Below are 72,089 nucleotides of genomic sequence, written 5' to 3' on the forward strand. Positions count from 1 at the left end.
GTTAGCAAGTAATTTTTTTTTCAAACGGTAAAGCTTTTAAAACCGAAAGTAGGAAACGCATAATTATTATTATTATTTTTATGCTGTGCATAATCAATTTAATTAGAATTAAAAATTAATTATTTAATTAATTTTTAATTATTATTTAATTATAATTTAATTATTATTTAATTATTATTTGATTATAATTTATTTTTCATTAAGTATTATTTAATTATTATTTAATTATTATTTAATTATATATTTAAATACTTATTTACATTATTATTTAATTATTATTAATTATTATTTAATTCTTATTTAATTAATTATTTACTTAATTCGTTCCTTCTTCTTTTAATTATTATTTCCTTCTTCTTTACTTCTTCTTTAATTCTTCTTAATTACTATATTTAATTCTTATTAATTATGGATTTTACTTACTTCTTATTATTATTTAATTTGTATTCAATTATTATTCAATTATTATGTAATTATTATTTAATTATAATTTTAATTATTATTAAATTACTATTTAATAAGTATTTAATTATTATTTAATTATTATTAAATTATTCTTTAATTATTATTTTATTATTATTTTATTATTTTTTATTTTCATTTAATAATTATTTCATTATTATTTATTATTACTTTATTATTATTTTATTATTTTATTATTTTATTATTATTTTATTATTATTTTACTATTATTATTATTTTTTTTATTTTTTTTACAATATTACTACTACTACTACCAATAATTATAATTATTATTATTTAGCATTGTGAGTACGGCGGATGTAAAAATTAGAATACCAATTTGCTTGCAAATAGCAGCCATCGCCGTTTTAAATGTATCGCAAGACAGTATGAATGTTTATAAATTGAACTCCGACATAAATTCATAAAATTATATATACTTATAGCTATTTTGTCGTAGTTATTTTTTATTATATTAAATTAAGCCTCGTTCTGGGAAAACTGGTCTTAATGCATTTGCGTGGAGTTTCGTCCCATATTAGCCTGTGCAGTTCGCACAGGATCGTCAGGGACGACAATTTCCGCTTTTTTTGTATTGTTTGTTTAAATGAAGCCTCTTCTTAGCAAAAATCAAGTTAATGCAGACTGTGTTGTCCCTGATAAGCCTGTGCGGACTGCACGGCTGATCTGGGACGTCACTTTGCGCACTTGCATTAATATTAAAACATAACATAAGTCTCAGTATGTGCAGGATCTTTTTGCATTATGATATAACTTGTTACGACTAAACACCTTTCGACCGTACCGGTTATTTTGCTGACAGGACCGGGGGTCGACCAGTGTATTCCGACCTGTGTATTGGTCTATCGCAGAGGCACATGACAGGGGTTCAAACAACACCTGAATATACGGGAACCCCTTAAAGGGTCACTTTTTGAGACCTTGTTATTACAAGACCATACCGTCTTTAATTTGAGAAGTTTTGAGTTAACCAATACAATTCATTCTCTGTTTTTGCAATAATTTAAAATCACTATATCATACGTTTTTTTAACGTAATTTACACATACTTGTGAAATGTATGTAAATTTGTAATTAAATTGTATATTCTATGAATTATTATTTTCTCCTCTGAGTGACTCTATTTTGTTTAATATAGTCTGATTGCCATCTGTGTTCCCAGATAGGAAGTTTACTCGCGCCACTGTTGGTGAGTTAAATGTTGATGTTGTGAGCCTCTTTCTTGGCTTAATGCATGTGCGTAAAGTGTCAACCAGATAAGCCTGTGCAGTCCGTACATCCTAATCAGGGACGACACTTTCAGCTTGAATGATATTTTTCGTTTAAATGAGTCCCTTCTTAGAGAAAATCAAAGGCGGACGGTGTCGACACTGGGATGACACTTTAAGTACATGCATTAAGCCCCGTTTTCTCTGAACGAGGCTCGTATGTGCAGAGTGTCATTTTGATTATAACATTAACAGTTTCATATTAAACGTAAAAAAAAATATAAAAAAATAATGCGTAATAGTAGTCTTGAAGCTATTTCAAATGGGAGTAATGTTAAAAATACGAAAAAAAGAGAATAACATGATTAATATATAAAACACACACTATCACGAAACAGTTGCCGTTTAATATTAAGCTCTCCCAGGAATGATAGGCCATGGTTGATTGACTGATCGCAACCTAAAAGACAATTGTGATACTATTATAGTATAGGATGATTTTTTTTTCTTTCAGTGGTATACAATTTTATTCAGAGATAATTAAACACTGTTTAAATTTCGATCTTTCTTCATTTATATATAAACCATATGAAATTAATGTTCAATAGCATACCATCTTAATATTTCGCCCTTCTTGTACTTATTTTCTTATTTTATTTCATTAATATGCCTTATTGTCTTTTTGTAAGTACTATTGAAATCCGACTGTCGAATATAACACCTTACTATTTACTGCTGTTTACTCTCTCGGCCCATTCTTCGGCCATCGGGTGTTTATTGTATAACATAACATAACATATCTTTATTCTGGCATAAAATAGCAGAATGCATACTTATAGCCAACAATATAATTATAGCGTGAAAAGTGAAAGGAACATGAAATTATAATATTACAAACAATAACCTGAAAAGGATTAACATAGATGTTAGTGCCGTGCAAGCAAAATATGCATAGTTCATATTATATTTATTTACAACAATAACAACAAACATGTATTTCCATGTAGGTGACTTAGAACTTCCAACATTTTCACATTATGTATTCGTGTGTGAAATAATAGACTATAAACATTAATCTGAAAAGGATTAACAAAGATGTAAGATCCGTGCAAGCAGAATGTGCATAGTACATATTATACTTATTTACAGCCATAACAATAAACATGTATTTCCATGTACCGGTAGGTGACTTCGAACTTCAAACATTTTCATAGTATGTATTCTTGTGTGAAATAATATACGTATACAACTTTACATATTGGTTCAAAATAGACAATATTTATTGAGACAAAATGTTGCAGTATAAATATAAAATGAGTTACAAATATTATTATTAATAGTTATTTATACATATTTGTTCTCTCAATGCATGCTACTTCGCTGTTTCAAGATGGCGGTTGTTTTCTGTCAGATGTTGAATAACCCGCGTGAAATGTAACGCGAATTTTGATTGTTTGTTATTTTAAGCATAGCCCTGATTGGCTATAACATTTGTAGGAGCAATTAAATCTTCTTAAGGAAGAATTCGAAATTCACAGGAAGAATTAAGATGACCCGGCTAAAAGGGTCAAAAGTCACGAATTCTTCATAAGGAACAATTAAATATTCCTAAGGAAGATTTATATCTTCCTTAGGAAGATTTATATCTTCCTTAGGAAGATTTCGTTGTTCCTAATGAAAATATCAATCTTCATAAGGAAGATTTAATTCTTCCTTAGGAATATTTATATATTCCTAAGGAAGAATTCGTGACTTTAGATCCTCATGGTACGTCATAATATACTGGCTATATAAGCAAAGTATTGTTTCAAACTATGATTCTTTGCAACTGAATGTAAAGGTGATATAATGGGATCAATTTATTTTCCAATTACCAGCTGTGCCATGTATTACAATTTACAGACTACGTGATGAAAATAGTGTTGTCCCTTGCTCGTTATTCTATCAGTAAAACGTGATTTGCTGCTGATGTGTCAATTCGCTGTCGATAATTCTTAGGAGATGAATTTAACGTTTGGCCCTGTGTCGTATAAAAAATTGCATCCGGTGTTTCTTCAATCAGGAAATTACGCAATGATCATTTGTGTTTACATTATGTTCGACCGAATTCCTTTTGAATTTCAGACTTTTAAAGCCTAGGAGCGACGGATGAGTTGTGAACACTCACGATGGGCAACGAAGCTGCGAAACAGGAATCTAAAGAAGGTACTGTTGGCTTTATTCTCAACATAGACGATTTATATTAACAAGTCGTGTATCTGTCACAAATTATAGTTTTGACAGTTTATGTTGCGGTTTTATTTTGTGTCTACCGAAACAAAGGCCAATACGTGTACAGTGGATTTGTCTAAAGCCACGGTCATAATTCCAATTCGTACCCTATATAGATACGTTTTAGGGACTTCAGTTTTCCTTACCAAATATAGGCAATTATAGGTAATTATATCAGTCACAACTTATCAAGATTAAAAACGGAGTTGCACGCTATTTATACGATAGACAAAGAATATGCAAAATGTATATACACTAGTTCAATACGGTGCTACTATTAAAACATTATTAGATAATTACGCATTCTCAATTTGTTAAAGAAACGTATACATAGTACAGTACGAGTTTCCGCGTACCACATGTTCCTGCGTAACACTCTACACAAATTGTTAAAGTCATGGAAGATCGAAGCGAGTGGGCTTTAAGGTTTTTCATATAGATACTGTGACGTGTTTCATCACAGTGAATCAAACTGTTCCAAGAGCATACGCTTCTACACAATTGCTTATAGTCTTTGTACTATCTATTTACTGGGTTCATTCATTTCGCTATCCTTGCGGTAAAGGAAAGCTATAACACACCTTCAATGATGCTGTCATGTTTGTAGTCAGTAATTACTCTATTTTCTATTTTTTAAACTGCACTTTTTAAAAGACACACTGCCTGATGTCCTTTTAGAATTGAAGGACATCGCGTTTTTAGAATTATTAAATAATATTGGTTCATAATTGTAAGTGCATGTGCAATAATTGTATATACTAAATTAGTGCAAGTACAAGAATGCGCCGTATACGCCTAATTTCGTTGCAAACTCATGATTTAATCCATTTAAATCTAAATTATCAACGTATACATGTGTCAAAGATACCGATGCCCGAAAGACATTTGTTTAGAAAGAGACCAATCCACTATGTATTCTCGACTAAAGACTATACCTCAGCCAAATCTGGTCGCAGTCAAAATGTGTTTCTTTACGATCATCGAAACATTAAGTTCATTCAACTTTGAGAGTTTGAGCGAGGAAAAAGTATTCGTATATACTTAAGTGTGGGACTTCTATTTTCTGTAGTAGAAAAAAAAACTAACTCGAACCTGCCAAATTCGTTCTTAACGATCACCTAAATATTCAGGTCTGACCTTGAATGACCGTCATTCAATTGTATAATCTTACGTATTTTTTTAATTAGTACTTGAATATAAGTTAAAGGTCAAATGTCAATTTCATTACAAGAATGCTATTTTATAGATATGTATATTATTAAACGATTGGAATCATCACGAGCAATGGCACAAGATAGTATGATACTCAAAACGATTACCTTGTTTTCCGTAAACCGCTCGGGTATTTCCGCCACCTATTTTGGTGGTGACATCATTTTTACACAATGCACATGACACGGACATTAGTCGATTGTTATTACGGATTGGAGCTTCAACATTTCACGCTTAACTTCAAATTTGACATTGAATATAGTGCTATATTATTAATTGTTCGTATTTTTTTTTAATGAAGAGTTTGTTGAACTGTGCATGACAAACGTTTCAACATGGTTTAGATGTTGCCTTTAGGTGCATGGAGTGTCCGGACAAAACTTCGAGCTACACGCACCGGATCTCATAACTGAGAATGCTTTATATATGTTTTGATATTGAGCGACTATAGTCTAAATGTATTAATATTACTAGAAACACTAAAACGCATTATTGTTATGCCTTTTGTATGTCACATATAAGTATTATTTCAAGTGCCACTATTTTTCATCAACATATACGCATCAATGGTTTGGTTACTAAAACACGTAATTTGAACCCTTCGCTAATCATTAAGAAAGAGTAGAGGAATCAGCAAAACAGTTTAAAACGAGAGCGCCGATGGCGCTGAAAGCAAAGTTGCAAGATACAGGGAAGTTGCTGCTGAAGTAAATGTTTAGGTCAAAATATACTAAATAGTTTCCTTATATGTTTCGATGTAAAAGCGACAACTTTGCGCGAAAATAAATACATTTTGCACATAGAGACCCCCATAACCATACCTTTTCTTGACGGACATTCTTAGCTGAATCGATTTAAACAATAAAAAAGATATGTCAGGTTCAAACCAACGAAGAATTCGACTCAAATCAAAATCGACTGTTTTTGCACCTTTTTTTTTCGGCCGTTTTCTAGTGGATTGTAACCTTATGCAGTGCCATTTTTTACTATAATATCCAACGTTATCCTATTTCAGGGATTTAGTAGTGAACACCTATGCTTACCCTATCAATATCTCCAAACGATAAAACCAGATACAACAGTCTAAAGTGTATAACATGCCTTCGAGGAAAATATGATGATTTGTTTAGAGAATACAGCCCTTCATGACTCGATTATTTTGTATATTGTAACCTTAACGATTTCTGACATCACGAGTCGTCCCTCTTGTTGTTGCTTCCAAAATGTTCTATATTTAGAAACGGAAATTTCAAATAATGACGAATATGAATGGTTACAAAATGACATAACTATGAAAATCAATACGTAGAATTACATTATTTCACGCATACCATTATGCAACCATCCGTTTTCTTCTCCTTACAGCTTTCCATTTAATATTTTACAGACACAACACTCGTCCAGAATTCGCGCGAATCCATTAAATCCGATGACATATTTAAACCGTTAGCTCTACTCGTAACGTTATTTTCTGGCTCAAAGTAAATCATTTTAAAGGGATCTTTTCACGCTTTGGTAAATTGACAAAATTGAAAAAAGTTGTTTCAGATTCGCAAATTTTCGTTTTAGTTATGATATTTTTGAGGAAACAGTAATACTGAACATTTACCATGGTCTAATATAGCCATTATATGCATCTTTTGACGATTTTAAAACCTAAAAATTATAAAGCGTTGCAACGCGAAACGATTGAATAATTTGGAGAGTTCTGTTTTTGTCGTTAAATTTTGTGAAATTACGAAGATTGCTTATATAAGGTATAAAATACGTCAAGTAAGTGTACACGGCGGAATAGCTCAGTAGGCTAAAGCGTTTTTACTTCAAGACTCTGGCAGGACTCCAGGGGTCACTGGTTCGAAACCTGGTCCGGGCAATGTTCTTTTCCTTTTTTTAATTTTATTCTTGATTTTTTACTGGAGCTTTTACGATCCAATGTTTACATTTATCGATATAAAGCATTTAATGAATAAGTTAAAAAATGCCAAAATCTGTGAAAAGGCACCTTTAACTTCAATTAACATATCTCTATTAATTTCAAACTCTACTTCATCAAATCCATAGAAAGGCAGGTCAGAATCCATGTCATAAATCAGAAAACATTCACCGTACTCCTCCATTTTTTACACATTTTCAAAGAATAAAAGTGCTTTATGCCCCACTTCCTGCTGAGAATATGTTAATTTCTATTTATAATTAACCGATAAAATGTTACATATCCTTAAACCAGGGCCTTATGAATTCAGTTATGTAAACATTTGACCTCTCCCAGAACAGTAAACAAAGGAAAAAGAAATTAGGTGTGAGGTCACTATCAACAAGAACAGAATTGTTTTACGAACGAAATTTGTTTTAGTTTCTTAGAAGGTTTTTTCACGTTAAACGGTCTTAGAAAAATTCACTAAAAGCGGTGTCAGCAATATTCTTGGAAGAAAACGCTAGAAAAACGTTTCCACAAAAAAATTTGTAAGAAATACCATATACTATATTAAATAGATATTTCGTCTGATTTTTGATCAGGTAAGGCTTCATAATGGTCACCCGTTCCATGTCGGTTTTCGAAATGTAGCATATACCTTAAGCATAGGTGCGTTGCATTTATGCTAAAAATGACAGTTAACTTATAATTTATAGAAAATTGTCGTAATGGTCTGTTTCACCATAACAATTAAAAGTGTTAATGATAGTATGCATGGTTATCAATTATATTTTCTAAATTAATATGAACTTATGAGATAATTACGGTGGCATAGAGGTGACATTCACTCCTCTTTTTTAAAATTGTACTCCTTTTTTCTCTATCTCGTGGCCACGACTTAGAAACTTGTGGCCACGAGTTAGCTATGTCGTGGCCACGAGATAGAAAAAGACGAGTGCAAAACTAAATAAAAGAGGAGTGCAATTAAAAAAAAGAGCAGTGAAGTAAATAAAGGAAGGGTGCATTAAACAAAGAGGAGAGAATTTCGAGATCTCGAGATCCCAACTTAGCTTACTCGTGGCCACGAGTTAGACAGCCAATCAAATACTATCTTGTTCCCTCAAATTAATCAGCCAATGAAAACGTCCTAAAGGCAAGGCTCTGATATAACATAACATACTACTATTAGTACTACAATTACTAATACTACTACTGCTGTTTTTGTTGTTGCTGCTGATACTGCTACTACTACTACTACTACTTCTACTACTACTACTACTAGTACTACTACTACTACTACTACTACTACTACTACTACTACTTCTACTACTACTACTACTACTACTACTACTACTACTACTACTACTACTACTACTACTACTACTACTACTACTTCTACTACTACTACTACTACTACTACTACTACTACTACTACTACTGCTACTACTTCTACTATTACTACTACTACTACTACTACTACTACTACTACTACTACTACTACTACTGCTCAGGGACCTATACAAACAAAGGGATGGTCGACTACTCGTGAGCAGTGACGGCTACACATACAACGCAAGGAAGACACACAGGCTAACAAGAATACACAGAAAGCAAAATGTGAACACACACGGCAGACTGTTCGAAGCATGGGACAAATACGAAGACGACGAGATGACCACGACACAGCTTCTGAGAACATGCAGCCACATCGCAGGACTTGGACCCGACACAACAACTGATGCCATCCACGACGAAGATTGTTAAACCTTTATGTACCATATATGTAATATATAGAGATCAATAATATATGTTTTAATATGAAGATGTATTAATAATGAAATGTATTTTGTGACATATTATTTATGAATTTAGACTAATATATTGCCATAGATTATATTTTATGTGTGACATGTACTATGTACAATTTTGTGAATGATAAATGTGTTTGGCTTTTCATGTGCTACTTTTATGTATTAAGTATTTATATATGTATTTTCATTACAATATAACAGCATTACAATGAAAATTTATGATTTGATTTAGAAAATGTATTATGAGATTATGTGCTGGACTTTGTTATTGTTATGTAAAATTAAATAAAAGTATAAAAGTATGAATGTTGTTGTTAATTGGTCTAATTATTTGAGGAATGTGTCACTTGTGAAGAAGGACCCATTTGGTTAGGGGTGTTTACTCAAAATACATGACATTTCACACCTGGCATAGGTGAGGAATTTCGAGCTGTTGAGCACCAGACAGTGTCATTAGTCATCATTAGAGATACTGTAACCATTGCATAAGGTTCATTTCATTTTAGCTTTATCATTTTATTTTTGCTATTGGAAATAAAACAATTTATGAATGTGAACAAAATTTCAATTATAATTCTAATTGAGATTTTTTTTTAATTTTGTACATGGAATTTAGATTGCTACATTTTTATATTTAACATATAATTTAGCAATATTTTACTCAGTAAGAACTGAGTTACTAAGTTACTGAGTTTTATTTAACTTTTTTTTTGTTCTTAACATTACATTATGAATTGCAATAACAAAATTGATATAACATATACTTCAGCAATATTTTCCTTAGTAAGAACTGAGTTACTAAGTTAATCAGTTTTATTGAACTTTTTTTCCAAATTGTCAAAACTTTTCTGATAGCAAGAAATAAGTAATTGATCTGCTAATGGGCAACACAATAGTGTTTGCTATCACTTCGCCGACAATTGGAATGTGATAGCAATGCTGTAGATCGATCTATTCACACCTATTAAGTAGTTATGTAGAGGCGTAATCAACTATAAATCATTTCGCCGAACCGGTTTAACATCTACTATTTATAATCAATTCGCCGAACTGGTGTTTCGCCAAAACCTCCAGTAACCGTTTACACTTCCATAATCCGATAAACATGTCATGGCTTTTTTCAAAAGGCTTGGTCAAATACAGCCCTATACTATTCATGTTGGTATTTTTACAAACGTTACATTTCAATGCATTGTGTGGTGAAAACTTAATTTACATTATCTGCAAATTCATTATTTTATAATAGCTGAAACTTTATAGAATTTTAATTATTTTTTTATTTTGTAATCACTATCAGTGTTATCAACATATGTTGCAGCTTTTTTCAAAAGGCTCAGTCAATACTATCCCTATATTCATCTTGTAGGTATCTTTACAAAAGTTACATTTCAATGCATTGTGTGGTGCACATTTTATTTGTATTATTTGCAAATTCATGATTTTGAATGAGCGCAAAGACAATACAATTTTAGTGATTTTATTTATTTGTTACTACTATCAGTTTGATCAACATATGTCGTGGCTCTTTTCGAAAGGCTCAGTCAATACTAGCCTATATTTATCATGTTGGTATCTTTACAATCATTACATTTCAATGCATTGTGTGGTGCAAATCTAATTTGCATTGTTTGCAAAGGCATAATTTTGCATAAGCTCAAAGATTGTACAATTTTGGTCATTTTTTTATTTTGTAATCACTATCAATTTGATCAAATATGTCACAGCTTTTTTCAAAAGGCTCAGTCAGTACTAGCCCTATATTAATCTTATGGGTATCTTTACAAACATAACATTTCAATCCATTGTGTGGTGCAATTTTCATTTGCATTATTTGAAAAATCATAATTTTGAATAAGCTCAAAAACAATACAATTTTAGTCATTGTTTTATTTTATAACCACTATCAATTTGATCTACACATGTCGCAGCATTTTTGGAAAGGCTCAGTCAATACTAGCTCTATATTAATTATGTTGGTATCTTTACAAACGTTACATTTCAATCCATTGTGTGGTGCAAATTTAATTTGCATTTTTTGACAAATATCTAATTTTGCAATAGCTCAAAAACAATACATATTTTGTCATTTTTTTTTTACTTTGTAACCACTATCAATTTGATCAACATATGTCGCAGCTTTTTTCGAAGGGATCAGTCAATACTAGCCCTACATTAAACATGTTGTTAATTTTTCCTGTGTATAATTGTGTACGGTTCGATGAGCATATTTATCTCTTATTTAAAGAGCTGTCATTTTGCCTTAATTTATATACTTATATTGCCATACTTATTTTTATAATTCATATTGTTTTATATTTTCAGTGCGCTGAAAAGAAGCAAAAGAGGGTCTCTTGCTCTTTAGACGGAAAGTTTGACCCCGTAAAGGAAAATGTCATGATGCCAGCAAAACTTAGGCGTACAAACCCAGTTTATTACCACATTAAGAACTGATTATGGTTGAAAAACATTTTGGACTTTAAATAGTGCTGACATACATGGGTGATACTGATACTGATTCAACACGGAAATTTGATTCCCTTTCCTGAGACGTACCTTGACCATCCCAGCACTAAGAGGATGTTACTATATTCATGTCTACTAGATAAAGCAGTGGCGACAAAAAACTTCACAAACCTCCAGACCTGCCGAAGACAAAAGAAAGTTCAATCTGAATTAGTTTTAAATATTAAATTGATTAAATTTAACTGTTGCATTTTTTCATAAAGGAACACATTCCAGCAGTGAATATCTCTGCTTAACTCAAACGTGACTGTTAGATCTTTGATCATGTTAATCAAAATTGTGTTCCCAGAACTCATTATAAATATAAATTTTTCAAACTTGTTTTAACAATATAATTTGGTATTTAATTTAAATGCTTTTTGTGTATTGCTGTAGGCTTAAAATAAATCTTCTGCATCACCATGTCAGGAGGAACCTAAGTCTTTTGTTGTTGAAATAATACATTGAAAATTGTTGGTCTTATTATTAAGTTCTATTTCACATTGCAAATAGTTACTTGTGCAAAATCTTTTCAAACATGTGTTTTTTTTCACACGCTATTGAGTTTTTAAAATATTTTCTTTAACTGAATGCTCATTACACGTAGTAACATGAATGTATTGTTAAACATACTCTTAAAATTAAATAACACCAAGATTACCAATCATGCATGTACTAATGCGTATGTTTCAGTGATTAACTGTTTTATACTGAGAAATACAACATAAACGACTTGTATGAATTGCCTTGCCTTCAAATTCTGATGATTTTTGTTCAATACTTCAACACGAAATCACGAAAAGACTTTCAGTACTACTATGGGTATCATGTTCAAAAGGAGTCCAACAGAATATAATAATTGCATGCGAACCTTCATTGTCTCGGATGATAAAGAACAATTATACATTTTAAATTGTAAGCAATTGACAGGCGTTGATAATGTTGATATCATATAGCAGAGTAACGTTTTTAATTAATTAAAAGACCGGTCTTTGCAACATGCACATATGTGCGATATACAATGGCAATTGAAACCCTGAGAAACAAATGGTATTGTTACTCGTCAACGCATCCGGTAATTGGGTTCCGTGTAGCATACTGCGTGTTAATATTACTAATTATTTATTTACACGACAAACAAGGCAAAATTGAACGAATATGTATTTGTTTATTAAACAACAAAAGTCGAATATTGCGAAACAACAATCACCATAAATGAGCGAAATCGCTCGCAATCGAATGAATCGATCTGCTTTCCTTCAGCTACATCAAGTCAGTCTGGCTGCACAGGTTCTGAGCGACTCTGTTGGTAGATATTAAAATGATATGCGAAACTTTGCTGCGTCGGAGGTTAAAAAGAACAATTATACATTTTGAGTTGTTTGCACTTAACATGTCTTATGTTGCTATTTTAAACAAAACACGGTAACATTTTAATTATATTAAAAGACCGGTCTTTTGTACATGCACATACGTGCGATAAACAACGGCAATTTAACCATGGCGAAACAACCGGTAATTAATATTCATCAAAGGGTCCGATAATTGGGTCCCCGTTCGACATACTGCGTAATAATTAGACTAATTAATGATTGCTTTTGAGATAAAAAACGCAACAATTGAACGAATAGGTACTTGTTTATTTAACAAAATATAATTCGATTCCGAAAAAACGTCACCCGCTCAATAAGCGAAATCACTCGCAATCGATATCGTGTAGCCGCATTATCGCTACACAGGGACCAATCGATCGAGATGATCAAATCTCGCGCTTCGGTTTATTTCGCCTGCTGTAACGGGGTATCGCGAGGTTGCGAATCCCTTTGTCTGTATAGGTCCCTGTACTGCTACTGCTACTGCTACTACTACTACTACATGTAAGTAATGATAACCTCATTTACAATTATTTTCAAAATTTCATTTTGTTATATATAAGTACGTATTCATCTCTTAAAATGAAATATAATTCATGCCTTCGGCATCCAGCTTTAACTAAACGTCATTTATTTCATTGGTGGGTGCGCCGCACTGAAATGTCCGATTGAGATATTTGTACTTTTTTAATTGGTCAATTGTATTTTCTGGGCGGATTTTTCGTTATGCCATAATTAGAATTTCAATGTTTTGATTGGGTCGCCGTTTTTGGGGGCGTAGCAGTTTGTCAAATCTCGTCAAATACACATGATTACTGCCGAGTCGGTATATGTCATATCGAGGAAAGCGTTTTTCACGAAGAGTTCGGGTGAATATACGTCGCGGTGCTTAACGACCCTAGAAGCGCAAATGATAACAGGTTGTAAAACATTACAGTCGACAATAAACAGCTAAATAGATTTATTTAGATTTATTTTTATTCATGATTGCGTGCAAGTTGTTAAATAAGGATATTATTTTTACAACGAATATTTATATTAATTACAACCGATATTTTTTAGCTTGATTGCATAGAAAGCCTTGGGCTTATTGAGCATCTCCCGAGTCCGTTTCCTGCGAAGAATCCCTATTATAACTGTTTCAACCTGATATTGACACGTCCTTATATTTATGTATTTTAGTTTGTGCGTTACATGTGTTTATCTGTTTTAGCAAAATCAATGTTCATATGCTTATATGCTAATAAATGTTGTTGTTTTACTTTATGTTCAAGAAAGTTTCTTGTAAAAAACGAAAATTAGGAGCGAATATCGTCTTATTCAGTTTGAAATTGCAAAATGTATTTTTTTATTGTGAAGGTACTTTTAACGGGTAAAAAAAGAATATGAAAATAAAAATCAAAAGCACATGCTTTTTGCAGACCGACTCCGCCCACTGGTTGGCAAAAGACGTCTATGAAGTTAGCCTATTTAGCCCATTCAGCCTATTTAGCCTATTTAGTACATAGGTTGAAATATACATCCTATTTAGCCTATTTAGCCTATTTAACAGCCTCTTCAGCCTTTTTAGCCTATTTAGAAATTTTAGTACATTGGTCAACACATACATCCTATTTAGCCTATTCAACGGCTGTTAAGCCTATTTAGCAAGTTTAGTACATACGAAGACATACACATCCTATTTAGCCTATTTATCCCCTGGAAGCGACGTAGTGCACGCTGACCAGCCGTCGACGGCTTATCGGGCTGAACTAGTTTCGGCCATGACTTTTAATTAGGGTCGGCCCCGTGCATGCAGCCTATTTAGCTATTTCTCGTATGCGTCATTTCCCAGAAAACGGGCATGCCCCTTTAAGAGCCCCTTTCGGACGAACAAGAGTTATCCCCCGGAAGCGACCTAGTGCATGCTGACCAGCCGTCGACTGCATATCGGGCTGAAATAGATTCAACCAGGACTTTCATTAGGATCGGAGTCAGGTGCAGCCTTTTTAGCGTATTACGCGACATTATGCCTGTAAGTGGGCATGCCCCTTTAAGGGCCCCTTTCGGACGAACAATAGTTATCCCCCGGAAGGGACCTAGTGCACGCTGACCAGCCGTCGACTGCCTATCGGCCTGAACTAGTTTTGGCCTGGACTTTTAATTAGGATCGGGGTCAGGTGCAGCCTATTTAGCTTATTACGCGACATTTTGCTTGTGAGTGGGCATGCTCCTTAAAGGGCCCCTTTCGGACGAACAAGAGTTATGCCCCGGAAGCGACCTAGTGCACGCTGATCAGCCGTCGACTGCCCATCGGGCTGAACTAGTTTCGGCCGGTCTTTAATTAGGATCGGAGTCAGGTGCAGCCTATTTAGCGTATTACGCGACATTTTGCCTGTAGATGAGCATGCCCCTTTAAGAGACCCTTTCGGACGAACAAGAGTTATCCCCCGGAAGCGACCTAGTGAACGCTGACCAGCCGTCAACCGCCTATCGGGCTGAACTAGTTTCGGCCGGGACTTTTAATTAGGATCGAAGTCAGGTGCAGCCTTTTGAGCGTATTACGCGACATTTTGCCTCTGAGTGGGCATGCCCCTTTAAGGGCCCCTTTCGGGCGAACAAGAGGTATCCCCCGGAAGCGACCTTGTGCACACTGACCAGCCGTCGACTGCCTATCGGGCTTAACTAGTTTCGGCCGGGACTTTTAATTAGGATCGGAGTCAGGTGCAGCCTATTTAGCGTATTACGCGACATTTTGCCTGTGAGAGGGCATGCCCCTTTAAAGCCCCTTTCGGACGAACAAGAGTTATCCCCGGAAGCCACCTAGTGCACGCTGACCAGCCGTCGACTGCATATCGGGCTGAACTAGTTTCGGCCTGTACTTTTAATTAGGATCGGAGTCAGGTGCAGCCTTTTAAGCGTATTACGCGACATTTTGCCCGTGAGTAGGCATGCCCCTTTAAGGTCACCTTTCGGACGAACAAGAGTTATCCCCAGGAAGCGACATAGTGCACGCTGACCAGCCGTCGACTGCCTATCTGGCTGAACTAGTTTCGGCCGGGACTTTTAATTAGGATCGGAGTCAGGTGCAGCCTATTGAGCGTGGTACGCGACATTTTGCCTGTGAGTTGGCATGCCCCTTTAAGGGCCCATTTCGTACGAACAAGAGTTATCCCCCGGATGCAACTTAGTGCACGCTGACCAGCCGTCGACTGCCCATCGGGTTGAACTAGTTTCGGCCGGGACTTTAAATTAGGATCGGAGTCAGGTGCAGCCTATTGAGCGTATTACGCGACTTTTTGCCTGTGAGTGGGAATACCCCTTTAAGGGCCCCTTTCGGACGAACAAGAGTTATCCCCCGGAAGCAACCTAGTGCACGCTGACCAGCCGTCGACTGCCTGTCGGGCTGAACTAGTTTCGGTCGGGACTTTTAATTAGGATCGGAGTCAGGTGCAGCCTATTTAGTATATTACGCGACATTTTGCCTGTGAGTGGGCATGCCCCCTTAAGGGTCCCTTTCGGACGAACAAGAGTTATCCCCCTGAAGCGACCTAGTGCACGCTGACCAGCCGTCGACTGCCTATCGGGCTGAAACGTGTGTGAAGTAAGCCGATTTAGCCTATTATCAAGTTAAGTTCAAAGGTTAAAACTTTCATCTTATTTAGCCTATTTAACAACCTTTTCAGTCTATTTGGACTAATTAACAAGTTAAGTACATACGTTGACACATGCACCCTATTTAGCCTATTTTACAAGGTTAGTACATATGTTATAACATACATCATATTAAGCCTATTTAGCCTATTTAGCACCCTGTTCAGCCTATTTAGCCTATTCAACAAGTTAAGTACATAGGTTGACACATAAATCCTATTTAGCCTATTTAGCACCCTCTTCAGCATATTTAGCAAGTTTAGTACATGGGTTGAAACATGCATCCTATTTAGCTTATTTAGGACCCTTTTCAGCCTATTTAGCCTAGTTAACAAGTTAAGTACATGTACATAGGTTGACACATGCATCCTATTTAGCCCAATTAGTACCCTAGTTAAGTAAATAGGTTGACACATGCATCCTTTTTAGCATTTAGCCTATTTAGCACCCTATTTTAGCCAATTAAGCCTTTTTAGCAAGTTTAGTACATAGGTTAAAACATACATTCTATTTAGCATATTTAGTTTATTAAGCACCTTTTTCAGCATATATAGCCTATTTAACAAGTTAAGTAAATAGGTTGACAAATGTATCATATTTTGCCTATTTGTCCTATTTAACACCCTCTCCAGCCTATTTAGCCTATTTAGCAAGTTTAGAACATGGGTTGAACCATGCATCCTACTTAGCCTTCATAGCCTATTAAACACCCTTTTCAGCCTATTTAGCCTTTTTTACAAGTTAAGTACATAGGATGACACATGCATCCTATTTAGCCTATTTAACACCCTTTTCTGCCTATTTAGCATATATATATATCTTTATTGCCTCCATTTTCTGAAGATGTACATGATACAAACAAACGATACAAACATAGCACAAATACATAAGACAATCAATGTAAATAAATAGAGATTAAGTCAAATTGTTATATACATGTGTATATGCATGTGAATACAAAATTTGTTTCCAAAATGACATTGGAGGTCGCAAGGGTGTACTTTATTTCTCAGTTCTTTGAACGCGTCACATTTATACCCTAATCAGCGTCCAAAGCACTTCACTAATAAAGAAAGCGAAATTTGGAAGTGCCAGGTTTAGGGTTCGACGAAATGCGGGGAGTTCTCTTGATGACTAACCCGAGAGTACCGATTGTAGAAAATTCGCGCAGTTAATCAGAAACTCTGGGTAGAGTGCTATAGGCATCAAGTCTGCTATGACGTCATCGATTATACCCATAAGGTACAACACCAGTGTTGCAGGCTCTACGTTTTTCAAGTGTTCGTGCAGTGGTGCGCTTAGTGGCCGAACGGTTTCTATGAACGTTTGTAGACGAGCCGGCGAGTCGGTAAAGGGGCACTCAAAAAGTGCGTGTACCACTTCGATATGCATATGCTGGTGTGTGCACTTTGAGCATAGGACGGGTTGTTCAGGAGGATTTTTGCAGCATAACCGAGACAGGAACTTCATGATCGATAAGCTATCTGGGCGGATCTTCGCGACTCTCCATGTGGTAGCCGGTTCCAGGCTCTTGTGTACTTCTTTGAAAAGCAAAAAATCTTTATGTTGTTCGAGCCTCGTACGCCAGTGACTGGTTTCGTGTTGGCGCACTGCTTTTTTGCAGACAGATTTCCATTTCTCTTTTGACGGGAATAAGCTGTTGGTCTTAAAGATCGTTAAGTTGTCTTCAAGGTTGTATTTTTGCAGAATTTTCACAATATCTGGGATAAAGCCAATGTTCCGGTTTTCGCACAAGTCAAACTGACACAGTCTTAAAATGAAAAGCGTATGGCACGGTTCGCCTGTAGGAGCGTGGCATAGTGAGCCAAGGAATGCTAATTTTTGCAGGTCGATAAGCGCTTCGATGGAAGTCATTCCCGCAAGGCCGAGCACCATGTCTGAGCGCGTGAGATGGGGGAGACCTTGGGCACGTTTCAAACAAAAGTGGTGGGCTACCTCGAGTTGTTGCATGTCGGCAATGGAGATACTGTTCCACAGCTCGCAGCCAAACAGCGCTTTGGGAATGACTGCGGTCTTGTACAGTTTAATCGCAGGGTTTGGGTTTGCTCCGGACCTTCCGGACACTTTCTGCGAGAGGGAAAGGAACGTGCCTCTTATTGTCTGTTTCACAGCGTCAATGTCGTAAGGGTATTTTCCACTGATCGACTGTATTATACCTAAATGTTTGTAATTTACCGCTTCGGGTATTGGTGTTGAATCATAAGCGATCTGGCGGGTGGGTATTGCTTTGGATCGTTGTCGGCCCATGGTAATAACGGCACATTTAGAAGCGTTGTAAGTGAAACGCCACTTGTTAGCGTATGAGTTGCACTTCTCCGCTAGTTCGTTTAAGCCGCGGCGCGAAAGCGACAAGAGTACCACGTCATCAGCTTGGGTTGGGGAACATAATGACTGGTCGCCGATTTGAAAGCCGTATTGGGATGTCATGAGTTCGTTAAGCAGGTCGTTTATGTAAACGATGTAAAAGAATGGTGCACATATGCTGCCCTGCCGGGTGCCCTGTTGAATCGGGAAGGGTTCCGAGACAAATCCGCGTGATAGTACGCGACTGGTGCAATTTTGGAGTGACTCAAAGATAACTCGGAGAAACTTTCCACAGACACCAAGTTGGTGAAGTTTGTAAACCAGCCCGTTGATCCAAACTTTGTCGAAGGCGGACTGAGCGTCCAGATAACACGCATGGAGACTGCTTCCACGTTCGCAGCAGTAGTCGCGAGCCTCTTGTAGCATGTATGATACCATTTTGCAGTTTTTGTTTTTCTGGAACCCGTATTGTAGTTTGTTGAGTTTAGACCATGCTGCGATGTTTTCTATGCGTTTCATTAGAAGCTTTTCAAATAGTTTTGCGACCACAGGAATAAGTGATATAGCCCGATAGCTGTTGGGGTCGGTCGGTTGCTTCCCCTTTCCTTTATGCAGGGTGACAATGAGACCATGTTTGAAACCGTTAGGTATTTGACAGTGGGTCAAGATTGAGTTAAAGACTTTTACAAGACACCCTGTTAAGGTTGGGCCGCCATATTTCAGGTGTTCATATGTGATGTTGTCGAGTGATGCGCTTTTGTTGTTTGGTAGTTCCTTGATTATTTGATCCAGTTCAGTTGTGTTTGTTTCGTAGGCAATTTCTGTGTAGTCGTGATCGACGTCTGGAGTTTTGAGGTACTCTTTTACTGAATTTTCTACTAGTGCTTTGTGAAAAGGGTCGAACTTGGGGTTCTCTTCGAATGAGTATAGGCGCTTGAAGTGGGAGTTCCAACCTCGGAGCACCCCATCGATGGTTGTCTCCCGCTTCCCGTCGAAATCGAGTTCGCGACCATTTTGTTTGCTTTTTGCGCATTTGGAGTTGACAACTTTCCAGAAAGCTTTTTGATCTATTTCGGCTAAAGTGTCTATTCTATCCATTTCCTCTTCATCTTAACGGTGACTGGCCATGCGAAGGTTTCGTCGAAAGGTTTTCTTTATTGCTTTGTAGTGCGCATATTCTTGTGAACCAGTGCGCCTACCGCTCCAGATCCATGCAAGGCGTGCTAGGCGTAGTTGGTGATGTTTGTTTTTAAGTTCGGAAGACCAAAATGGTTTGAGGAAGCGTTTGTATGTTCGTTTTGAGACGCATTTTTCTGCCGCAGAACTTATACATCGGACTATATGGGAGTACGTCTCATTGACGTCTGTGAAGTCCAACTGAGTCGCGCACAGATGCTCACTTACGGCGTTCTTGTATTCATTGATTTCATAGGAGTTTGACCAACGGTATGTCACCCTTGGTAGTGCTTGAGAAGAACATGTTTCATCTTGGCGTATATCGATAGAGAGGCTAATAAAAACTGGGAGATGGCGAGAAACGTTCAGTGGTGCATCAGGTATGACCCCGCAGCTGTTGACTGTATGTGATAAACGTTCGTCTAGTAGTACATGGTCAATGCGTGAGGGATTGGCGTCATTGTAAGGGTAAAACGTAAATGGAGGACCTGTGCATGACACTGTGTCTGTAGCAACATATAAATGGAGAGATTTAGCAAGTTCCGTAACGTACATGTCACGTGATCGGAGATGAGTGGTGACGTCTGGTCTGAGAAATCTGGCGTTGAAGTCGCCCATTATCAGGATGTAATTAGATTCGGTGTGCACAGTACATATGTCCCATAGTTGGTCCACTGCGCTTTTGAAGCTGCTAATGTCATGATTAGCTGCAGGGAGGTAGACTTGAAGTATGAGGATTGAGATAGAGCCGCAGCATATGCGTATGGCTGCAATTCTGTCGCTGTTTGTGTCTACGATTTCAACCAGGTTATCAAGATCTTTATGCCACATGATCGCTACGCCACCTTTCCCGAAGTAACGACCATTGGCGTAGGCTGGGTTGGCGCATGTGATGGTATTCGCACAATAGTTTTTGTCAATACTGTTTAAAATGTTAGCGTTGTTGTCAAGGAGCCAATGTTCTGAGATGCCACATATAGATATTCGTTTGGTGTTCAATTCTTTCAGTAAATACGGGATGGCCGTCATTAAGCCTGTAGCGTTATATGAAAGTAGGCGTAGATCCATGTTATTTCGTGAAAGAGCTGCTGCGGTTTGTTTCGTGTCGAAAACGACGCACGTATTCCTTGCGCTGAATCCATGGGCGGCATGACATGCCTTCTGGCCAAGTGATGCCAGCTGCAATTTTCTCAGCCTGCTCGGTGTCAACTACAATTTGAGCAACTTTGCAGTCTTCGCAAGATGTTACAAGGAATTTCACGGATCTATATGTTATTCTCATATGATTTGTGAGAAAGTCTTCTAGGCCTTACAGATCGCTGTCTAGGCCAATGCCCTTCAGAACATAGGATTGGTAATGCTTTCTTGCGACAGTGCTGAAACGACCGCGACGCCGGTTTTGTTGCTGGAAGCCATCCAGATGCGTCGCAACATAGAGATCATGTTGTGAGGCGTGCTGTAAGTTGTGTGAGTCGGGCTGCTCGATGACGCTCTGGTTGCGCAATGGGCTGCTAGTTACAAGCAGATGCTCTGATGGAGGTAATGTGTCGATGAATATTTCGCGTTGTTGGCGCGCTCCTGTGGTGTTGTGTTGTTCCATTGAGCAGGGGTGCATAGCTCTGGGAGCTGGTTTCGGGAGCACAGTCTGTTGGATTTCGGTCAAGCATGACATGGTATTTGTGTTGGTTCTTATGTCTGCTGGAGTTACTTCTCGTGTTTTTGATTTTTGAGCGTGCAGATCAGCCGCACTGTCTTCCGCGACAATCATTTGGGAGTATGTTGTTGAGCACGCGCACGTTGGTTTCATGACGGAGAGCCTTAGACTATCTTGGATGCTGTTACACACTCTATCAAGCTTGGAGCTAATGGTCGATGTGAATTTTTCGAGCACCGATTCTACTCTTTCGCCGAAGTTGTCAGAGGCAATTTTATGTTCACATTGTTTGAGACGTGTATGAACAGATTTCAGTACTGCTTCGTGTTCCGACTTACTTATAGTGTCGCTAGTGGAGCGCGTAATGTCGTCTTGAAGCCTTTGCGTCAAATCTTTTACCATTATTTTGTTACTGTTTTTTATTGAGGTTTCAGCATCCTTTAACTGTTCGATGCAAATAGAGTTGTCGCGTACCGTTGTTTGTAGAGCAGAAATATTATCCGAAAGAGTGTTCCGTGATTTTTCAAGTTTCATTAGTGTTCGCGATATGGCTAGAATTCCATTTGACAGAACCAGATTGTCGGTATTCGAGTTGCTTACGTCGAGATGCTTGCTAATGATGTTTGAGCATGATTGTAATTCTGACTTTACTGTGTGAAGATCGTTATGTAACGTTTCCATGTTCTCGTTTACTTTGCACATATTTGTTTTCAGTAAAGAAACTTCTGCTTTCAGAAACGCAACAGTCTCTTTAAGATCAATCATGTTCCGATCTTGAGTTTGGTTCCGAGCTGGTGTTGGTTGTGAATTGACTATCACTGCGTGCTAGGAACGGTATAGATCATCGACGTTAGTAACATTTCCATCTAGGAACTGCTGAAGTAGGTAGCAGTCTTCGGCGTACCTTTTCGAGCGGTTAGCTCCGCGGCGTTCATTAAGAATTCCGGTCGGGCAATGTTCACATAGGCGCGCTCGTCGAGATAAGTCTTGGCGGTATTGTGGCAGAGTGCTGTCATTGTTTTCTGACATGTCTAGCAGTTTAGATATGTATGCGTCTTTAACCAAACCAAAGAGTTCATTGTCGAGGCGATCAAAGACGACGTCGTCAACTTGAAATGATGATTCAAGGATCTGCGATATGAGTGATTGCGAACTTTCTTCAACGTTTTGACTAAATTGTCTCGTTTGTCCGCATTGAATATCTGGTGAAGTCGGGTAACTTTGCACAGGGTTCAGTGTCGTAAAGCACAGGTTATCACCCGTGAATGACATGCTTTCATAATGATCCGCGATATTCATTTGCACTGTTTTTAAAGATGTTTGGTCTGAATCGCGGTATACTGATTGGTACGCTTGGTCGCTGATACCGTTAGTAGTCATTGTTATTTGCCAGCGGCTCTGGGGATTAATAAATACAGTGCACGACTATGCTAATCTGCTGCTCAGTCATGCGTGACGTTTTTGGGGTTATGACCCTTCTGCTGGCGGTTCTTTTCAATAGTGCTCCCCACCCACAAGAAACCACGGCGAGAGCAAAAACAAGTCTGTATTTCATAAATTCACGCGATCACTAACTCACAGCTCTAAGGGCCTTTTTTCGAACAAACATGAGTAATACCCCGGAAGTGACCTAGTTCATGCTGAACTCACGTCGGCTGCCTGTCGGGCTGATCCAGTTTTTAACCTGGGTTTTTTAAGGGTCGGCGTCACATACAGGCATTTTAGCCTATAAGACGTAATTGACATGGCGAGTGGGTTTGCACCTTTACGGGCCGCTTTCGGACAAACAAGAGTAATCTCCTGGAGGCGACCTAGTGCCCGCTAAACTCCCGTCGGCTTCTTGTCGGGCTGATCCAGTTTCGGCCCGGGGTTTTAATAAGGGTTGGCGTCGTATAAAACCTACAACGTATACAACGTCGTATTTAGCGCACGAGGCGCTATTTACATGGCGAGTTGGTGTGCACCTTTAAGGGCTGCTTTCGGACAAACAAGAGTTATCCCACCGGAAGCTACCTAGTGCACGCTGAACTCACTTCGGCTTCATGTCGGGCTGATCTATTTTCGGGTCGGGTTTTAATTAAGGTCGGCGTCACAAACAGCCCATATTGCGGGTTAGGCGTTATATACATAGCAAGTATGTATAAGAGCCGCTTTCGGACAAACAAGAGTTATCCCTGGAAAGCGACACAGTGCACGCTGAACTGGCGTCGGCTGCCTGTCGGGCAAACCTAGTTTTGACCCGGGGGTTTAAATAGGGTCGGCGACACATACAGCCTATTTAGCGTATAAGGAGTTTTTGAGATGGCGAGCGAATATGAACCTTTAAGGGCCGCTTTCGGACAAAAAAGAGTTATTCACCGGAAACTACCTATTGCACGCTGAACTCTCGACGGCTGCATGTCGGGCCAATGTAGTTGCGGCCGGGGGTTTAATTAGGTCCGGCGTCACCTACAGCCTATTTAGCATATTATGCGCTATTTACATTGCAAGTGGGTACACAGCTTTAAGGTCAGTGTTCGGACAAACAAGTTATCCCCCGGAAGCGACATAGTGCACGCTGAACTTATGTCGGCTGCCTGTCGGGATGACCTTGTTTCGATCCGAGGTTTTAATTATGGTGTGCGTCACATACAGCCTATTTAGCGTAATAGTCGCTATTTACATTACGATGTTTAGGGCCGCTTTCGGGCTTAAAAGAGTTATCACCCGGAAGCGACATTGTGCACGCTGAACTCCCGTCGGCTGCCTGTCGGGTTGATCTGGTTTCGGCTCGGGGTTTGAAGTTGTCTCTTCTTCACATAAGCCTACTTCGCGTAGTATGCTCTATTAACATCTCGAATGGGTATGCACTTTTAAGGGGCGCTTTCGGACAAACAAGAGTTATCCCGAGGAAGCAACCTAGTGCACACTGAAATCCCTACGGCTGCTTCCGGGCTGATCTAGTTTCGGCCCGGGGTTTTAGTTATGGTCCGCGTCACCTACAGCCTTTTTAGCGTATAATGCGCTATTTACATTGCGAGTTGGTAAGCACCTTAAAGGGCCGCTTTAGGACTAACCAGATTTTATTTTATCTAAAAGGACTAGCAATTATGATACATCAACTATCTCTAGAATCCACCGTGAGATTTAAGCAATAAATCGTCTGCTGATCCAGAGTGCGGGACTAGTTAACATATTAACCTTTTGACAATAGTCCGAACGCGTGTCACACATTTGAATGGAATGGAAAAAAAACAGTGTAAATAAAGAAGAGGATAAAAAAATATCAAAAATAAGTAACAGATAAATGTGGTCATGACTATTCTTATTAATCATGAAAACACCTTATTCATGTTAGACTTTTAAAAATTTAATTGATTTTAATCATTATAATTGATGCCACTTGTGGTATTTGGTTACCTATGTTAAGGGTAACTTACTGATGCTCGATTGGTTATTGTCGGCTCGGGTACTACTTAAATGTATCCCGGGTACTCTTAAATAAGCTTAAATGTTTCTCTGGTACGAAAAATATACTGAAAGTAACCCGGAAATTTTTACGCGAAATTTGCCGTTGTCGGCGAATTATTTTCAAATTAAGTATGTTTATATTTATGTCAATATTCTGTAAAATTGCCGCTATATTATCGCAACTCTCACTTAAAAAGCATGATGAACCAGGCTTTGTTCAAAGAGAATTTGTTATGTTTTCCGTAGCGCGTTTTACGTCATCGGATTTGGGGCGAGAATAAAACTCTGTTAAAGTTTAAATTGGGTACGTGTAAGTATATTTCCTGTACCCGGAGTACATTAAGGTTTAAATGTTTTGCTACGTGATATCTTGTTAATTAGTTTTTGATTTTTTTTAGTTGAGGAATGCACTGTGTTTGGATTGTGTGCTGTATGTATAATACCTTTATGGATTGAATCTTGAGTTTTGCAAGCAATTAAAAGCAATGAAAAGAAACGGCGATGAAAGATCAGATCGCATACAAAGTGCGGATAAATATGACACATTGGTTCAGGGTATGAGCGCAAAAGATATAATTCAATACCGTTTCAATTATTCCTAATTCTAAAGACTTCGTGCAATCATGATTAACGTTTTGGTCTTTATTTGATGAGGCGATGAATCTCAAAATAGTTTTTTTGCAAGGCTATTGCAGTCGTCAATTAATTATATATGCAGATCGCTTGGTGACGCCGACCCTAGTTAAAACCCAGGGCCGAAACTAGATCAGCACGACAGGCAACCAACGGGATTTAAGCGTGCATTAGGTCTCTTCCGGGGGATAACTCTTGTTCGTCCGAAATGGGTCTTTAAAGGGGCATACCCGCTCACTGGGAAATGACGCATACGAGATGAAGGCTAAATAGGCTGAATGCATGATGCCGATCCTAATTAAAAGTCCCGGCCGAAACTAGTTCAGCCCGATGGACAGTCGACGGCTGGTTAGCATGCACTAGGTCTCTTCCGGGAGATAACTCTTGTTCGTCCGATATGGGCCCTTAAAGAGTCATACCCACTCACAGGCAAAAATGTCTCGTAATACGCTAAATAAGTTGCACTTGGCTCCGATCCTTATTAAAAGTCCCGGCCGAAACTAGGTCAGCCCGACAGGCAGTCGACGGCTGGTCAGGGTGCACTAGGTCTCTTCCGGGGTATAACTCTTGTTCGACCGACCGGGGCGCTTAAAGGGGCATACACGCTCACAGGGTAATGAAGCATACGAGATGAAGGCTAAAGAGGCTGCATGCACGGGGCCGATCCTAATTAAAAGTCCCGGCCGAAACTAGTTCAGCCCGATGGGCAGTCGACGGCTGGTCAGCGTGCACTAGGTCTTTCCGGGGGATAACTCTTGTTCGTCTTAAATGGGCCTTTAAATCGGCATACCCACTCAAAGGCAAAAATGTCGCGTAATACGCTAAATAGGTTGCACCCGGCTCCGATCCTAATTAAAAGTCCCGGCCGAAACAAGGTCAGCCTGACAGGCAGTCGACAGCTGGTCAGCGTGCACTAGGTCTCTTTCGGGGGATAACTCTTGTTCGTCCGAAAGGGGCTCTTAAAGGGGCATACCCACTCACAGGCAAAAATGTCGCGTAATACGCTAAATAGGTTGCACCTGGCTCCGATCTTTATTAAAAGTCCCGACCGAAACTAGGTCAGTCCGACAGGCAGTCGACATCTGGTCAGCGTGCACTAGGTCTCTTCCGGGGGATAACTCTTGTTCGTCCGAAAGGGGCCCTTAAAGGAGCATACCCGTTAACTAGGAAATGACGCATACGAGATGAAGGCTTAATAGGCTGCATGCACGGGGCCGATCCTGATTAAATGTACCGGCCGAAACAATTTCAGCCCGATGGGCAGTCGACGGCTTGTCAGCGTGCCTTAGGTCTCTTCCGGGGGATAACTCTTATTCGTCCGAAAGGGGCCCTTAAAGGGGAATACCCACTCACTGGGAAATGACGCATACGAGAGGAAGGCTAAATAGGCTACATGCACGGGGCTGATCTTAATTAAAAGTCCCGGCCGAACATAGGTCAGCCCGACAGGCAGTCGACGGCTGGTCAGCGAGCACTATGTCACGTTCGGTGGATAATCCTTCTTTGTCCGAAAGGGACCATTAAGGTGCATAATCACTCACTGGAAAATGCTTCATCCTATTTAATAAACTTGCTTAGTAGGCTAAAAAGATTGAATATGCTACTAAATATGCTCAACGAGATGTTTGTTTCAGGTTTCATTTGATATACTTAACGGCCACCGGAAAAACTTTGCGAAACCGAAATTTCGCAAACTTAAGTACCCTTTTTCTTAAAGATTTGCTACTTTGAGACATAGTATGCGATAAAAGTCTTATCGTTGATTAATAATTGGTTATTTTCACTCAAAAAACGCGTTTTCTTCACTATGAAATTTATAAGCAAAGTTGGGGTTCCCATGGGATTTTTGCATTTTCCCATGGGATTTTCGATTTTCCCATGGGATTTTTTCTCCCATGGGATTTTTTTTCTCCCATAATTTGCAAATGGGAGAAAAATCCCATGGGATTTTGAACATTTTAAAAAACGTGTTTTATTTGCGTTTGCAAGTATTTTAACGTTATTTAAGGACTGTATATTGGTTTTATGCCAATTATATATAAAAATATTTAGTAATAAAAAAATCCCATTTTAAAATGGGAGAAAAATGGGATTTTTTTCTTATTTTGAGAGATTTATTCATGAAACTTTCAGAAACATCATATTTTATGAAATGATGAACAACTACGATATTTTAATGCGTTTAGTCGTGTTTAAAAAAAAATCCCATGGGATTTTTAAATCCCATGGGATTTTTTCTCCCATGGGATTTTTTCTCCCATGGGATTTTTTCTCCCATGGGATTTTTTACCAATGGGATTTTTCAGTTTCGTAAGCCGAATAAGTTTCTTAATGCGAAAAACAACAATAAAGGAAATAATAATTATAATTTTGAATAATAAATTGAATAATATAAATAACATGAATATTTTTAAAATGAGTTACAATTAAAGGTTTATGCTAGTAGAACTTATCATTTCTTGTTCGAGCAGATGGTTGAGTCCAATTGGTGAGTATGCCAGCTTAGAACCAGTATAAATGCATCGCAGACAGACAACGCTGTCATACTGTACACACCGCTGAGTAACAATCTTCATTGCATTTCATTTTGCAACAGAAAATGAACTCCGTAGTATAATTGATCTTATATATGCCCTCTGCTTTTGAAAGCGTGCAACACATTAACATAACAATAAGTCCATGCCAAAAACTATGTGCAAATTCCATTCAAAGCTATATACACATTATAAAGGTCAGATGACCCGCGTCATGCGAAAATGGGTCTTATGTCATATGCGGCCGAAGTTGGTCCATCCTAGCTTGTCCAACCGCGCAGTCTGGTCAGGTACTACGCTGACTGATATATAAAGTCAAGCCATGATTCGTGGTCTCATATCCAAACTCGGTAGCTCCTGTGCGAAACTTTCACCGGAAACGACGGCACCGAGACGGGCGCTCGAACTTTGCGGATGCGCGTTATATGTTATATATAATAGCGCGATGTGTTTTTTCTTGCCTCAAATTAGTAAGCCCAATCAGCGTTTTATTGTGTTCTTTGCTTCTACTATTAACAAGAACTTCAACTGATACGAACATGAATTTTATTTTAATATGTTTATTTAATGCTCGGAAAATTCATTGTATATTTAGACTACTACTTATAAAACAAAGTCGTGTTTTCAACATCTGTTTTCGGCATAAAAATTGTTATTCCAAACCAGGTTTTACGCACTTTACTGTACAAAATACCGTTAGGGCCACCGTGGTTACTCATTAAAATCCAGAGGGCGAGAATGCGAGAACGCGAAAGTACGATGACGACAGTGCGACAATACGATGGCGACAATGCATTCGTACGATTGCGAAAACGCGCTAGTACGATGACGACAATGCGACAGTGCGACAATACAATGGCGGCAGTGCGATAGTACGGGGGCGACAATGCGATGGTCATATCGTACTGTCGCCGTGGTATCATCGAAATGTCGCCATCGTTCTATCGCATTGTCGCCATCGTATTGTCGCACTGTCGCCATCGCATTTTCGAATTGCCGCCATCATACTATCGCGTTATCGCATTGGCACCATCGTACTATCGCACTGTCGGCTATCGCCATCGTATTGTCGCACTGTCGTCATCGTATTTTCGCACTGTCGTCATCGTATTATCGCACTATCGAACTGTAGTATTGTCGCCATCGTACTATCTCACTGTCGCCATCGTATTGTCGCACTGTCGTCATCGCACTGTCTGATTGTCGTCATCGTATTATCGCGTTCTCGCATTGTCGCCATCGTACTATCGCATTGTCGCCATCGTATTGTCACCCTGTCATCATCGTATTGTCACATTGTCGCCATCGTACTATCGCGTTTTCGCGTTCTCACCCTCTGGATTTTAATGTGTAACCACGATGGCACTAACGGTATTCCGTAATACTGCTAAAGCACAGTATGATTAGGTCACTCCCAATGCTCAAATCTCTATGTCTATTTTAGTAACAACACATGTCTATGGAAGGATATTTAGGTAAAAGTTACATCATTCGTGGTGAATATTTACATTATGACTGATGCTTATTCTAAGTTGCTTTATGACAATTCCAACATGCTTGTTGTCTATTCGTTTATACTTGATGATTGCTGCAACATTACATCATTCATGAATAATATTTACATTATGCGTGATGTTTATTCTAACATGCTTCATGACAGTTCCAACATGCTTGTTCTCTATCGGTTATACTTGATGATTGTTTCAACATGCTTGGTGACTATCCAATGTTTGTGTGTTCATTATTCCTGAAACCAGTCATAATCGGTTTTGCCACTAAGCGTCATTAACAACGGCAGTTAGCAACAGGCAGTAAGCAGAATGCAAGTTACTAAATTATGACATCAGGTGGCGCGCGTTTATTTTCCGTATGTTGAATAAATTACTTTTCGGAAAAAAAAGCGAAAACATCCGAATCATTTTGACTAGTAAACTGAATAAGCTGAATTAGTTCCCTTCGTTATATAATCTCCATTAAACTAAATACGTTCATTATTGCCATGAAGACCAGTAAGTTTACACAATGAATTGACTGCCGTGAATGTTTTTGATATTTGTAAGATGCAATTGGCACTCAAGAAATTATACATGTATTTTATTCAGAACATAACGGGGCTGATGTGTTGGAATTGTGGCCCTTCCCTAGTCCAAATAATTACAGTAGACGTAATCTACCGATGTGCATTGCATATCGACCTCATATTTATAAAGTAGCCCAAACCCCCATTGCCACAGACCTGTGCGTGAAACTTTCAGATTTCTCTAGTCTGTTTACCATGCTATAATTACAATTTCTATAAACACATATTTATCATTTTATGACTATATAATGTCTGTGGTATACAGAGAAACCTGAAAGTTACAAGTACTCGTGTCTAGTACTGTACAACTATTGTACTACTCGTTGAGAAAACAACTACTTCATCTACATGTATTAAACTATCATAAAACATAATTTTCAATCAAGTTGGAAAAAATCAATAAATAAATGTCATATAAACAGGTTTGTCATGAACGTTGACGTCGCTCTTGGTTACCAGAAAAATTCCCACGCACGGATTTCAACCGTCATTGTTTACAATCAATTAAGTGCATAAGTACTTGAATTTGTATAGTGTTTTTTAAAAGTGTCCAGCTACAGGTGGTTAGCGTGTGGCTATAATACTAGTTAGTGAAAACATATTTTGGAATGATAATTAATCATATTATAACGAAAAATCAACTTTTCTTAAAAAAAATAAGTTAAATATATATTCAACAAGGTATCCAACTCGAAATCATCCGAAAACGGGATGCATCGTTTTAAACAGCCATTACTTCATCAATTTTGCAGCGATTTTCACGATCTTGGTCTTATTCAACGCAGAAATAAATTTCCTTTCTGGAAATGTATATGTCTTGCAATATTTTTACAAATACTGGGTCAACTTTTAAAAAATAACACGATACACAACTCGCGTGACCCAGCTGTGATCGATCAGACAGTATTCATGACTGAAATCTTCACAGGGAAATGGGCATTTTCCCTGCAAAGTTCACGAACCTCGATACCATAATTCAATAAGACGTATGAAAAAAACATTCTTACCGTGCTTGCCGTAGAATTATGCATCAAAACTAACTGTCCAGCGCATTTTCAAACCTTTGTTTACATACATTTCAACCAACTGACATTTTAAACACAAGAGTGATTTCATTGCTCCAATGCGGAGTTGTGTCTTTACAACTGGAGATTTCATTCATAAATACGGTCTGATCGATAACAACTGGGTCAAGCGAATTATGTATAGCTTTATTTCTTAAAATTTGACCCAGCATGTGTAGAAATATAACACTATATATACATTTCCTAAAAGGAAATTAATTTGTGCGTTGAATAAGACCGGGTCATGAAAATCGCTGCAAAATTAATTTAGTAATGGCTGCTCAAAACGATGCACCCCGTTTTCGGATGATTTCGAGTTGGATACCTTGTTATATATAAAACGGTAGTGATTTTTTTTATATAGAAAATTTGATTTTTCGTTTTAATATGATTATTTATCATTCAAAAAGATGTTTTCACTAATTATTATCATAGCCACACGCTAACCACCTGTGTGTCCAGCACGTGTGCCGGGAGAACAGGGCTTAATGTATTTTTTGTTAAGCTCTATAATATTTATATCCAATTAATATTTATATCCAATCTGTATGAAAAAATGTCGGTGAACATTATTCCGGTGTTAATTTTTGAAAATATTGAGGCATTCGTTAATTATGGATCTAAAACGGAACATTAATCCGCAAAAAAAAAACACCGGGCATATTGCATATTAGATCGGACACATGAAATTATTTCGAAAGAAAGCAATAAGAGTTTCAATTCTACATGAGTAAGTCTCGCTGTGCACGATTACGCTCTTACTGCTCGTATATATTTGACTCTTGGCAAATACCTAGTGTTTTATTTTGCTTAATCTAAATTGTGTCATGCATCTATATGTACTTAAAGCAGCATGACCAACAGCTCTTTCATATGCGAAAGAGATTGACACGAAATACCTACCCATCTATAATAAAGTTTATATGTGCACTTCAATATTATAGTTTTAAAGCATTTTATGTGGTGCAATATAAAAGTACTCTAGTAAATTTGAAATTATGTAATCGATTTCCTCTCAACATACATGCAAAGTTCCAGATAACTTTTTCAGCAAAATCTTGGTTTACACTCTATAATAATCCAGCCTTAAAGTCTATTATTTATTCTTTTTTTTTCAGGTAAATATAATTTTTGGCACATCCGCATTTAGGTTTATAGTCTAAGAAGAGCTAATGACAATTGCCGGGTTACAGCAGACTTTTTGCGATAAAAGGACCAGATAATGGAAAACGTTCGGCTTTTCGACTGTTGTAAAGATGGTCTGTTATTCATAATAACGTTAAAGTGCTGTTGATTTCATAATTGTAATGAGGGCCTAGACGAGTGGGAACTCATTGATAAAATGTTTACATTATATGCATTGATATTGAGTTTTACGCATGATCACACATTTTGAATTCTTATTTTATTTTTCCAATGTGTAACCGTACGCACAGAATTTAAGTCTACTTTTTTTACTAAATTTAATTCAATTTTTTACGACTTTAAGCGTCTTATCTGGAGCTCTGCATACATGCATTAGTAGCATATATTGAAATATATCCATAGACTTTCTTTGGTTATTGAAGGTAAATTACTGTACAAAAATTATGGTTAGTCATTAACCAAAAAAAAAGTTAAGTCTACAAACACGCGGTTAATTTCGGTTCAGTAGCAAATATCTTACAAAGGTGCGCAACTTCTCCTATAACATAAAATTTCCGTTATACGCCGTAAATTTCCGTAGTCCTCCGTAGCATTTCGGAATGACTGTCAATTGACATCATTGTATCATGCATGATAGTATGTTGCTTTGTGCTTGGGTGAAACTCACATCTTACCATCGCGTTAATTTATTAAACGCATTAATATTTGATTTCATTATGCACTGCGCCTATTGCACAAGTCTCTCTGCACAAACCAACATACACATATGCAGCATGCAATTAACGAACAAGAATGTTGCATCTGTACACATGCATGATACTATTAAGCAGAATGTAAATAGACATTGGACATCAGGCAAGATGTAAGTGTCATCAAGCATGAAAAGGTGTCTACATACTAATTGAAAGTACCATCAAGAATCATGACACAGTCACAAAGAAGGATGTAATTTTTACCTAAATACTCTTTCATATTTGTCGGCACTGTGTGTTTGCATAATTTCACGGAAGAACGTCTACTGGTAAATCTTACAAAAAAGTGATAAATAAGACTGAGTAGCAATTTTTTCGGCGTTGCTGTTTAACGTCAAATTTGGCCTTTCAACGAACTTCTTAAAAGCCCATTGAATTTTAATGAAGAAGTTTCCCGCTTGTAGGTCCGAATGAATTAAATCAAATTTTGCAATTGGCAATTTGATAGAAATCCCCATAAAACATTGCACATAGCTTTCTGAAATAAACAGGCCACATTGAACGCATTCACGATATCCAACAGCTCTCTTTGCAAAGACCTATCTAGTGTTTCTTGGCCGTGTAAGATCTATAATTAGAACATCGTCACCTAAACATCTACTAATAGAAGAGCATATTTTGGGGAAACAAATTCAATAAGAGTATAAAACGTCCACGATCAATAATGTGTAGTTTGTTAAAGATATCACGGCAGTAAAAACATAGCACTTTAAAGAGACCACAATCTGGTACATTTGGTCAATTGTTGCGTCCGTGGCGGACAATACATTTTTAAAAAGAAAGCGTACAAAAAAGCAAACACAAAGTTCTTCGTAAGCTTGTTTTAATCTTAAAAACACATAATCGACAGTCATTCCAGTCAAATACAATACTAACAGTCAGCACTCTAGAGATCAAAATTGCGGATATAAATATTTAATTCAGGGATATCAAGTGTATCAAGTTCGAATTCCGGAAAAAATAGCCGGTAGTCTGGGGCATTAGGTCCCTTACAGGGATAAAAGGTAAATCCCCGCCCGAGCCGTAGCTAACTGATTTATTGTAGTCTTTCTAGTTGCAATTTCTGGTGAGTACAATGCGGAATATTACGGATATTTGCAACATGTCGAAGATTTTCGGACAGTAGCGAAGAGGTTTTCGTCAGTTAATATTCATGTCCGTGCCGGCCGCTAACTTATCAGAATCAATAAAAAAGAACCAGGAAAAATCGGTACCGATCGCAAATTTCCGGAATTCCGATAAAGCTTCAACATAATTTGTTCTCAAATGATCGCGTACTCGAACGAATCTGTCCCTACGCCTCCAACTCCCTTTAAATGTCATCGGACGTACATTGATCTCAAAATCTATCCTTGACAACTCAAATCATATTTCCTGAATAGTTTGGCCTATTGACGTCCCTGTAATTATAACAATGGTCTTTTGGATAAACACCGCTAAGTTGTTGCAATATAATAACCGTTTAAAATAGTTACCGGTTTTCATTTAATAAAATGATTAAGTCATATTCGAGATTTCAGCGATTGCCAATATTTTGCTTTTGTTTCTCATAAGCATATGGTGCTTGGTATCTGCTATTGACTCCTATGTAGATTGCAAATATTACATAACCCTTACAGCGGCCGAGCGCAGATATCTGCATTTGGCCGCTAAAAAGAAAAATCTTTGCGCATTAATTTAATTCAAATCTCATTATCATAATCAAAATCATCATCATCGTCGTCGTCGTCACTACTACCACCACCACCATCATCATCATCATCATCATCATCTTCTTCTTCTTCTTCTTCTTCCTCCTCCTCCTCCTCATCATCATTAACAACAACAGCAACACCAACTTAACATCATCATCAAACAACAATAAACATCGGTAGCATACAATGTGCTTCATCAACCATACATAATTATATGCGTTAAAACACCATAATAGAACAGCATGAATGAAGCTGTCTATTACTCTTTTATATTTCCTATACCAATATTTTTTTTTTCGTTAATTGAAGGACTAGTTGAAATCTTCTATAAAAGCCCTCCCACCCCCCCCCAAAAAAAAAAAATAAAATAATAAAACATAATAATAATAACCCTAGCAAACAACAATAAACATAGGTTAGTTAGTATACACTGTGCTTTAGCAACCATGCATAATGAATGTTTATGACTTCGGACCGTTGTGATCAAATTTAAAAAAGCAAGATGGTATGTATGCGGCACACAACACATAGATAATTATAGTTTTATACCTTAAACGTAGTTCATCAAAATAAAGATAAGTTATTATCTATGTAATACTTAAATTAGGTTTATAACGTATGCATATTTGTCTAAAACTTGTGAAATGTGATTCGTAAGCCGACGACAACATTATCATTCGGACCCTTCTCCCCACCTAACAATCGAGATTAAACACCTGTGGAGATCCCGATCTTATCAATGAATAAACCGGTTCAATGATGTCAAGTCAAATAAAACATACTATTACTATCCAAATAAATATCTATAAAAAAATGTAAATTGATATACCTACTTAACTAAAACTAAACTTAAACGATTAGCAAGAAAAATATATAAAGAAGAAGCAGGCAAAGTAGACAAATTAATTGTAACATATGTTTTCTCAGTCTCCCACTGTTGAACAATATAAATAGTATTTATCGCCACCCCAAAAGGGATCTTTATCACACGTTTGGCTCAACTAATATATAATTGTGACAGGACAAACTGTCAACAAATACCTTGTTAATGTTTTATACATAACTCCAATCAAAGGTCAACTTCCAAGGAAACTGCGGCATGTTAAAACTGTTGATTATGACAAAATGTTGTTTAGTACAAATCAGTACAATAGCGTCTGTTATGTGGCCTATACTAATCCAGTTAAATAAAACTTTAATCGCAGAAAAGTTTAGATTCTTTACACCTTTAAAGGGGCCTTTTCACAGATTTTGGCATTTTTTTTAACTTATTCATTTAATGCTTTATATTGATAAATGTAAACATTGGATCATAAAAGCTCCAGTAAAAAATCAAGAAAAAAAAAAAAAAAGGAAATGTACATTGCCCGGAGCAGGGTTCGAACCAGTGACCCCTGGAGTCCTGGCAGAGTCCTGTAGTATAAACGCTTATGCCTACTGAGCTATTCCGCTGAGTACACATTCTCGACGTATTTTATACCTTATATAAGCAATCTTCGTAGTTTCACAAAATTTAACGACAAAAACAGAACTTTCCAAATTAGTCAATCGTTTCGCGTTGCAACGCTTTATAATTTTTAGGTTTTAAAATCGTCAAAAGATGCATATAATGGCTATATTAGAGCATGGTTAATGTTCAGTATTACTGTTTCCTCACAAATATCATAACTAAAACAAAAACTAACGAATCTGAAACAACTTTTTTCAATTTTGTCAATTTACCAAAGCGTGAAAAGATCCCTTTAAGAAAATATATATAACAGTTCTTTCCTGTTTTAACAAAATGATACATTTAAAAATAAATTATGAAGCATCGCTAGCAATATTAGAAAGAGAAGTAGAAGGAGAATTATTATCAATAGTAGCAGTAGCAGCAGCAGCAGCAGTAGCAGCAGCAGCAGTAGCAGCAGCAGCAGTAGCAGTAGAAGAATCAGTAGCAGTAGCAGTAGCAGTAGCAGTAGCAGTAGCAGTAGCAGTAGCAGTAGGAGTAGCAGTATCAGTAGCCGTATCAGTAGCCGTATCAGTAGCAGTAACAGTAGCAGCAGCAACAGCAGCAGAAGCAACAGCAGCAGCAGTAGCAGTAGCACTATCAGAAGCAACAGCAGCAGCGGCAGTGGCAGCGGCAGTGGCAGTGGCAGTAGCAGTGGCAGTAGCAGTAGCACTATCATCATCAGCAGCAGCAGCAGCAGCAGCACTGGCAGCGGCAGTGGCAGCGGCAGTGGCAGTGGCAGCGGCAGTGGCAGTGGCAGTGGCAGCGGCAGCGGCAGCAGTAGCAGTAGCAGTAAGAGTAGCCGAAGCAGTAGCAGTAGCGGCTTTTTGCTTTTTTGTTTTAGAAGTGTTTGTCGTATAAGAAGAACGCAAGGAAGACAAATTAATTGTAACATGTGTTATCTTAGTCTCCGTTGTAGTAGTATTTGTTGTATCTACACAGCCATTTTTCAGTCACCTGAGAGACATGTTTTTATAAGAGATTTAATTGTGGACCAATACATCGTGTATTAATATCAGTGTACCCACTGGGACACCACATGGGGCGAGGATTAACAGATAAACTAGGCCTTCAATTAATTATGCGCCTAGAGGCAAACAATACTATAACTTACTGATAATTTTAGGATTGGGATGTGTTTGTATCTTATTTGAAATTAGCTAGCTTAATTCAAAAACTAATTATAGCCTCAATATTATCACAAGAACATCATCACATATTCATTGTGCAATATATAATCATATCACCATCACAATATGCCAGAGCGTTAGTATTTATTGTGCATACATATCCTACAGCAACATTTACAAAACTTATTACAAACCAACCGCTCAAGCTTTAATTAAGATTGATTTCAATTTATATTATGACATACATTAAAGATCACTGTCAATTAATTAAAAAATAGCTTGATGCTTCGTACTCAGCGATATGTTTTCATGATTCTAAATTTTCGGACATACGGATTTTCGTACAGTCAGTTCAACAGCGCTATTTTATCAGATTTTGACCCTGTTTTTGCTTATCTGATGACCCTTCGGTCATGCATTTTTACAACCGGATTAAAGTAATAAAACAGAATCATGCCTAAGGGCAATCGACCATTACATTTGCGTACTTGGGTAAATTACCTTGTAAACCTCTAATAAGCAATGGTTCCTTCCAACAGCGTTTGAAATGATATCGTATTGACCTTATCGCAACATCCGGGCACTTGCGTCAGTTAGAGTTACATGCCCCTTGACGACGGTGAAAACAAAAGCGATGTCGCCATTTTATTTGCATTGAAATATTTAACACTGCTCGCAATTTTCTTATGTTAAGGCACATCTTCGCGACCATTTTTTAGAATAAAAATACCCAGAAATAGAAATTCTTTCATAATAAATTTAATTTAATGAACGAACACAAATAAGGATGAAAACAAACAACCAATAAATTTTAAATATATGCAACATATACTATAGTAGCTGATTTGAACCTCTATATTTGTTACCTTATTACCTTGTTACGTATTAAATAAATTCTCATGATAAATGTTATTGTTTTTATTGAATTCACACCAATTTCGACACTTTTTGTTTCCGCATGTTAGGTATTTGAATGCCCCTTTCTTCATCACAAACCGATTATCTCGTTATGATCGGATACTGTCCAGACAAAGAAAACACGGTGTCATAAAGCCAGCTGAGGACCTATACTTGGGGCTCTGCATAAACCACATGTGGTCATTAAACACACTTTATGATAACTCTATGTCATCTCTTGTCATACTGAGCAGTCATTTAAGCCAAATTTTTGATGCCGAAATAATTGAATATACAGTTGCTTTATAAAACACGTTGACACCTTAAATAAACATTCAATTAAATTAAATGCAATATTTTTCATTTGATTGTTTGCTTCAGTCTTAAAATCGTGTAAGCTTTTGTATTCTGGTGTTTAATTGCCCCTTTGTTTTGCATAATTCGATTATCTCGTTTTGATCAAATATTGTCCAAACTTAACTGACAAAAAGGTGTCATAAACCACACTGGGTGGTCCAGACAGTGTCATTAAACACGATAGATGCCACCATGTCTCCTCTTTCTGGTAGTATAAAGCAGTCATTTGGATGAATAATTAACGCCGATGTACTTAACAGTTGCTTAAATTAGATATGTGACATATGGTCAAATAAAAAGTCATGTCCAATTTAGATTATCAGAAATTTACACCGTAAAGCTACTAGCCCGATTAATTTATTAAAGTATTTAATAATTATAAAATTTACGTAAAAAAACAAGTAACGTTTATAGCGTGTGTCAGTTAATTAAAAAGACGTCATTCCGTATTACGATTTAATGTTACGACAATAAACGATCGACATCATAAAAAAGAAATTACGTTTGACAGCAACGGGGGTAAATAATGTTTGAAAAACAATTATTTATACAGATATATGTGTGTTAATTTTAATATTTGTCACTCGTACTCATTACAATGAACACACCTAAGGCTTTCAGTAAGTCATGTACCAGATGTCCCTACGTATTTTACAGCTTCACATTAGCATGATAAATTGACATAGTAGAAATATAATTTTAATGTTCGAAGATGAATGAACCCTGAAAAGAACGACAATACTCATTACATCAACATCTACAAGGATACTCCCATTATTACAGAATAAACGAATTTACCCGGTGTCTCAGTGAGAAAGTTAATCATGAATGTCGTCGTACTCGATCATCGGCCACTTGGTCGCGTCATTTTTCCAACATCCAGCTTGCAATTTGTACGGACATTCATTAAGTCCAATTAGTTTTATTTTCTGATCATATCGGGCTTTCGAAGTGCAATCTAACCCTTCATAATAGTCAAAAGGCATTTTAAACACCAATAACAGGACATTTAATTACCTATCGACTTCCCAATACAGAACAGAACAATACTTTATTACTCCCAGGTATACATAGATACAACATGGGGAACATTTAATATACACAGTACAAAATACATTGTTTGTTTCCGGTTCAAGTGCGGGACATTTTGGTATAGGGGGAAGTCATATTTATATAAGCAGTTTGAATCACTTAACAGTTTTAACAGTTATATTGATTGTTTGTTAGTTTTAAATTAAGTTCGCAAAATGGGAGAGATAAAAATTAACATTGGTTTTCAATAATAGCATTTGTGCTTAAACAATAATTTAGTAATAATAAAAGTAATTAAATAATAATAATAATAATAATAATAATAATAATAATAATAATAATAATAATAATAATAATAATAATAATAGTAATAATAATAATAATAATAGTAATGATAATAATAATAGTAGTAGTAATAATAATAATAATAATAAATATTATTATGATAAAAAAAAAATAAATAATAATAATGATATTGATAATAATACGCATAAGAATCATGCATGCACAGAATAACCCTATACATTATCATCATTTACATGAAACGATTTCATAATCAAGATATTCATATTCACAATCTCGTGTATTTTAAGCAGTGTCATAGTCATTGGTAATATACATCAACATAATGTTAGGAATAATTTAACAATAGATAATGTAAGTATACATACATAAATGCTATTCATTGTTCATCAGAGAAGAAACATCACACAATTATTAACGTGATAAATAACAGTGTTTTATTTACTGGTGTATGGTACGTCTACATAGATTATAATTGTAAGTGTTTATAGAGTCGATGCGGATCATTTCGTGTAATAGCCTCATTAGCGGACTATAGTAAATCACAGGTGACGTCACTGCACTACTGCAGTATTTAACATACGGGTCTTTGCGACCTAGTTTGAGACCGTGTACAGTTAAAAGTTATGGATCACCTCGTGTGATTATTATCGGTTTAGACAGACGCGTGTTTTTAACAGATGTCGGTGCAAAATTAATTGGATATCACCCGCGAATTGAGGTAAGCCATTTAATAGTTGGAGAGTAAGTAATATATCATGCTTTAAAGTTATACAGTAGGCGTTCGATAAACTTGCATCGTGAATAATTAAAGCAAGTGAGTTCGGAGGCATTGGCGTTTTGTTGTTGTTGTTTTTCGCAGATATAAAACTCAATGCAATAGTCTAATGCCTGGTAAATTTCTTCATTATAATTCTGCTAAATTTCGAAAGCTCTTTCATTTCTAATATTGATGACGGCGTCATGATTTCGTTAAATGTTGCATGCCTTTCTATTTGGTTTCCTAAATATCGATGCCGTTCGTTATCAAAATAAGGGCATGTCATTAAATAGTGTTTTTCAGTAGCTATTTCGTGTGTGTTACATAGGTTGCAAAGACGATCATGGAATGGGATGCCTTCATAGCGGCCAGTTTCTACAGGGAGGAGGTGGTTGGCAGTGCGGAATCTAAAGATACTTTGGGACTCATCGGGATGAATTTTAATCAGGTAAGGCTCAAACTCATGGTTACTTTTATAACTGCTGTAGATGCGCCCTTTGTTGCTTATTTGTAGTTCAGCGTTCCATGATTGCTTAAATTGATCAATTAGTGTTTGTTTTATTTGTATGTGGATGTTGTTTTGTGTAATTTGTGTTTGGTTTTGCCAGATGTCTGGTCTTCCAACAGATGTAAGGATTTCTTTAATTTTATTTAACCATTTGAAATTTAAATTTGGTTGTGACAACATATGTTGGTAAGTTAGTAAAGATATTTTGCTTTCTTTGCCTGTTATAAGTCTATTCCAAAAGGAGATCATTTTTGTTTTAATATTAATGCTTAAAGGGTAGCGTCCTAGTTCACCATATAGAAAGTTGATTGGTGTTGACCGACGGGCTTTTGTGATTTTTCTCATAAAATCTTTGTGAACCTGTTCTAATATTTCTAAATTTTCATATCCAAATATTTCTGAGCCATAGGTAAGAATGGGTAGAGCAGTATGATCAAAGAGTTTAAAAGCTAAGTCGATAGGTAAATTTGCATTGTTAACACGAGTCCAAAGAAGGTGCATGGCTTTTGAGGCTTGTTCTTTTACATGTTTGCGGGCGTTTAAGAAGGATCCATTACTAGAGAATGTGACGCCAAGATAGTGATAAGTTTTTGTTATTTCAATTGTGTTATTTCCACATTTAAAATTAAAGTTCCTTGTTTGTCTGGCGCCAAAGATAATAACTTTTGTTTTTGTAATATTAATATTTAGGTACCAGTTTTTGCAATAATTATGAAACGTGTTAAGGCTGTTTTGCAGGTCAGAGGCACTACTTGAGACAATGACGGTGTCATCTGCATACAATAGGACCAGAAGCTTAAGCCACAATATTGCAGTATCTGGGTTGATAAGTTCAACCCCAACAGATCCATTTATATGCAGGTATGAATGAAGGTCATTTAAGAAAAGCGAGAAAAGTACTGGTGATAAATTTTCTCCTTGCCTTACTCCTATTTCTGACAAAAAGTACTGGGAGCATTCTCCATTTAGGGAAACGCATGATTTTATGTTACTGTACATATTTAAAAGGACTCTGAAAAAGTTGCCATTAATTTGCGTGCCCAGTACTTTATGCCAGAGGCCAGCTCTCCACACTTTATCGAACGCCTGCGAAAAATCAATGAAGGCGCAAAAAAGTTTTTGTTTGCGTTTTTTAATTATCTCTATTAATGCATGAAGGGTGAAAATATGGTCTGCGCAAGAGTAACCCTTACGGAAGCCAGCTTGATTTTCCTCTAAAATGTTATTTAATTCAAGAAAAGTGTTTAGTCTTTGGTTCAAAATTGAGGTAAACAATTTGCCCATACAGCTGAGCAGTGTTATGGGCCTATAATTGCTCGGTTCAGTTGGGCTCCCTTTGTTTTTAAAAATTGGGATTATAGTGCCTTCAAGCCAAGATAGTGGGATGATACCTGTTTGTAGGACACAGTTGAACAATTTAGTGTAGAAAGGGAGCAAGATATCTTTTGTTGATTTGATGTATTCATTTAATATGTGATCGGAAGGACTAGGTGCTTTTGAATTTTTCAGTTTTAGTATACATTTGCAAATTTCATCCTGGCTTATTTCCATATTTAAAAATTCATTTGTGTTGGGTATATCTTCTATATCATTGTTGAAACGGTTATCGTCTATTGAATTTTTATTTATCTCTTTGAAGTGTTCGTGAAAAGATTCAAGTGGTGGAGAGCTGGATTCTTTTGTTTTTGGTTTGAGACCCCTAATGAACTTCCAGTATTTTTTAGGGTTTTTGTCATTCATTTCACGTAATTTAGCACTGGTGCTTAGTTTTTCTTTATTAACATAAAATTTGATAGTCCTTTTATAATGATTGCTGGCATGTTTCAGACTTAATTTATTATCACAATTTTTATTAATATTGTATTTGGCTTTTGCTTCATGATATTGATTTCTTGATTGGTGACATTTGGACCCAAACCATGGTTTATTGTTGGGATAATTGTTTCTATAATTTAGATTTTGGTTTATAAATGTTTTTGAGGAGGCGTTTTCAAAGATGTTTTGCAATTCATGTGTGATATAGTCCAATGTTTGTTGTGATTGAGGGTATGTATTTAGGCTCAGATATAACTCCTCTAATTGGGGTTTGTTAATGTTAATTATAAATTGGTCTTTTTGGTCTTGTTTCCAGGTAGGGCAGCTAGAATTGTTAGTGTTTACTGGTTTTTTGCTTTGGGGTTGTACGGTAGAGATGTCCCATGATAGCACATTGTGACCATCTGAGAATAAAGGGTCAGTTTCTATAATTTCGAAGTCTGTTATATAATTGAAGCTCTCTGCAGTTGCCAACACATAATCAATGACTGATTTGTCCCTGAAAGTAAACGCGCCAATTGTTTCATCCTTAAATAATCTGCCATTTATGATGAACATATTATTGTTTTTACACATATCAAGCAGTAGGAAACCATGAGTGTTTGTACGTTTGTCCAAAGAGTTTCTATTTAGGGGGACAGAAAGGTTTTCAAGTAAAGTATGTTTGTACAGGTCATTTTCGAGGTCAACATCTATTCCGAAAAGTTTATTAGTGTGGGGATCAGGAAGAATGAAATCTTTAAGTGTCCCTACTCTACTGTTGGCATCTCCAGCTAGGAATACATATTTATTATTATTACAATATGAGGACAGTTCGTCTTCAAGTATATTCAATTCATCGGGAGAGTAAAAACGCGAATTTTCAGGAGGTATATAAATCGATCCTAGTATAAGGTCTTGGTCAAATCCAGTAATTGTATTATCAATTTTTAGCCATAGAACATAATCTGTGGAATTTGGTAAGACATTTACATGTGAAGAAATACTTTCTCTTACATAAACGCCAATGCCTCCGGATTTTCTTTTATATTCTTTAGAGCGGTGCTTATGAAAGAAGATAAAATTTTGAATGTCCAGAATGTCGGTTTCATCAGCATGAGTTTCAGAGACACAAAATAAATCATAATTGTTAATAAAGTTTTGAAATTCAGGTATAAACAGTCTTTTTCCCAGTCCACTAACGTTTAAGCAACCTAATTTAATGTTACTGTTTTTCAGGATAGAGGCACAGTGTCTTCCCCCGGGGTCCTAGTGAGCTCCGCCCCGGTTTGGTGTGTTCCTGGATCCAGAAGTGTCCCATGGGCGCTGTATCGGTTGTTGAGGCTGCGATGAGCCAAGCTGTTGAGCCGTTTCCGGCTGGCGGTTTGGGGAATCCCTGCGAGGTGCATGTTGGGCCATTTCCGACTGGCGGTTTGGGGGATCCCTGCGGGGTGCGTGTTTGGCCGTTTCCGACTGGCAGTTTGGGTGGTCCCTGCTAGGTGCGTGTGGGCGAGGATTCCTCCTCCGGGAAGGCGATGGCGATTGTTGTTTTCGTGGAGTCCTGCGCTCAAGCACAGGGGAAGCATCGCGCTGGCTACGCTCCTGCGACACAGTCTTGTTCGAGTCGTTGGACTGGGCACGAGAAGCCTGTGACATGGCTGGCTGTGTGTGGGATCTGTTTACATTTCTAGCTGGAGCATACTGTGTGTTTGTGAAAAAATTGTTGTGCTTTGTAACACGGCTGCCTTGCATGATCGTATCCCAGTTCGGAAAGGCATCAGCGACAACGCGACCATCTTGAATGATTTTGGCTGGATATATTATGCTGGCCTTGCTTTTTGGATATTCTTGGCGGAGGCGCTTGAAATGTGGCCATAATTGCTTGCGAGCATCAACAATCTCGCGTGGATAATCTCTATTTATGTGAAAAAGTGTTCCGCGGAGCTTGTTGGCATTCGAGAGGATGTGCTCAGTATCACGGAAATCCAGGCAGTATATAATGATGGGTCGTGTGGAGCCGTGCCGGAATTTCCCCAGTCTGTGTATTCGGGGGATAGGAGGACAGGGGTCGATCTCAAGTTTCTCTCTCAAGAAAGTTGATATTTTATGGAGACAATTTTCATCCCTGTCCTCTGGGATACCACTGATTAGAAGGTTATTTCGGCGACACCTAGCTTCGAGATCTATTGACTTGTACTCTAATAGCTTAATTTGCCGATCATGGTTAGACATTGTTGTTTCCATAGTGTTTACTTTGTTTTGCAAGTTCAGACAACTGTCAACTTTATGAGATATGCCTTTCATTTCATGGAACAGCATAGACAGCTTAGCATCAAGTGAGAGACTCTCGTAGTCCGACAATGTTTGAGACCGTTCGTACTCACTGTTACTGCTGCCCGTGTTTACCCGAGGCCGCTTTTTCTCTCTTGTAGCCGTTGACCAAGGTCCGCCATTTTGACTGAAAGTCTCATTGTCCAACACATTAAAATCGTTTCTGGTGAGAAATTGTGATCGAGCGTCCGGGTTTTGATGTTCCATGTTTGTGAAATGCTTGAACTTACACTTGTGCACATTAACATACCATTATTAAATGTTCACAACATTGTTTTCGTTGTTTTTGCTATTTTTTTACTCTGTTAGAAAAAAACCGCGGTTATCCGCGCACTCGACCGGAAGCCAATAGGAATGCAATTGACGAAATATCAGCAGAGGTGCTCAATCAGCGTAGTAAATCGACCGTATCTAGGACATTGTTTTCACCGTCGCTAAGGGACTGCCCCTTTTGTGACGTCATCGCGATAAGGTCAATTAAGAAAGCCAAACGTTTATTGTTTTTACTTTTTATATATTATTTCAGTTGATTGCAAAGCTGTTAAGTTGCATTTTTAAAGTAAAGAACGAAGGGAACAACACAATAAAATTATGTAAACTGATGTATTATTTCTACTTCAATTAAATAATTGACAAACAAACATAACACACTTGTCTCTAAATATTTTTCGTATTTAAATTTTCCAACACGAAAAACAATATCTTTAAGTGAACGGAAACTTATAATTATTACGGCATATAGTAAAAGCAGAGTTGTCTGAACCATAAGTAAAATAAAAAATAAAAAATGACACAGCTTATTTTTCCCTCAAGTGTTAATGATAATATGGATAAACAATTAAAAATACATAAAGTCAATTGTGTTGATTACTCGTTATTGAAATATTGCAATGCCAATTATAAGACATCTGATTAAAAACAAAATGTATGGTGGAATACCTAATCTGGAAATACAAACTAATGATACTATTAATGCAACAACAACAATCACATCTTTTCAAGCGCAATCAGAAAACTGCTACAGCTTTGTATTAACAAACATAAATATGTTTGTGCTTATAGATTTAGATAAACTTCAAATCTTTAAGCGTGCTATGAATTGAATATAATTTATAAGTTTTGCTACTCTGTTGATAACTAGCAACAGCAAAAAGGAAGATACCGTTTTTTATCATCTAATTTTATTTATATTTCATTGTTTATTTGTTTATGATCACAAGGATTGTTTGGATAACAGAGTGTGTCTAGATATACCGGTACCCTTAAAAATATTTTTATGAATTGCAATTAAGCGTAGAAATTAAACAGGCCCTAATACAGACACCATTTTTATCGGAATGCGATTATAGTTTCAATAGCAACTCGTAACGCTTTTTGGATTGAATGTGTAATGACTACTTTTAGCGACAAATTGACTTGGTCAAATACTGCATCTTAAACGGATAAATAAAATTGAAACCATTTATTTTCAATATTATCAACATTATTATTTAGTTATTAATACATTAAGCAGCAAACTCTATTAATCAAAAAGATTTGATATAACATCCGAATTCACTGCAAAAATGAGCTGAGCGATAGGTTTTACGGTTGTTGAAATTGTTCATGATGAGAATGACGATGACGACGATGATGACGATGACGACGACGAGGAGGAGAACAACGACGATAACAATGACGATGATGATGATGATGATGACACTGATGATGATGATCACGACGATGACGACCATAACGATGTTGTTGGTAATAGTGACGATAATGCTGCTGCTGTTGCTGATGACGATGCTGCTGCTGATGATGCGGTGGAGGCGGAGGAGCAGGACGAGGACGAGGACGAGGGCGACGACGACGACGACGACGATGATGATGATGATGATGATGATGACGATGATGATGACGATGATGATGATGATGATGATGATGATGATGATGATGATGATGATGATGATGATGATGATGATGATGATGATGATAATGATGATGATGATGATAATGATGAGATGATGATTATGTTGATGATGATGATCATGATAACGTTGATAACGATGATGTTGATGAAAATAACGATACTGTAAGTAGTAAATTAACTCATTAATTGTTATTATAATACACAAGCACATGCTAATGGATCTGTATCCGCAAGGCGGTCAAATGAAAACTCACTTGGTATAAATATGAAAAATTGAATCAAAATACCATAATGCGGAGTGTTAAAATGTGTTCAAATCTAGCGAAATTGTTGCAGTACTTTTCTACCGAAACCAATGCTTAGCCCAGTTATTTTAAAATAATTTCAAAATACCACGATACACGTCAATTGGCCAACAAATACATTTGTAAGTTTAACCTCACTCAAAAACAGTATTTATTGAAGACAGGGCGTCAACAATGTCCGAGTTTCTTCAACGTAGCTTAAGTACCTAAAGTACCTTTCCGTTTGATTTATCGCAGGATCCTGGGTCCGCACCCACAGTCTTTAGGACATAATGTATATTATAAATCAAAGCGCTGAAGGCACTTTAGTTGTTCGCTGTTGTCGTCCTTGATTAGCTTGTTCGCATTGCATATGCTTATCATTGTGCACAGGCTAATCTTATTTGACGTGCATTAAGCCTCGTTTTCCATGAAAGCAGCCAATATGTGCATATTTTAATGATAAACACTAGACTGGCCAATGGCGTTTACAAGCTGGTATATACATTCACTGCTAGAGCAGAATCATTTGTCGTCTGCTGCAGACAGGCAGTGGTAATCGTTCCTAGCAGAGTGAGTTGTGGTTCTTGCCGTACTTAAGTCTTCTAAGCACCTACTGATTTGCATTTATTACCCATTCTCTTGAAACGCCGACTAATAAAGTGTGATAAACCGCCTTTAAGCACTTTGCACATTAACAAATAAGAACATTCCACACCTAACCGAGAACCGACGTCTTTAATCGCGAAACTATTACCAGAAATTGAATACCGCCAGAAACAACAATGAGCTCACTTCGATTAAATATAAATACACTATATTCATTGCGTCCTAAGCAATCAAACATATCAACCGAAAATACCAGCGAATACAGTATTATATATGACATCGATCTTATATATCGCCTCAGACATGCGAGAGCGCCACGATGAGTGAAGAGCGTGTGTATGAGAGTTTGTTTACAGGTTCTACTGGCCTCTTCACGAGATTTGTGTAGCCCGACCTGAATGATGAATGAAATGGATGTAGTAACAGTTATATGAACACGATATATCCGTACCAATATCCATGTGAGCATATACTACTAATAATTAATTTTTTAATCGCCATAAGCTTGAAAATAAACGTAAATAGATACAACAAAGACCAATTCGGAAACTTTAAAAATTTTAAATTACCTCCCCTGCAATAGAAAATATATATGGAGACTCGCATTCTATGGAATATCAAAATCTCAATATATCTTTCTCCGAAATTTTTTTCTGGTAAAAATCATCTTAAATTTAGCTGTATATTCGTATGTAATTAATTAAACAAGAGTTATAAAAAGGCATTGCAAAAAATATCGCGTTTTACTTGAATAAGTTACCTCCCTTAAGCCTATCGGAATATCCAAAATACGTATATAAACAAAACGCGTTCCTTGCATAAGTGATAATAAAGCGCGTGCTCGTGCCACTCGTCCTCCAAATACTTACTAAATATAGTACAACGTATCTACAATCATTGCGACTAACTCCTACCTCAGTAAATAAGTAACCAGGATAAATATACGTTTAGGTAATTAAGATATAAAACATACATATAAAAATTTACATGTTCCCTGTCTGCCAAACCCGATCCATGGACTATAGCCACAAGAGGTTTCTATGTACCTATGTAGCCGGATTGCGCCCTCAGAGCGCCCAACACCGAAACAGATCACGCTACTCTCCGGTCAAACACAATACTGCATAGGACTGCTGCCTTTGTCACCATATTATCAGAATCATTAACGTGCAAAATGGAAACATTCAACTGTCCTTTCACTTCATACATAAGCCATTGCCGATCTTCAATGATCGCTTATTTCCGAGAGATGCATTTTATTTTTTTCAAACTTCGAATTTTGATATATGTTTAACTTATTCATTTAGATTACATTATTTTCACTATAAATATTGACTTTGATCCAATTATCATCTGAAAAATACGATTTCGCGATTTCTTCAAAGACCGAGCGAGCCTTTTTACCTGTTTACTTATATATATCTAATTTAAAGTTACACAGATGTAAAGTTGTCGTGGCCGAGTGGGTAAGGCGATGAAATTGAAATCTTTGGGATTTTCCCGCGCAGGTTCGATTCCTGCCGACATCGCATACTTTTTGCGACGCGTTTTATTTCTTTTCTAACGTAATTTGATTTAATATAGCACATAAGCTATGTTTATTGTTAAATATGTTGAAAATTGTATGCACATCCTTCAATTTTAAAATTAAAACAACGTTATGGCTAAATTGATTAATTTACTGCTGAAAATACGAATGATGCATGTTGCATTTTGATTTTTATTTCAAAAAGTAAACGGTAAATCTGTCTATTTTTTGGTATTTTTGCTGTATATAATGTTTCTATAAAAAACTTAATTTAAAATATAACTTAAATGATACTATTTTGAATTTTATGACACTTTGTTTTTAACCGACCCAATTTTTACTTGGCTGAAATCACTTACATTTCATGGCGCTATTCCATAGATTAAAATTTGTAAAAAATAAATGTCTGTAAAAGCATACTTATTTCATCTTGTTTAAACTTTAAACACCTTTACTGCATCTGTACACACCAACTGCATGCCCATATTTGGAAATTTGAATGAATTATGGAACTTTTATATACCCCAGGGGTGAAAATAAACTGGACAAAAGCCGAGCGTGAGGGTGGTTTTGAAAAAATCGGTTTATTTTTTTTTAAGCATGGAAAGGTACCTACAAATTTGCATGTAGTTTAGTGAAATGATGCTGATTAGGAAAATAATTAATTAAATTATATTTGGATATGTGCCCATTAGAGGTGCGCAAGCTTAAAAAGGTAGAATTACCGAAATTCCCGTTCTTACACGTTGTAGCATGGATCGGGTATTGAACACGATACACGTGTGTATTAGCACCCTACTGTAGTCCCGGCGGGGTTATCAACTGCACCAATACACCGGTAAGCAACCAGGGGAATATCATATGAAAAAAGAACTATCATGCATGTTTGATTTGTTAAAGTGTGTCACAAAATTTCCCTAACTGCCGATGTCGGCTATAATTTCGGTATAAACATGCAAAGAAATTAACATATATATAATGTTAATGCCGATATGTTATTGGACATTTTGTATGTCAAATGTTCATTATTTGTATTAAAATTAAGACGATTGTATTGAACACGATACACGTGTGTATTAGCACCCTACTGTAGTCCCGGCGGGGTTATCAACTGCACCAATACACCGGTAAGCAACCAGGGGAATATCATATGAAAAAAGAACTATCATGCATGTTTGATGTGTTAAAGTGTGTCACTAAATTTCCCTAACTGCCGATGTCGGCTATAATTTCGGTATAAACATGCACAGAAATTAACATATATATAATGTTATTGCCGGTATGTTATTGGACATTTTGTATGTCAAATGTTCATTATTTGTATTAAAATTAAGACGATGCTTATTTGCCAGAAAGCGTTTATTTCAAATTCAAAACAAGCAATAATCATACATAATACCAAAATATAAAACTAACAAAATGACAACACTCTCGCTTAACGCAACGTTCAGAAGCACGCGCACTTAACAAAATTATTGCAACTAATGCAAGCTGTAATTAATATGTGACTACTTGCTATACAACCAGTATCATGCGAAAATTGATCTTATTTACTTGTGGTTCCCTCTTTGAATTTATGTTGCCTGTCGACTTTTAGAATAATGTGTCAGTAAGAAATGTATTGCTTGCTCTACAACCAGCATCATGCGAAAATGGATCTTATTTAATTGTAAATCCCTCTTTGAACTTAAGTTGTCAGTCGACTTTTAGAATAATGTGTCAGTAATAAATGTTTTTCTTCAGTTTCACATGTTTTTTTAAGAAAATTTAGTGAAAGATGCAAATGTGTCTTATTAATTTTTTTCTGTGTCTTCAATGTATCTTATTTATATGTGACTGCGTGCTTATTTTTTTTCAAGAAATGAAAGATGCAAATGTGTCTTATTTTAATTTTATCCATGTCTTAAATGTGGCTTATTTATATAAGATAAAATGATATACTGCCAGTGTCATGCAAAAAAGGATCTAATTTCTTAATATCCACATTCACGCTTTGTTCTTTATTAGCACCGTCTTTAATTAGGCTATCTATTTAAAGTACAGATTACTGTGAACTTAATAATTGTGCAACGGTGATGTTGATCCATTATCGTTGTTAATTTAAAATGTAGACAACAAGTTAGCAATTAATGAAATCAGTTATTTTGGAAGTAAATATAATTTTTTCTGTACAGTAGCCAGGTGGATGTGTATTGAGCGGATAAGATAGGGATCACCACAACAAGTTTCTAATACACAGTATAGACTTCCCCTATTATTATTAATTACCTGATTGGAATAAATAAAGTGTTAAAGATCATTTCATGTGAAAAGCAGGATTTCTGACATAATTTCAATCGTTTTGCTTTTATACACAATTTCATGGAACAATGAATATATTGGCGCGATGGAACACAATTTATAAATCAAGCTGACAGTATAGTATCATTTTTTAATTATGTGTAATTTAATTCGCATCTCTCCCTTAACTCGTTCAATGACACGTGAACTTATATCAATTATAAAACATCACGTGCATCATTAAATATTTTTTTTTAATTATGAAAACATATATGTTCTACATGGTTTTGTTTAGTTTTTTTTCTCAACCAGAGAGACATTATAAAACATTGTTATATATAAAGCGCTTTACTTTTCTACATTACATAAAGATATATCGATTTTTTTGTTAAGTGTACGTGCTTGACATATTTATAAAAAGGCAGTGTTTATTTTTGTAATAAAATCGAAAATTGACATTTAATTGATGCAATGCACATTGTTTAGCGGCCAAGCGCAGTATTCCGCTCTCGGCGGCCGATGGTGTATTGCAATATATACAATGAAAAGCTGGGTTTCTGACATAATTTCAATCGTTTTGTTGACGCGGAAGTGCTTTTTGGTGGCCAAAAATACTATTGTTCCCTTTATTTAAACCTAAATCAGTATTTTTTTACACTTGAAGGTTTGTACAGCGGGGATTTCGGTACCGGCGCGGGTTTATGTGCTTGTTAAGAATTACCGAAATCCCCGCTAAGAGGCAACATATTATCCTGATTTATGCTTTGATTAAACATTGATAACTAAATTGCAAAAATTGTATAGCATATTGTAAATAAGGTAGTACGATATCATTTGTTTCATCAGATTTGTTTGGAAAATACTTTCTGAAAACTTATTATTACTATGTCATGTTATATTTACATATACTTTTGTGTAACCAATGTTTTAAATGTACATTTTACCTTTTTTACATTCGTTTACACATTTTTCACATTAATAAACTATTTAATAATGGAAAAAATATTCTGATAAGAGTGTTTAAATGATTAACACTAATATGATTGTGTACAAATCAACATTAATGCAAAGCCAAAACCCAAACATAATGACATATAGACCCTTTAAGGCGTAATATGGGGGATTGGCGTAAACATGGGTGATTTCGGCTCTGGGCGTACGAATGTAGCAGTACCGAAATCCCCGCTAATTATTTTCCAAAAGAAGTAACCGAATGGGAGATAATACATGTCACTGGTTGCTAATGAAAAAAAACACTATAATAATTTTGTTGACACTTGAAGGTTTGTACAGCAGGATTTCGATACCGGCGCGCGTTTAAGTTCTAGTGTAGAATTACCGAAATCCCCACTGAGAGGCAACTTAATGCTGTCAAGAGTGCTTAATAATTAAAATTAATATCATTTTTTTGCACCTTAACATTCATGTGAAGTCAAAAACCATTCATACCGATGACCTATTGACCCTTTAAGGCGTAAATATGGGGATTTCGGTACTAGGCGGGCGAATGTAGAATTACCGAAATCCCCTTTTCATCATCGCACATTAGTGTAACATAAATTTTAACACAATATTTGTAGGGAAACTCATATGATTCGCGTAATGTGAAAATGATTATTATGCTATAATTCGACCACGAAACTTGACGTGACTTAATACCGGACATTATGGAATGGAGCTACGCTTGCCGTATTTGACATAAGACCCATTTTCGCAAATTATCTTATCAATGCTTATATGAATTTGATTGCTATAATCTAATGCGTATTCGACACGGAATTATTGTCAAGGTTTTTCATTTTGTCAATATTTATCATAGCAGGGGACATTGCTGACATCAATATGGATACTGTTTTCATTTTCTGTCGAGAAATGATATGACTTATTATCAAGATTATTTTATAGTACGGTAGCGTTCTCCTCACAAGTGAGATTTATTTGTACTGGTAAATTGCTCTTATACTCACCATTCGGACTCGACGATCGGCTCGAATAAAAATGTTAGTCGCTTAAAAGTACAAATTCATCATATTGAGCACGATTATTATTATTATTATTATTTTTATTATTATTATTATTATTATTATTATTAATTATTATTATTATTATTATTATTATTATTATTATTATTATTATTATTATTATTATTATTATAATTATTAATATTATATAGCTTTTAGAAACTTATACCTTAAAAAAAATCCCATTGGAAAAAAAATCCCATGGGAAAAAAAATCCCATGGTACAAAAAAATCCCATGGGAAAAAAATCCCATGGGATTTTTTTATTATTTTAAAACACGATATAACGCGTTGAAATCGCGAGAAATGCTCATCATTTGTTAAAAGGTAGTGTTTCTGAAGGTTACATGAATAAATCTCTAAAAATCAGAAAAAAATCCCATGGGATTTTTTTTTCCCATAAAAAAATGGGATTTTTTTTCTATCAAAGTAAATTGAACGAAAATAAGCACAAATGCTTTAACAATGCTTAAAATCGATAACTAAGCACAAACGAACGTGTTTTATGTTTTTGAAAATCCCATGGGATTTTTTTCTCCCATAAAAAAAGCTGGAGAAAAATCCCATGGGAGAAACCAAAATTCCCATGGGTTAATGAAAAATCCCATGGGATATTACAAAAATCCCATTGGAACCCCAACTTTGCAAATAAAGTTCATAGTGAAGAAAACGCATTTAACAAGCAAAAATAACCAATTATTAATCACAAGTTAGACTTTTATCTTATACTTTATCACAAATAAGCAAACCTTCAAGAAAAAGGGTACTTAAGTTTGCGAAATTTCGGTTTCGCAAAGTTTTTCCGGTGGCCGTTACTTGCTAAAAAAGCTAAATAGCACGTATATTTCTGCCGATTTAATATTTTTATTGAATAGGCAAAAGGGTAGCAAATGGATGCTTACTGGCTCAATAGCATGTATATTTCCGCCTTCTTACTAATCTTGCTAAATAGGCTGAAAAGGCTATTAAATAGGCTAAATTGGAATGCACTAAACTTGCTATCTGGGTTGAATGCATGTATGCTGAAAAGGCTTTTAAATAGGCTAAATAGAAATGTATAAAAGGCTAAATAGGCTGAAAAGGCTGTAAAATATGCTAAATAGGCTAAAAGGATGTATGTTTCAACTTATAAACTAAATAGGCTAAATATGCTTAAAATGCTGTTAAATTGGCTAAATAGGCTAAATAATAGGATGTATGTTTCAATATATTTACTAAATAGGCTATAATAGGCTAAAAACGCTGAAGAGGTTGTTAAATTGGTTCAATATGCTAAATAGGATTTATGTTCCAACTCATGTACTAAATAGGCTAAATAGGCTGAAAATGCTGTCAAATAGGCTTAATAGGGTAAATATGATGTATGTTTCAACCTTTTTACTAAATAGGCTTAATAGTCTAAAATAGGCTAAAACGGTTGAAGAGGCTGTTAATTGGCGTTATAGGCTAAATAGGAAGGTTTTTTTAACCTATGTCCTTAATATGCTAAATAGGCTGAAAAGGCTGTTATATCGGCTAAATAGGCATGTGCTGAAAAGGCTGTTAAATAGGCTTAATACAATGTATGTTTCAACCTTTGTACTAAACTTTCTAAATAGGCTGTTAAATATGCTAAGTAGGCTAAATAGCATGTTTGTTTCAACTAATGAACTAACTAGGCTAAATAGGCTGAAAATGTTTTTGAATAGGCTAAATAGGATGTATGTTTCAACCTTTTTACTAAATAGGCTAAAAAAGGGCTGAAGAGGCTGTTAAATTGGCTAATTATGCTAATAGGATGTATGTTTCAAGTAATGCACTAAATAGGCTGAAAATGCTGATAAATAGGCTAAATAAGCAAAATAGGATGTATGTTTCAACCTTTTTACTAAATAAGCTAAATAGTCTAGAATAGGCTAAATAGGCTGAAGAGGCTGTAAAATTGGCTAAATATGTTTCAACCTAATATGCTTAATAGGCTGAAAAGTATGTTTAATAGGCTGAATAGGCATGTGCTAAATAGGTGGAAAAGGCTGTTAAATAGGCAAAATAGGCTAAATACAATGTATGTTTCAATATATTTACTAAACTTTCTAAATAGGCTGTTTAATATGCTAAATAGGCTAAAAAGGATGTATGTTTAAACGTATGTACTAAATATGCTAAATATAATGACAATGCTGTTTAAATAGGCTTTAAGGACGTATATTTCAACCTTTTTACTAAATAGGCTAAAAGGGCTGTAGAGGCTGTTAAATTGGCTAAAAAGGCTAAATAGGATTTTTGTTTCAAGTAATGTACTTTATAGGCTAAATGGGCTGAAAATTGCTTGAATAGGCTAAACAGGCTAAATAGGATGTATGTTTCAACCTATTTACTAAATACGCTAAATAGGCTTAAATAGGCTAAAGAGGCTGAAGAGGCTGTTTAATTGGCTAAACATGCAAAAAAGGATGTCTGTTTCAACCTATTTACTAAATAGGCTTAATAGGCTAAAATAGGCTAAACAGGCTGAAGAGGCTGTCAAATTGGCTAAACAGGCAAAATAGGATGTCTGTTTCAACCTATTTACTAAATAGGCTTAATAGGCTAAAATAGGCTAAACAGGCTGAGGAGGCTGTTAAATTAGCTAAATAGGCTAAATAGGATGTTGGATTCATTCTATGTACTAAATAGGCTAAATAGGCTAACTTCACACACGTATTTACTGCAGCAGATAATCATGTTTTTACAGTATATTGTAATTCCAAATTACGAGTGTCCTTTTAAATGATAACCTACAGGCTTCATTTGCATGAGGAGGCCTTATTTTTGTTATTTGATGTGACTTTTACGTTTAATCAGTTTGTTTGATTCTTTATGTTTAATAACATTTCATGTTACAAATGTTTTATTTCAATATTAGGTAAAAAAACGGGGGCTTTATTGTCTTATATTTCTTCTGAAGACACTTAGTCAACCTGACCTTCTTTTAATTTGTAAGCACATAAATATTTAAACAGTCTGTAAAATGACTTTAACTACTATTATTTTACATTCAGTACAAAATACATGGTGAAACCTGTTATATATATATATATATATATATATATATATATATATATATATATATATATATATATATATAGCAGTCTTGCTTTATCAACCAGAATATACAAATCAAGACTCCCAGATCCATAAAAAGTATCGGCATGTGATGTGTAACTAGAGCTTGTCACAGTATTGATGAAAACACTCATAGACAATGCTGCAAGTCGAAATACCAAAAAAATCCATTAACAAATTTCACCCTTCGGAATGGCCAATTTTGACCCAAGCTACATGATCTGATCATATTTTTTAGAGGAGCACAATAAATTGTCACACACCAATAATTAAACGTGTGGTTCATTTAATCAGCGAAAATTATTTTTGAAAGTATATAAAATATCTGAACCTCTGTGTGTGGCCAGGTTTTGCCCCCTGCAGGGTCATGATTTATTGAAATGATGTACATGTAGACGTCAACTACACAATGTGTTAATATATATCACATGTGTGGTTTCAAAGATTTAATTCTTTGCTGATACTTTTTATATATTCATAATCATTGTGTTAGAAAATAACACAAAATTGGGCATGACTAATGTAACTTTAACGCCGGACAATACAAGTCACACATGACTAATGTAACTTTAATGCTGGACAATACAAGTCACACATGACTTATGTAACTTTAACGCCGGACAATACAAGTCACACATGACTAATGTTACTTTAACGCCGGACAATACAGGTCACACATGACTAATGTAACTTTAATGCTGGACAATACAAGTCACACATGACTTATGTAACTTTAACGCCGGACAATACAAGTCACACATGACTAATGTAACTTTAACGCCGGACAATACAAGTCACACATGACTAATGTTACTTAAACGCCGGACAATACAAGTCACACATGACAAATGTAACTTTAACGCCGGACAATAAAATTCACACATGACTAATGTAACTTTAACGCCGGACAATACACGTCACACATGCCTTATGTAACTTAAACACCTGACAATACGTGTCACAGATGACTAATGTAACTTTTACACCTGACAATACAAGTCACACATGACTAATGTAACTTTAACGCCGGACAATACAAGTCACACATGACAAATGTAACTTTAACGCCTGACAATACAAGTCACACATGACTAATGTAACTTAAAAACCTGCCAATACAAGTCACACATAGATAGATAGATAGATTTATTTCGGCATAGAAAGCATATACAAAGTTCACAACATAACATAGAATAAAATAATAAGCAATTATTAAAAACTATATCATGTACAATAAACTATGACCAAACCAAGGATAACACAAAAAAGAGCAAGCCCTTATTTCCATTGTGGTCCTTATTATTGGTGGCATGACAAAAAGAGGCAGACCTTAAACATAACTATGTTGACCTTAAACATAACTATGTTCATAGTAAAATAATTATTTAATGAAATAAAAAATATATATCACCGTTCAAAAGAGATCAAACTAATTATCACAGTAGTGCTCAGAAAATATGACAGGAGCTGGAAACTAAGATCAATTGATAATGTTATCAATTATTGCAACACATAGATATTTTGACAGTTGTAATATGAGGTATCAAGAATTATCTAAATTAAATATATTGCTAAAATGTATGTTATGAAGTATGAACTTATAATTATTAAAAATAAAAACCTGAGACGAAGTTAATTTCTGCTTATTAAAAGTGAAAAGATACACATATATAAAAATTAAATATTATTCATTAAATGACTTTTAATGGCAACCTTAAAGCCTTCTAACCTGTTGACCTCTGTGAGTGACTCAGGTAAAGAGTTCCAGAGTTTAATGCTGTTAAAAGAAAAGGATTTGGAACCATGACATTTGACCTTGGGTAAACAATACCCACCCTTTTTACTAAGCCTAGTGCTGTAATTATGCATAGAATCTTGGGAAACAAAGTGTTCACTCAAGTAATCTGGAAAAAGGCCATTTCTTATGTTGAAGACATGACATAACATTATATGATTTACTCTCATGTGAACTGGTAACCAGTTGAGGGACTTAAAGTGAGATTGGTCAATATGAACTCTAGAATCAAGGTCAAGAACAAACCTAATTAACTTATTTTGACAGGTTTGTAACTTATTTCTTAAAGACTGAGTTATACTATTATACCAAACAAAACACGCATATCATAATGACACTGAATCAGTGACATTACAAGAAGTTTCTTCGTATGCAAAGTAAGGAAATCTTTCTTACGATAAAGGAATTTTAACCTAGAATTGGCCTTTTTCAAAAGATACTCAGCCATTGAGCAGAAAGACAGGTTTTGGTCAAGGGTAATTCCAAGATACTTAACGGATGATGTAGAAGCAATGGGTGTACCATTACAAGATATATCAATGTTAAATTGTGACCTAAGTTTTTGCTTGGACCCAAACACAATTGACTCAGTTTTACCTAAGTGCAATGACAACTTATTGTCGATCAACCATTGGCTTACATAGTTCATATCATCTGTTAGTGCCTTTTCAACATCAAGTACACTTTTACCAGAAACAAGGATTCCAGAATCATCAGCATATAATAACAATTTATTTTTAACCACAGCTGACATATCATTTACGTACATTAGAAAAAGAAGTGGTCCAAGGATTGAGCCTCGGGGTACACCACAGGTTATACTGGCCTTGGAAGAAAAGGTACCGGAGACATCAACAAGCTAGTTTCTATCAGACATGTATGATTTGAACCAGTTTAAAACGCTATCACTAAGACCGGATGCACGAAGCTTCATGAGAAGAATTGAGTGGTTGACTGTATCAAACGCCTTCTGTAAATCTAACATAACCATGCCAACAATATTACCTTTATAATTTTCATACCTGATAAAATCTGTTAGGTGAATTAAACAAGTATCCGTGGAGAAGCCACTTCTAAAACCTGACTGAAATTTATACAATAATTTATTATCTTTAAAATAAGATTCAACCTGGTCATAAACTACTTTTTCAAGGATTTTAGAAATAACATTTAAAATGGACACAGGCCGGTAATTACCTACAGACAATTTGTCATCTTTTTTATAGAGGGGAGCAACTATTGCCGTCTTAAGATCATCGGGGACTTGACCTTGTATGAGAGACAAATTAATGATGTAAGTTAAGGGACTAACAATAACAGAGGACCCGTCTTTGACAAAAAGCGAAGGTATGCCATCTAAGCCAGAAGCTTTCTTTGTACCAAGTGAAGTTAAATATTTAAGAACTTTACTCTCAGTTACAATGGAAAAAGAATAACTATTAGCATAAACACCCTTATTTGCATAAAAAGAATTAACACAATTAACACCAAATTTGTGTACACTTTCAGGTAATTTTGCAACAAGTTTACATGCAATAGTTGTATAGAATTCATTAAATGTTTCAGCAATAAGTTTCTTTTCAAAACAAATATTATTATCAATGTTTAAACACATGTTGGGGCCAGATGTTGCTGAACCTTTCTTGGAAGGCAAACCAAGATTTTTAAGAGTTTTCCATAAGGATGATGAATCATTTTTATTTTGATCAAGTACATTGTTAAAATAATCTTTTTTAGCATTGTGAACAAGTAACTGAACTTTATTTCTAAGAGTCTTAAATATGTTATAATTATCTACACTTATATCCTTTTTATAATTGTAAAAGGCTTTGTCTCTTTCATTCATAGCACTGAGAATGTGTGAGTCTATCCAAGGTTCTGTTCTCTGCTTAATTCTAGTCTGTTTTACAGGAGCTATGTTGTCCATCAGAGATAAAAAAAGATGTTTAAAAATACACCAAGCTTCATTAACACTATCACATAACAGAACAGGACTCCAGTCAATGGCTAAAAGACTTGCCTGAAAATCTTCTGTATTATATTTTTTTAAAGATCTTAAAGTAACGTTGTTATGAGAACTAATAGGATTTTTACTAACTTTCCTAGTACAAAATATTAAACTATGATCACTAAAGGAAGTGACTTATGTAACTTTAACACCTGACGATACAATTAACAAATGACTAATGTAACTTTAACACCTGACAATACAAGTCACACATGACTAATGAAACTTTAACACCTGACAATACAAGTCACAAATGACTAATGTAACTTTAACACCTGACAATACCCGTCACACATGACTAATGTAACTTTAACACCTGACAATACAAGTCACAAATGACTAATGCAACTTTAACACCTGACAATACAAGTCACACATGACTAATGTAACTTTAACACCTGACATACAAATCACACATGACTAATGTAACTTTAACGCCAAACAATACAAGTCACACATGACTAATGTAACTTTAACACCTGACAATACAAGTCACACATGCACAACTTCATATCATAAGGCATGACTAATGTAACTTTAACACCGGACAATACAAGTCACACATGCACAACTTCATATCATAATGCATGACTAATGAAACGTAAACACCTGACAATACAAGTCACACATGCAGAACTTCATATCATAAGGCATGACTAATGTAACTTTAACACCGGACAATACAAGTCACACATGCACAACTTCTATCATAAGGCATGACTAATGTAACTTTAACACCTGACAATACAAGTCACACATGCACAACTTCATATCATAAGGCATGACTAATGTAACTTTAACACCGGACAATACAAGACACACATGCACAACTTCATATCATAAGGCACAATTAATGTAACTTTAACACCTGACAATACAAGTCACACATACACAACTTCAAATCATAAGGCATGACTAATGTAACTTTAACACCTGACAATCCAAGTCACACATGCACAACTTCATATCATAAGGAACATGCAAGTTTGAATGACTTGTTAATTGTAGGGTGTAGAAGAACGTCTGTACGAATTTGAGTTTATTGACACACATACGGACACACAGATGGACAGACATCCACAGTGATTCCAGTATACCTCAGTCTACTGCTTACTGAGGACAGGGGTATAAAATAAATGACTATTTGGGTATTCAGCAATCATATTGATTATTATGTAAGTATAATTGCACAATACATTTCTGTGAGTTAGGCAGTATATCCAGTAAGGCCAAAACAAAATAATGTTGTGGTTCAGGTTACGGGCCAAAAAATATAAGGGTAGGTAGGTAGGAAAAACATTTTATTTTTTATTTTATTTTATTTTGTTGAACGGCTTTTTCCAATACATGCATAGGCAATCTAGCACAAAAAACATTTAACTGCTGATAAGGATGAATGGCCAATACATGGCTTCAACTTGGCTGTAGCCTTGAATTGACCTTTTATCCATATCAAAAAGAAACTTCAGAAAAAAAATTATAGAGAGAAAAATACTGTTAATGTTGATGGATAATAACCCGAAAAAACTTTGAAAAACACAGCTTAATTACTAAGGCTAACACCTTTTTGATAGTCATACTTAAACGGAAGGCTTTAAAAGCCCTGAAGTCAGAAGCATGTTCGCATTTTTTATGTAAAACATTAAATAAAATTGACGAATAAGATGATTTCTAAATTGTGTCGCAGAAGCTTTATGCATTAAATACGTAAAGCGCCTCCCCGATGAGTCGGAGTGAGTGAACTAGGGCTGGTCCAAAAATTTCTCTGAGCCAACTTGTTTCCGTCTTTCGGTGCGCAAAAACTGGTTTTGAAATAATTATATATATATACTATCAACTTGCTTATATTTCTTTTTAATGACAACAAGGGCAAATTACATATCATAATATAACATACAGTTTTCAATACAGAAATAATTAGTATGGTACTTGTCAAAGTACAAACATAAGTTATTTTACAGATGTACATTTAATAGTGGTGTCGATGGTCCCATATTTGAAATCCTGAGAATTAGGCTGGGGGTATTGGAACCGCAGCCGCAGGAACCCAACAGGAATTAAGGGCAGTGCCCCTCCACTCCATCAAAAGCCCATACTAATTTTTTTTATAGTCTTTCCAATTGTATTTTCAGGTGAATACAATTCGAAATATTATAAACCACACCGTCGTATCACTGCATGTGTATTCGTAATTCTATTTCTTCTATAAAGAACTTCGAAAATAAATTGTAATGGACGAAAAACATAATGTATCCGAAAACGACAGTCCGAAAAATTGTACGCGTTTTGCACATAAAATAGAATGTGCCTATCGTTTTTGACAGCAGAAAATGAAAAACAGAAACCTTGCAAATATCGAATTGGGTTGATAAATTGCTTTACACTTGCACATTTTGTGGGTAAAAACAACTTAATTATCACCTTTTAATTTCAAACGTTAATCGGCAGAAAGGTGTTACATCATAGAGATAAAACTAATTATTTAATTATCATTCTTTACTCGATGGATTGATAGTCATGAGAAAGGTGTGCAGTGATCAGCTTAAAAATAATTTGTTTTTTTGTTACGCTTCTTTTCATTTGTTTATCTTCAAAATATGACATTTGCCATCGACCGCTATATTGTTTATGGACGACATTATCAACTGAGTATTCCGAGTATACAGTGTCTGCGCATGATTGACCCATTATTATTTGTGAGCAAACTCAATGCTGATTGGCCAGTTACCACGTGCACTTCATTAACAGTAAGGTCAAGCGATGTCCAATGTTCTGGTGCAGACTGGTTTTCGTTTACAGTCGAAACTGACCTAACGGCCACCTGAATTTACCGGTCACCTGAAGACAGCGATCAGTCTGGAATCCCCCCGACGAAAAACACTCTATATTACACCTGAATTTAACGGCCACCTGTCCATAACGGCCAACGGTCACTATATTCAACTCCGAAATTCATGTTTGAACTGAAATTAACGGTCACGCGTCTGTCGTCTCGAGTCGCGAAAATTAATAACACTGCACATCATTTGTCCGTCTATTTTGCGGTTAAAGCGTTTGATAGCGGTAATTGCCTTTGATATTATAAAAGCGGCCCGCTGCGAGTAAACAAATAATAAGGTGTTGAGAAGGTTTGTTTTCCGGGGATAATTGTGGGGGTTTCTTCAACAAAAAATATGTCAGAGTTTTTGACACGTTTAAAGTAATAATCGTTAATTAAATGACCGCTTATTAGTACATTGAGTATCGGTTTTAAAATAACATTTTCGGATAATTCTTTAAAAGAGCTTTCTGGCGTTCACAACACTTTTAAAAGTAATCGGAATAATAAATCACGAAATAACAATAAGTGGTAAACTTAAGTTCCTCACATTAGAGGAGCGAGTCAAGTGTTTGAAACTATTTGAATCTGGAAAAAGTTCGCGTGTAATAGCAAGTGAGCTCTGTGTTGGACGTACGCAAGTATAGAGTGTGCTTAAGCGTAAGCGAGAAATTATGGAGAAGTATGAATCGAATTCAAATGTGAGTTTGAAGCGTTGTATTTTGTATGAGGTTGTTGAATTAAAATGCTTTTTGTGTGATGTTTGCGTACGAATTAATGTTAACAAACTTTTTGCGTCTTTTCTTTGAATTAGAACGGTACAATATCACCGTACTATCGGTTTATGAAAGCAAATCCGCTTTTTAGACTTGTACGGACGTGACGTCAACGGGACGTCGCAAGTTTTATTTACTGAATAATCGAGATGCATGAGTAAACAATTATACTAGCGTTGATAAATTCATTGCTTTAGTTTAATAACAATATGAAATTAAATCGATCTATAAGATAGTATTATGTATTATTCAATGTAAGTAAATTCTGTTATTATGCTTAGTTAACGGCAATGAGCATCTGTTTAACACTGTATGCAAACGACTGGGTGGAGTAACGAGGAAGCACTACTACCAACTGACAAACCATCTTAAAATTGTGATCCGAATTCAACGGTCACCTGTGGACAACGGTCACTTTGGCCATTTCCCTTGACTTACCGCTGAATTCAGGTTTGACTGTATTGTTGAAATTGCAAACACTTTCATTGATAAACAGAAAAAATATTGTAAACCAGTATGTATTTAAATGGCGAATGTTTTCATTGAAATTTTACGAGATTTTAGCATTTTCGCAAATCAGATTTTTCTTGAGCCGAATTCTCTTATACTTTAGCAAATTGCTGAAATGGAGAACGACAGCGCAAGCCTCACCGGACGAGGCTAACGGTGCGCTCGTAAAACGCACTCCGTTAAAAAAAGTCGGCGTGGCTAAAAACCTTTCCTCCGGAGTCCTGTAGGCTAAAGTTTTAATTTTACCGCGATTTTTTTTTTGCTTTTAATTTTGAATAAAATAGTGTAGGATCGCAGCAAAATAATAGGCTCGGTCGGGTAACCGTAATCACGATATTATTTTGTTTTGGCCTAAGTACAGTCTCCGCCAAACATGGCCGGACCGACGGACATGTCCGGTTAAACTTTGTAAGGTTAAGCCTGTCTGTCTGTTTTACAGGACCGATTGTCCGGCAAAAAAATGAGAAAGAATTCGTCTCTTAATCAATGTTTGTTTATAGCTCTGAATGTTTTACGCGTTGTAAAAATAGCGATCGTTTCTTTATAGGTCACATAACCCCAAACCGGAACTCCTGTTTTAAGGGTCACATGCAGTCAGTTTGATACTTAGCACACATTGTTGAGTGCATGCTGCCTAGGATTTGTCAAATACATTGCAAATGGTTGATGTTGGTATCAACTTGAAGGTATATTTGTAAACAATAAGAAAAACAGTCATTTTTGTGCCCTACTTTTTGTGTTGATGGTTCCCGGCTTTGAAAGTAGGTCATACTATTTGAGCCCAAAACTGTTGTCTGCACAGCTGTCAAAATCGGTGTGCCTATTCTAAGGTGAATATTTTTAGCTAGGAAACATATAATTTAATGACATGAATTTTTTTTAATGATTATGCATTTATCTTTCCAATGATGAATGATGATATTGTGGGTATGCGCTTGATCATGGTAAAAATTGATATCGAACTTCAACTATTTTATATGTAATTTTGAAGGAAATTAATTGCGCATGCGTAACCTTTAAGAACATCCGACCAAGTTAGTTGTCTGCCAGAATTTTGACAATTGACCATCAAAAACTCTATGTATTGCAAAACATAACTGCCAGATGTCATTTGACCCAAATTAGGGCTGTTTGCAATTGGGCTGTTGCACTTGGAGTCATTAGGGGGGGGGGGGGGGGGGGTAAATGCTGGAAAATCACACCGAAACCTGTTCCGGAGACATATTCTAAGACTACTTAAACACTTGGTATTGTTTTTCAGTGACATTTTGACATTAATTTGCATCAATCTCAAAAATGAACTTAATGCATGTCTCTACTTTATCTGTATTTATTATTATTGTTTACTTTTTGAGCCTTTTACTGTTAAAAATGCCTGCCGAGTTTGGGCCGATACTGCTATCTGCCTTCGCCTTCAACCCGTCAGGCAGATCTACTCAGAATAACACTACTTCACCTTATGTTTCCTGTTTGGATATCTTGCAGAGTTTAAGTAAAATCAAGTATTCAGCTGAAAACACAAATGTTATAATACTATTATGCTTTCTTTCCTGGAAGAATGTTGTTGTGATAGACCCTGTGTGAAAAACACCAGGGAATCTGTATGTAAGTGACCTCAATATTATGCGTAAACCTAAGTGTGCATTTGTAGGCGGTCTTGAAATGGGTCTAAAGCTCTGCCTGAACTGTCGTCCAATTGGTTTACAAGTCCGGCTGAAGTGACAAGCCATCATAAACTGTACAGCATGACTGATTCGGAGACGGCCCTCAATACTCGCCCAGTCGTGTCGAGAGGATCGGTGTCTTTGCAGGTTAGTACTCCGTTATTTTCAATTAAATCTATTGTAAAATGATTTTTTTTATATACTGGCACATTTTTGTCAACCAAATTAGGAAAGTTGGGTGTTTTACATTTACTGCAGCTCTTAAACCACATTTTGTGGCGAAAACTTTGCCAGTGTGCCAGACAATGTGATGCCGGCCTGGTGAATTATTCATTTGCAGCAAATAAAGCAACAAAAACTATTGAAAACTTACTCTAATTGTATCTTACATAAGTTGGCACCGTAATGGGAAATATGCACAAAAAACCTTTTTGTTTTCTCAGATTACAAGGAATTGAGCACCCGGGCCAGACTGACACTTTCCGGAGAAGGTCCGAGACGGAACTCGAGCCGAGGAATCATAGGTCCAGGTGTGACAAAAGACTTAAAGCTCATGTCTGATGATGACTTTTTTTTAATCAGGAAGTCAAGATATTGTTTTTTAATGCACGCAAGCCCTTTTGTTGGATAAAATGACATTAGAAATGCTGCTTTTACATGGATTTTACCTAAAATGTGCCATTTTGTTTAAGTTTGTTCGAATCCGATTCAAAACCTGCTTTGATACACACATATTGCCATTGATGATTGTTTTTACTTATTAAGTCATATGTAACATCAGCTTTGCCTATTAGAATCGAAAGTGATGCCTTGTATGGAGTTTTAGTGCTGCATGTATGATATAACCAACCTTGGCTTTTCTACCTTAATTCTTGACGGGAAACGCTGTTACGCATGGCTCTTTCAACGGCAACTTTTATAAATAAATCTGTGTGTCATTGTACTTGAACTTTTTTTTATCTTTCTCAAAACAGATAACACCTGTGGGAAAAGTGCCTTTGATTCAAATTTGAAGGGGTTGGGTTCTCTTAAAGGTCGCATAACCCCAAACCGGAACTCCTGTTTTTAGGGTTACATGCAGTCAGTTTGATACTTAGCACACATTGTTGAGTGCATGCTGCCTAGGATTTGTCAAATACATTGCAAATGGTTGATGTTGGTATCAACTTGAAGGTATATTTGTAAGCAATCAGAAAAAAGCCATTTTTGTGCTCTACTTTTTGTGTTGATGGTTCCCGGCTTTGAAAGTAGGTCATACTATTTGAGCCCAAAACGGTTGTCTGCACAGCTGTCAAAATCGGTGTGCCTATTCTAAGGTAAATATTTTGAGTTAGCATACATAGAATTTAATGACATGCATTTTTTTTTAAAAAGATTATGCATTTATCTTTCCAATGATGTATGATAATATAGTGGGTATGCGCTTGATCATGGTAAAAATTGATATCGAACTTCAACTATTTTATATGTAATATAGAAGGAAATTAATTGCGCATGCGTAACCTATACCGTACCAACGCTCTTTCTGCAGATGCAATTTCCCGAGAGCACTATTTTACGTTACGTTTCACACATGTTGCAAATGTGATTTCAATATGGCGGCCATTCCGACAATATACAAAAAAATAGGTTGCCAAGCGAAAATTACAAATAACGATCGAATGAACGAAGAAAGCCATACAATAAGGATGGATTAATGCAAAGCGTGCGTCATTCAACGATGGAGCATACGTTTTGGATACAAATAACATATTGCCTTATGTATAGAATGTCATAGAATGAATGTTTGTAATTTGGAAATTGGAGTCTACTCGCGGAGAAAAATACATCTTAGTTCTAACACAATTTTCGTTCGAAAAACGAAACAGACAAACATGATTTGATTTATGTTATCGTATATCAATGGCCAACCATTATATTAATATACACTGAAAGACGAGACCAAAAACAGTCTGAAAGAAAGTTCAATACGTCTGCGTACTGATTTATTCTAAAAGAATGGGACATCGTTTCATGAAAATCAACGTAATGGCTCATAAGAAAATGTACAGACATCAACGTTAATAATGAAACATTGAACGTTTTTGTGAAACATTGACCTTGAGATAGTTATACATACTTCCGCATATGGGTTTAATGAAAAAAAACACTTGGGCCAAATAACATGAAAATACTTCAAAAGGCAAACGAGTTAGAGACCGGACACGACAAAGAATCTCGCATTCTTTTATTTAAGTGTGAAATTGACCTTTATTCAGGGTCGGCTTGACTGATATACGTCTTCGGATGCATGACGATCCTTGTTAACATATGACTCAATCATGTTTTCGGAACATTGTCAAATGAACTTAAAAGCTATGGTACATTTCATGATTGTTTTCAAATAGTTATGGTTTTATGGAGCGAACACAACAGAGTCTTACTGACGGCCGGACGCATAGCCGAATGGGCGAAGGCCATTTCTATGAATACTTGGACGTGTACACGTTCATTTTGACACATTTTCAGAATTAATGGGTTTTTTTTCTCGATCGCCATCTTAAAAAAACAAATGATTTATAACTTGTTTAATGTACAAAATGAGTGTGTTTTGGTAGGACAGCTTGTTACTAATGTAAAATGTGTTAAAAAACGAAGCCATACAAAATGATATAAAAAGTATACCAAATAAGTAAATTCATAAAATGCATTTTTTATTCATGTCGATATGACTTTATCATAAGAGGCGAATTATGTTACATTTATGGTACACATTCCTGAACTACTGCTTAAATATTGAATACAAATTTATTTATGTTACGTTGCTTTTATTTTTCTTAAAAGGTTCTGGTGTTTATGTATCTTGTGATATCTGTGTTTATCTAGTCAATGCATTTATCATGTTATGACACACAGTTGTTTAACTCACCAAACTTTAAAAAAAACAAATTGCCAAGTCTGGATTTGACCGTATATTTAAAATAGAAAAACCTATAACTCTTCAATTCGTGAAATTATTGAAAAGACAACTTATTTTGTTGACATTACCATTTTGAAGTAGAAGTTATTTAATCAATAAAAGTAAATGACGAGTGTATACAAAGAATCCATTTGTTTGTAAACTGACTCACATGCACAGACTGTTTAAAAAAAGAGCCAAAGTAGATAACAAGCTAGCGATTGATCTTTTCCCCCTTCACTTTTCATAAAAGTTTTGCCTGTTCATCGACTTGATAATCTCTTACGTAAACGATGACAAAAAAGGGCATACATTTGCGGACACATAGTCGCCGTTCATACACATGATTATCAGACATAAGTTTCTCTCATTTTTCTATGTGGACTTAAAATGTAAACTCCTTTTTAATTGTTCCGTGTTCTCTCTCAGGATTATAATGGGCCATTAATTCAACTGATTTCCGTTTGATGCGATTGCTTCATAAAACATTTCTTTTGAAGTGTAATTCGTAAATAATGCATATAATGAATTATAAGTAACGACTTATTAAACTCCAACACTAGCATAAGAACATATAGAAATCACTTTGTCGCATGATTCTGTCAGTCCGTATGTTGGTCTCGTAACGTGTCCGGACTGTAACTCGTCAATGCACTCAAGGTTTCTAGATTACTTTGCACTATTGTTAAACTTTCTGAATCAGTGTGTAGCGCGCAAAAATTGGTAAGTTACCTTAAGATCAAGGAAAAATGTTTAGTTCGAATTTGAAAATATTTAAAACAACAGCAACATTTCACCAACGATATCAAAACCCAATGCATCGTTTTGCAGTTTGTATTACGGCGTGCTCATATTCAAGGTAAACGTCATATGCTGAGGTCAAAGGTTAAAAGGTAGAAAACAATTGTTAAGAATTGGCGTGTCTGCTCTTGAACGTTGTCATGCAATTATTGTTTTAAATAAATCGGGATGCACGTTCACCTTAATCAGACGAGACATCGCTTGTTTGCAAGACTTTGAAATCTGATTGAGAAGTATACCATTTTTTCCATTACCGGTAACAGTCTGAAATCCTTAAACTGTTGGATTTCTTGTCCAAAGCATATTTTGAAAACTGTAATATGTATCTACTTTAAACTTAACGAGAAGATATATTGCACTGCTTCATATAGCATTGTACAAGGGGCATAACTCTTGATTTCATATTTCAGAGTTATTAACTTTATTTCTATGCTTCAATCTTGTCAGGAGCATATCTCAAAACAAAAAAGAGATTTTTGGAAACTGCGTTGATAGGTAGATCTCATTAAGATTATGTGCAGTGTATCAGAACCGTACGTAAAGCTCTCTTATCTTTAGAGTATCGCCCTCTGTTAGTTTGTGTACTTACATTTTGTCTTGGAAACTAAAAGAGGTATAACATTGCAACTAATATATGTACATCTTATAACGTGAATGTGCAGTACACAACTATGACTCTTTCTAATTTCAGATTGATTGCACTTTGTTTAAGTGTAATTGAATATTGTCCGCATCACCTTTCGAAAACCAAAACAGGCATCCGATTGAAACCTCAGAGAAAGGTAAAACAAAAAGCAAAAAAAATGATGTGCCATGCTTAAGACCCACAACTCTCGCTTTTCTAATTTAAGATGTATTGCCCTGTGTTTATTGTTTTACTTAATTTTTTTCAGGAGCATATCTCAAAAAAAAGGTATCAATTTGAAAATTAAGAGGTATGCCCTTTGTTAATGGCTGTACTCACATACGTACATACGAACTGCTAGGATTTTGCATCCCCCAAAAAAATCAATAAATTGTTAAAATTGAATCACAAAAAAGAAGTAAATTTACTAAATTATGGACAATTAAGTGTCCAACCTTGCTGTAAAAACTAGCATTTTGCACATGTTTTTGAAAATAAGAAAAAAAATCCTCGGCGGGGGGGGGGAGGCGGATCCTTACAGTAAGTTAACAAATCTACAGATCTGCCACCTCACATCCGAAACAAGTCTTCTAGACAGAATCCTAATGACAACCCTGACTAGATATAATTAGTTGGAAATAGTGTGCGCAAGATGTATAATTCGTGCTTACTAATTTCGAGAGTTGTCGCCATTTATTAATTTATTTTGCATATATTGCAAAATATACGAGGTATACTTAGGTAGAGAGAACTCAATGATAGAAGTGCAGTGCACAAGAACCATTATTCTTGGTTTATAATCCAACAGTAATTCCCCATATAAATGTTGATGCAGATTTTTTTCAGAGCATGGCTCGACTACAATAAGAATCATCAATTCGAAACTTCATGGATATGAGGATAGGTATAAAACTGGGAA

Source organism: Dreissena polymorpha, chromosome 14 (assembly GCF_020536995.1).
Source record: "Dreissena polymorpha isolate Duluth1 chromosome 14, UMN_Dpol_1.0, whole genome shotgun sequence".
NCBI lineage: Eukaryota > Metazoa > Mollusca > Bivalvia > Myida > Dreissenidae > Dreissena > Dreissena polymorpha.